A 60,543-nucleotide genomic window follows, 5' to 3' on the forward strand; every position below is an offset into this window, starting at 1 on the left:
GTGAGAACGTCATGCAACTCGTGTCAAGAGTAGATGTGCTTGCATAAGACGTACTCAGGGCGCAGTGACAACATGAGTTCTCCAGAGCATGCCTGGTGTACACAGTTCAGAAGAAGTTTGGCGTCAAGGTCAAGATCAAGGTTATACACGAGATACCCTTGCGTTTCTTTAACACACAATCCACACGTAATACTGGTATGTTTCGCTAACCGTGTAAATACACTGTACATGTATTACGACTTTTCGAACCCCGCAGCTTTAAGCGCTCTTAAGCAAATACAACTAAATTCATAACTTTATATCTTAACGCTGTAAAGTTATGACTGTGTGTTCATAGCTTCATATGTAAACCACATGGATTTCATATGAAGCTATGAGTAACTGCGTCAGTATCACGGCTACGTCACAAGATCAGGATAGAGTCGTGGTGACGAAGGTCAACATATACACATAGCAGCCTCATTCAATATAGATTGCGCTTGTGTTGAGGAACGCAACGTGCACGCACAAATTACCATTATCACAATACATACTTAAAATCTCATACTTACGGTGCAGAACGACTCGTAGTATACGCATTGCCACTGGTAGAGGTCGAAGGCCCAACAGCTTGGGTTTGCCTGTTTCAGTGGACCTGGTTACTACTCAGTGGCATATTACTACAGAAAATTCGTAATCTTATGTAATCTTAGACTATCTTCTCATGTGTCATGGCAGCTCGTTGATATGCGACTTTCAGCTAGGTCAGCGTACCTCACTGCTGTGGAGGTCGGTACAGCCAGGCCGTATTGACTATATTCGGGTAATAACATGCACAGTCAGTTATTTATTTATTTGGCTTGTTTAATGCCATACTCTAGATTTTTCACTTATACAACTTTATTTGTGGAGAAAACCGGAGTACCTGGGGTAAACCATCAGTCTCAGGCAAGTTACCGATGAGCTTTCCCACATGTAAGGTATAGATGTACACATCATGGTGGAACACAGTTAGACTTCGGCAAACGTTAGACGGCGCAAACGGGCGTCGTCGATCGTTTATTGTTGCCCACAGGTCACTATAGTCCCACAATCAGAATCGTACTATCAAAAGAACGAGGCACAGGGTGAGAACTGTGATGCAATAGTACCTAGAGTCATGACCCAGTGGTTAAAACGTTGCCACAGTGACTATAACTATGTCCTAGTGGTTACAGCAATGTCCCAGTGGTTACAGTGATGTCCCAGTGGTTACAGCAATGTCCTAGTCGTTATGGTGATGCCCTAGTGGTTATAGTAATTGCCCAGTGTTTACAGAAATGTCCCATAGGTCGCAGCAATGGCCCATTTGTTGCAGTGATGCCCTAGTGGTTACAGCAATGTCCCAGTGGTTGCAATGATGTCCCAGTGGTTAAAGCAATGTCCTAGTGGTTATAGTGATGCCCTAGTGGTTATAGTAATTGTCCAGTGTTTACAGAAATGTCCCAGAGGTCGCAGCAATGGCCCATTTGTTGCAATGATGCCCTAGTGGTTACAGCAATGTCCCAGTTGTTGCAGTGATGTCCCAGTGGTTAAAGCAATGTCCTAGTGGTTATAGTGATGCCCTAGTGGTTATAGTAATTGCCCAGTGTTTACCGAAATGTCCCAGTGGTTACAGCAATGTCCCAGTGGTTGCAGTGATGCCCTAGTGGTTACAGCAACGCCAGGAAACACAATATCATGTTTTGGAGTGCAGTCAAGGAACTTCAGGTAACGCTATGTCGTGTTGGGAGTGCAGTCAAGGAACATCAGGTAACGCTATGTCGTGTTGGGAGTGCAGTCTAGGAACTTCAGGTAACGCTATGTCGTGTTGGGAGTGCAGTCACGGAACGCCAGGTAATGCAGCATCGTGCTGGGAAAATAGTTACAGAGCGTCAGGTAACGCTATTGTCATATAATGATGATATATGTGTTTGAAACAAACTATAGTCCTTTATAGTAAAAGAGTTCAGTTACTTTTACGGATCGATCTTCACTTGGACAATGCCGAAGTTCGAATCGCCAGAGACAGAGGCCTTCGGAATGGCAGGGGTGGAGGGAAAGATTCACTCGATTTCGCTTGGCGACTAAACTCAAGGAAGATGCCGATGTTCAGGTTAGCTCTCTCATTTGCGCGATGGGTTCGCAGTCAGAGGAAATCTTTAAATCATGTGCCTTGAATGACAATGACAGTAAAGACTATGGCAAAGTTCTTCAGAAGTTAAATGAACACTTTATTCCTAAGCGAAATGTGATTTTCGACCATTGTCAGTTCGGCAAATGTGTGCAGAAGGAGGGGGAAAGTGTTGAGGCTTTTGTCAGAAACTTTGTTGAAAGCAGAAGTCAGCAAATTCGTGATAGATTTGTTCTTATAATTCTTGACAAGCAAGTATCTTAAAAATTACGAATGAAAACTGATCTAATTTTAGAGACAGCTATTCTGAATCAGTGAAAAATCAGAACTCTCAGGCCACACTCGCAGTGATGAGGTCACGCATGGCGGCTTGAAGACTATAATCTGACAAAAAAATAGAGGTGACGTACATGCGGAGGAAAGCTCAGGCAATATAAACCGATGCCGAAAAAGGAAGACGATGATCGGCGTACACGCTGTAATCGCACTCACACGCGAGGTAAATGTCCAGCTCAAAATGCAGAGTGCAGGAAGTGCTACAGACGTGAGCATTACGAGCGTTGCTGTAAGCCCAAAATCGTCGACGATGTGACTGATGAAATATCCTAGTTACATGTGGATAATAAAGGATATTTCTTTCTTGGATCCATTGACTGTTCTACTTCACCGGAACCGACATGGAATGTTAATCTCCGTGTCCAGAACAAAACCGTTCCATTCAAAACTGATTCAGGATCCGACATATCAATATTGTGTGAGGCAACTTTCCGAGACCTAACTATATCCAGCAACTACGTTACACAGCCCAGGAGGTACTGTAAACGTCCTTGGCGAGTTCACTACTGACGTACAGTTAAACAAGGAGTACATAAATCTTTGTGGTTACGGGAGTAACGCATACTCTTGTCACTCATGCAAGAGCGGTTGCAATGGGTCTGATGCAGAGAGTAGATGAGATCAACAATGGCGTATTTGGTGACATTGGTTTCGTGAAAAGTTGAAAATTGATCTGAGAGATGGCTTTACGCCATACGCGATACAAACAGCGCGAAGGGTACCCATCCCTTTATTAAAGAAAGTGGAGGCGGAGTTGAATCGCATGGAGCAGGCGGGTGTTATGATCAAGGTAACAGATTTATTTATTTATTTATTTATTTATTTATTTATTTATTTGATTGGTGTTTTACGCCGTACTCAATAATATTTCACTTATACGACAACGGCCAGCATTATGGTGGGAGGAAACCGGGCAAAGCCCGGGGGAAACCCACGACCATCCGCAGGTTGCTGTCAGACCTTCCCACTTACGGCCGGAGAGGAAGCCAGCATGAGCTGGACTTGAACTCACAGAACCGACATAGTGGTGTGTTCCGATGGTTCCACTTCGGACACTTAACTGAAACGTTCCTACATGTGTTGACTTAAGACAACACAACAAAACTGTAAAACGCGAGTGTATCGCGCTACCGACGCTTTTCGATGTCCTCCATAAATTGAGGGAAGCTAAATATTTCTCATGATGAGACGTAAGTTCGGGATTGGACAAAGTTCAAAACTGACTTCATTCCTGACGCCACTGGGGAGACACACGTGCCGTAGACTTTTAGAACTACTTGGAGATCTAGAAAGTAAAGCTGTGCTCATGGACGATGTATTCTTTGCAGGCGACACTCCAAAACTGCAGGACAAAAATCTTGATCGTGAACTGAATCGCGCGCGAGCATCAGGATTAGGAAAAAGGACAAATTCTAATGCGAAACAGAATTGGATATTCTAGAGCACAGGCTTACTGCTAATGGAATCACTGCACTCACCGAAGAAGTCAAGGCGATGCAAGACTTGAATCCGCCAACTGACCTGTCGGAATTAATACGGTTTTTGGGAATGGTTAATTATCTCGGACAATATCTCCAAAATTTGTCCGAACTGCTTCAGCCTCTAAATGAGTTGCTGAAATCTGACAACGTTTGGTTGTGGGTAAAACCATAGAACAAAGCTTCGCGCCGTTAAAACAGGCTTTAGTTTCTTTTCCGGTGTTGCGGTGTATGATGTGGATCGTTAAGAATAAACTTCCAGCTCCCCGGTCGTACAAAATCGAAATCAATCCAAGTCAATGTCGTCGTAATACGCAACATGTGGAACCAGCATCGGGAATCACCCCAGACATGATCCAGCCGTTGCCAGATCCCTTTGACGACATTGTGGAAGGTACTCCAGCAATACGCTAGAATCGGCAGCGAACGCGCTCAACTACTCGTTCTGGACGTGTGATTAGTCCACCCAGACGTTACGGTTTCGAATGACTTGTGTTCGAAGACAGTGTCAACATTAATTGTTAGTGTTGTCTTGAATTACAGCTAACTGTTCCAAAGTGATCAGAAAATACAAGTTTGTGATGGTAATCACTTTTGTTTATTGTGGAACAGATTTATGGGACTCTGGTTAACCTGACTCTGGTAAAATTTGATAAATATTTCAGTTATCGCCATAAGAGGGGAGATTTCATTTAATGGCGTTTGCATTTGAAACAAAAAAACTATAATCGTGAAAAAACACATGTACACAGTACCGTGAGATAGGTGGGGGGGGGGGGGGGGGGAAAGGCTCAGTTACTTTCACGCACAGATCTTTTGTTATGATTCATTATCAATAACAAGACAGCTATGTCGTGTTGGCAGTACAAACAGAACGCCAAGTTGTGGTAACAATATAAACACAAAACACCAGATAACGCTGTATTACTGGAAAAAAGTTAAGACGGACAGTATCGTCTGCATCAGCGCAAGATATGACAATGGCGAGTTGTTTTTGTCACGTGTGTGTACAGTATGCATGGTATATGTGCATAATCTTCACCTCGTTGGGTATTATCAATATATTGTCTCTGTCATAATAATAATGTGTGTACATGTGTATATCTTCATCCCGTTATGTGTTTTAACGTGGATACCGTTAGCTCCGTACAGTCACGTCCTTGGATAGACATTGACCTTGATGCCGTTCTGGGCACGCATGATCAGTTCAGGGATCATGACAATATCGTGATCTGTGTCCAACTCCAGGCGAAACCTGGTTAGAGAAAAGGAAGATGTAAACAATAAAGTTTTAAATGAAACTGCTTTTATTTTTTTATTTTTTTTTATTTTATTTTTTTTTTTATTTTTTGTTATTACTATATAGAGAGAGTTAATCGAGCTGTAAATACCCGTTCTGCCGCCCGGAGAAGTAAAGAAATACACACCTATTGACAATGCGTGCCAGCAGTACCTTCTCCTCGTTCATAGAAAAGTTCTGTCCTATACAATTCCTGAAATAGTAATCACTGAATAAACTGAAGCAACGAATGTAGCATAGGGCAAATATAAGCTAACAAATATTCTGTGGAATAATAACTTATAATCTGGCCTATCACAATCGTTTTATATTGTTAATTTCTACTCAAAACAGAATTTTTTTTAAAATTTCATAATACATGTACGTAACATGGGAATATCGTCAATTACCTCGGCCCTGCTGAAAATGGCACAAAAGAATAAGGATCTCTTCTTGAAAACTTTTCTTTAGCAAATCTTTCTGGTCGGAACTCCTGTAATCATAAAATACTGTAATTATAAAATACCGAACATTTTGATTTCTGTTTCTTGTTATTTCTCCTTCTATTTTCACTGGTTTTAACCATTCTCTAAGTGCTGTTCTAGTCGCTTTAGATTCCAAAGCATCGTATTAAGAGGCGCCAGCGAATGGCGCCAGTCTCAATTTTGTTTGGCATCGTGTCAAATGGCCCTACTGGTTTATCCCCCATTTGATGGGTATTCTCTACTCGCCCCACATGTTTATATTTTCCGCGGCAAATACTTTTTTATGGACAGTTTCTTATATAATGCATGAAATAATGCATGTCAACCAGCCATTTTTGGTGAACAGGTACATGTACTAAAATAGTGGAAACCGTCTAATATTTAGACAAATGTAGGAATTTTTCGATGAAAGTTTGAAAATCTTGGCGAGAGAGTATAAGATATCAAATAGAAATGTGTGTCAGAATGACGTACCTAGGTAATCAGCCTATGTCAAGATTTGCATGAAAGCCATTGAGCGCAAGTCTCTTAAAATAGGCCTACCGTATTGCTTAGCACTCAGTGAACATTTTCGTAGCGTGACCATGAGAAGATTTCAATTTTTCTAAATATACGGATAATACAACGTGTAAAACTACCTCTGGGTTCTACCAGACATCGGGATTGTGATGCATGACGAACAGGGAAATGATTATAGTCATCCCAAATGGAAGTTCGACTCCGTCATTCACCAGTGGTTTTGAAACTTCCCTACCAATACCGGGTACTGGAGAAAACATTCTCAAGACTTCTTTGATAAACATCGATGTATATGTCAATTTTTGAAGATCGGCCTTGTCAAAAAAGTGAACGGTGTTAGGTAAAATTCTATCCAGCACATTCTTTCATTATTAAGACTGATTACATATAGTAGATCCACGAGCGGAATGTGAATTACACGAAATTTCTGGTAAATATTCTATGACGTATACAATATATAACTATTGCAGATCAGGGTATTAAATAGTGTTATGTGCACAACTGCCGTCAGCTTCTAAATTTAGCTTGCCACTGTTTACATATGCTAAGTTCAGGGCCTGCTGTCTGCCTCTACCTTAGAATGTTCCAGAATACGCTCAGTTCGGTGCCTGTTTGTTTACATCAAGTGTTCAGGAATTTTCTTATTCTAGACAATTCCACCAGGCTATATAAGACGTATGAAAGCAGGTCAAAGGGAGAGAACGGAGAATTATTGAGAGTTTTGGATGCTTTCGCTGTGTATTACTTTAGTAGGCCTTTTGTGCTGAATTTTGGTGTCTTTATAGCCTCTGGCTTTGTTATATCCTATCTCCACCGAGCACCTGTTCAGTCTGAACTTGTATATTTAATTTGTGCTCTTGTGTACACAGTGCTTATTAGTACACGAACCCTGTCTCTGGAATTTTGTGTATATTTCGTCATACACCCAGCTGTACTGTGGATTTTCCATCTTATTTCTGCATTTATGCCTGTATGGTTTTCCGCATTGTGGAATATATGCGTCCGTTTGGACTTGACATCGTTGTACATGTAAGTACTTTAGTATTTGTATAAGTCTTATTATCTGTTCTTGTTAAAGCTAATAAATTGTTGTAAAATAAAATCTGCTGGGTTTGGTTACTTTTTTGTGCGGCTAAACTGTCGTGTATTTCGAACAAGCCATCTGTTTATAATACAGACAGTTTGGGTCGTAACAATAGCGTCTGCTGACGTTTCTGGTAAAGCGAAAATAAGATGAAAGGGAAAGATTTAACGTGCATGTTTTCTTGTATTTCAAATTAACTGTCACACAATGTAGTGGATATAATGTGGATGTTTTGAGGCAGAGGTACATTTCTACGTCTTTTCTGTCGCCCAGCACTTCACGGACCTCCCGATGCACCTGCTCCTGGATATCGGGGTACTTTGCAAGCGCGTAGATTGCCCAGGATGTGCCATTCGCTGTTGTGTCATGCCCTGGAAAACAAAACACTTGACAATTGTCATTGTGTCATTTACATGAAATGTCTGCCATTACTACAGTACTGTCTTCATACTCGTGATTTGAAGACTACCGGAGCACACCGGGTTATATCACTACACACATCACAGGTTGAAATGGGGTATAAATTTCTGTACGGTTATCTTTAACCCAGTTTAAATATTTTATAGCAGTCTATCATGGTTGTTGGTTCTTGTCCTGATATACCACCCAAGCCAAGGAAGCTCATCATGGGGACAAAAGTCACCCTCATTCAAGTAGAAATAGATAAAAAAAATCAATTTGGCCGAAGGGATAAGCACACGAGCGCAGCGCAGGTGACCCAGGAGCATCCTACAAGCTCATGCTTGCTTCCTCTCAAGCCGTAAGTGGGAACGTGTTGCGGATGGTCGTGGGTTTCTCCAAAGCTCTGCTCGGTTTCCTCCCATCATAATGTTGGTCGTCGTCGTTTAAGTGAAATATTCTTGAGTACTGCGCAAAACCCCAATCGAATTTGATAAGTAACTAAATAAATAAGTAAAAAAGCAAACTATTGTCATGGAGGATCAAATTTTTGATCATGTTAATCATTACAATACAAGCCACACGTATGGTATTCGTCATGATGTACATTATATGAGAAGGATTTGACAAATCTAGTTAATAAAAGGTAAAGGAAAACAATCCGTGTGTGCATACTAAAATTTACCCCAACAAAAGATGGTTCCTAACCCCAGTGTTGTAGAGTGCACTTTTTGACTAAATTAATCTTTACTTTGTTGACTTACTTTAGATTTCCTTAAATTTAGGTACAGAGGTGTTGATTAGGCTTAAGTGAAACTGTCAGTAAGCGTGCGATGGCTAGCTTCGATGTGCACCAGATTTGCATAAGAAAAATACTACTAACTTTACTAAAATGTTTTAGATGGGACAACTAGTATTGTTTACGATCTTTCCTCCATGGGTGAATGCTTAATTCATATCTGGGGAGAAGAATAAAGGTCCGCAAGTCAGAGAGAAGAAAAAAATGATGAATTATTGAACATTTTGCGAGCACTGTTGCATGTTTGATGTTGGGATGTGAGGTTGTATCCAGCTTTTGTAGTCTTTGAACATGCTTTGAGGTTGGTTAGGTCCAAGACTGAAGGATTTGACTGATATTTTTCCTGATCTGCGAAGAATGTCAGTTCTTTGGGATCTCTGTAATGTTTTCTGGACAAAAGTGTGAACTTTAACTTAACCTGATGCACCGGTTCCATATTGGACTCCTGTGTGTCCACGAGAAATAGGAAATTATACTTTATCCTTCAGCATAACACCTCACCTTCAAATGAAAACGTGTCTACTTCTGCCCTCATATCCACTTTGGAAAATCCAACTCCGTTATCATCACGAGCAGCCAATAAGATATCCAGAAAATCCAGATGGGTTTTCCTGATGACATCTTGGTCATTAAGCTGAAAATAAAAGAAACCCAGACCTTTAACTCAGATGTCACTGGGGACCCTAGATACACTCGTATAAGAAACTATATAAAAGACAAGGTATTTTCAATGTAACATTCTTTTGTTAGTAGTATAAGTATCCAAACACTAATAATATATTTCATGTCATCATTTTAATGTCTCAGAACATAAGTGACGATGGCTATATTCTCAGTATATGCGAAGGATAGGTGTGCATTACAGGTAGATGCACCCAAAAACCCTCCTACAATAGACTCGCTTGAGTACGGCGTAAAACACCAATCAAACAAATAAATAAATACAATAGGCCCAGGTTCAACTCCTCTCTAGCCACAAGGGTAACCTATGGTAAAGCAAACACCGTTTCATGCCAAGTTCGATAAGTCGTTTCTTAACGATGTCTGCTGTCCAAAACAGGTCTCACTTGTGGCTCTTCCCTCTCAGCTGTAGCTCTTTCCTCTCAGCTTTGATACTCTGCATACCAGGTATAAATATAGCAGCTGAAATAGCCACCTTCGGTTACTCCCACGACTGCTTTGTTTTATTGAGAGTTATTGATAGACAAATGTGTCTTACAGCCTTCAGCACAAAATGAAAGCATCTGCTGCAATTTGATTGACTGTACTTGTTCATGATTCGTCTGAAATTGGAGAACCTACTAGTTGCTGTTGTCGCTTTTCAATGATCTAGTCGGCAAATGTATGAACGTAGTCACAGAATCGAAAAAATTCCTGGCCATCCTTAGTTAAAGGGTAAATCCAGTTGATATAGTAAAGGGGATTGCTGAAAACATATGTAAGAACCCGTAACTTGGATGCTCGAAATTAAAGAAAAGAGAAAAAAGAAAAGAGTACTTCAACAGACATTCTCGCAGAAATTAAGACCAACTAAAGTTTAAATCACGAAACATGGCGTACGCATATACTTGACCAGAAATAAACAGCACAAATCTGGACAGTATATAATTTGCTCAAGGGGTAAGAGCCTGTCACAGCCTGCAGATGGTCGTGAGTTTCCCCCGAGCTCTGCCAGGCTTAATTCAACCATAATGCTGACCGTCGTGGCGTAAGTGAAATATCCTTGAGTACGGCTAAAAACACCAAGCGAATACATCAAATACTAGTATTTCTCAAAGCGTCATAGTTCTTCCCTTGTATTTTGTAACGTCGTTACGTGAAAGTAACACGTATTCATTTATTTTAACGTCATTGAAGTCACAAAACATGCTTCACTTTTAAGACATAATTGAAGGGCACCCAGCACCAATGACAGTCGTGAAGCTCTAATAACAAAAAATATTGGAGATTGACATTTTCCAGGCAACAGTATACAGATTTATATTAAAAATACTTAATGAATTATTTTCACAAACAAATCTTCCACATTCTTATACAATAACAGAAGCAGACTGCCGACATCAACTTGAGGAAAATTTAAAAGCGATGCAGTTCACATTCATGCAAAAGCAAGGATTTAAATGTTTATGACAATATAGATGTATACGCCAGTGTGGATGTATAAGCTTATATAGATGTATACGCCAGCTTGACATAAACCATTCAAAACTACATGTTAACGAAGTATGATGAACGTGACATCAGACCTATATATTATCGTAAGACCAAACCAGTGTGACACGGAATAGCATCCAGGGACCGATTAAACAAAGCCATTTCTAACTTCTTTACAAAGCTTAGTTTTTTACAACAGGAAGTTGAAATTTGGATATATCTATCTTAAGACAACTTTGATAAGGTGGGTTTAATTTCTAAATACGAAAAATTAGCTTTAAGATCGTGTTTCAAATTTTTATTTGACGTAGGGGAAATCTATGAATCTCTTATTGTTAGTGCTATACCTTATAAAACACGCTGGCGGAGATTATTTGGGGAAATGGTAGAAATTCTAATAATTACTCTGGGGAATACTGTCTGTACATCATTTATTATTGGACAGCGATTGGATAATCAGTCTACAGTAATACCTTAGAAAGAGTGCCCAAAAGCTAGTGCCTGAGAAGATTGTGGAACTTCACAGCCGCCTTGCAAAAGCTCCGTAGCTGTTTAATCAGCTTGTAAACTTGGACAAACGCCCAAATTAACAGGGCAAGCACCACCGTACCCGCCACAAAGCCTACCGAACGTCACGCTGTCCGAACACTTTGGTGCAATTATATTTTTTAAAATCCTGAAACAATATAAAACAATAATTACAAACGAATATTTGGATTTAAACAATACAAACTGCAAATAAAAAGCCGGGTTTTTTGAAGTCTTTTTCTAACTGATTTTTAAACACGTCTGTCTATTTTCGTTCTATTTTGGTTATTTTCATCATGCCGAAAACCATTCATGGCTTCCTGTTTCAAATAAATTCTCACCGCCAGTTGGCAGAAATATTACTGGCGTGGCGTAAAGCCATAATCATTCATTCATTTTGAAGTCTTTTCCAGCATTGTTCCAAATCATATGGGCGTAAATCGAGCCTGGATGTTATCATGTGGTGTAATGAGCTTATCTAGTTTTGTGCTGTCGTTGTTGATAGACGTGTAGCATTGTAATGCATTGTAATATCCTGTTAGTTTAATAGAATTTTTGTGTTGAATTAATATAATATATGTGTAATATTTAACAGAATAATCTGTTTCAACAGGCAAAATACATTTTAGCATCACCAAGACGATAAACTTTCTGTTAAAATTATAAAGAGTGTGTGATAAGAAGTTTTAGAAAAGCGACGAAAGGCAAAATACCTGCCGTAGGTCTGTATAAGCCTATATCCGGTTTATACAGTTTGATGTTCAGTAGACCGTGTCAGTAATCATACATTCCTAAATAGCTCAAACTCTTGTTACCCTTACACAAGTTCTGTCAACATTTTAAACCTTTTGTATGAACCTGTTTTTTTTTTATGGAAACACATTGCACAACACACTGAACGGTCACATGCTAAATACTGTTTTAGAAATGCCACGGACTCGTCATTCTCATATGGCCAATTGACCTGCAGCCTGGCCTATATGGGAAGGCAAACCTCAGTTACCATGTCATGTCACAGATATGGTTAAACCAAGTGACTTGTATAGAGAGCCTCATTCATGTAACGGGAGCAGCTTTCCAGTGATCCAAGTAGTGAAACCCTTCAACCTTTACATTCATACAGTTGAATGAACCCGTGGCAAAGATCTCACATATCGCATATGGTGAGATTTCCCACTTTCCCAAAACTGAAACTATAGGCCTAATACAACCACGGAACGCGAACGGTTGACCTGTTTTTTTTTCAAAAGAGATTCGATCTCAGTGCAAAGTGACCCACAAAAAGGTGACGTGTCACAACAGATTGTGTTCACATACGCAAAAGGGTAGTAGAAATTTAAGATTTCGGGAACGACCACACTTAACCCGTCATACTTACGTGCCTGCACCACTTACAGTATACACTGCCACTGCGCTGTTTTACACACTGGTTCAGGTTGTATTTTGCTTGAGGGCTGAAGTTTTTGTGTTTAGCTATAATGAAGTATATGTAGCACAGCTTATGTTAGAAATGTGTAGTCTGCAGTACGATCTAACCTTCTCGAGGTCGGTAAGGGGCCGTGTGTTATGTAATATCCTCTGGTGTATTCATGTCACCTCTGCCTCAGGAGTTCAAAACTGCATTGAAACATCACTCTCATGGCCGAGTAGTTATACAGCGTAAACGTCGTGACCAAGAAATCCGCTCGCGTTCTAAACTTTCTCTTAAGTTCTCAGGTTTTTAAAATTGGTTTCTTACTCCTAGTATGTACCGTCTTCAAAAACAAGTAATTAAATATTTAAATGAAAACAACACAGTAATATTTTTGTGCAAGCTTCATCAACTACAGATTTGAACATCTGCCGGGATCACGAAGAGATCTTGGACTTGACACAAAATTTCCAACCCTTAAGAAATTGTTATTTCTTATGTAACAAGGTCAAAACATTGCTTGTCCTATCTAGTAAATAGACTGATCGCCCTAAAGGAGTCTTTGTCAAGGTGAAATGCAAACTTTGCGATTTTCCACCGATAATTAACACTGTTAAACGTAAGTTCTGGGTGAGTTGTTGTACAACAAATTTCAGCTAATATAACAGAATGGAACATGACAAATTTAAAGGCCGGCATCCCCACTCCCTCCCATCTCTAAACACAAAAATCGTTCATTATGTAACACTAATGCAGCTTCGAGCCTCGTACTTTCTTATCCAGGAAAATACAGTTACTCGGTCTTTCTCCACACCGGAATGTTTCAAGATGGCGTCAGTGTTTAAATGTAATTTCCAAAGCGGTTCAAACCAAGATAGTGTACTGGTACTTTGTGTCCTTGATAAATAAGAGTTCAACTATGCGTCCTCTTTCTGCCGAAGTGAATGTGATTATGAATGACGTTTGCCATAATTGAGTGTTCGACATTCGCCATGACTTGCAGAAACGTTGCTAACCTATCTAGTAAATAGACTGAACGGCTTAAAGGAGTTAAAGTCAAGGTGAAATGCAAAGTTTGCGATTTTCCACCGATATTTAACGCATTACGCACTTGGTAAGGATTGTGTTACACTGTCTTGTTATTTTGTGATCTTATATTAAATTTATAGCGTAGCAGACTTACGTGTGCCCCGTACAATGCCACGTGGTCTAGAGGTGTAGAGGGCGTGGCTTTATACATTTTCACTTTGCATACATACACGTATACATTTCACAACATAACCCTGATTACATACACGGTAAACTGGTCTGATAATATAACTTACAACACAATGATATAACATAATGACTCCCACCTCCTCCTCAACAACACACACCACTCGCGTAAGATCAGGGTATTCAAAACAAGGATAGATGAAAAAAGTGTTCCACACACTTACGGACGAGTCGATATACATGCAGTATTATCTCCCTTTTGGTTTTGGCTTGACGATACAGTTTTCTTGGCTCATACTACCTTTGGACGTCAATATCACATAACTTGTTCCGTTCAACGAAGGGAACCATCACAACGCTACTCTGTTCTTAAAACAAATAGAGAGAGAACATTATTTCGCACAAATGAATCTACGAAAAATAATGAATATCCCCCTCCCCAGATGCCTCAGCTTTACATGCGTGTGGAGCCTGTACACCACAGTTTGGCAAAAGTTTGAAAGTATTACGTTTTACCTTTGACTCTAAATATACATAAGCTTTCTTGATCTAAAAGCGTTTATCTCAAAATTCACATGTCATACACGCATGAGTCCTGAAACAATTCCATAAACCAGTGTCATTTACATTACCTGACACTGCATTTTTAAAGCCTGTAAATAACGCCTCCATGGTTCAAACGTTGAGGAATTATTTTACTGATTGCCCTATCAGTTATCTGTATACTTTGTTCATTCTCTATGCCAACAAGGCAACTGTATTCAGTAACCATGGTGATAATTAATCCATTGTCTCTGGGATCTTCGACATTACTATTAAAAGGAATAAGACACGTTTGATGTTCAAGGTCTTTTGTTTCGTCTGCCTGACGAAGAAGGGTAATGACTGTGCTGAAGTTTGAGCACGTACGCGTTGGTGACTGGTCCATAAAAGTGTCATCTACATGACACAGACTAACATGTAAACCTCTTTATGAGATTTAAACATCAGATATTTTAGTTTAGCTCCCATTATTCAGGAGTAGTTGACTTTAGGAACGGCTTCTCTCATTCCATTCGATTCAATCTTGTTTAACTACTGCTTTGTGTTATTGCGATTCCCTAATGGCGCTAGCGTGGTCAGCCGGTCTTCTGGTCGAAGCTGTCGTCATCGCTGTACTCACCTGGGCAGTGGTCAGATTGGCCGTTTTTCTAAGACAGTTTTACCTCCTATACAAGGGAGCAGCCCAATTCCCAAGCCTCCCTAAACACTGGCTGTGGGGAACGATCCCTACGGTAAGTAAGCAATAACCCTTACCAACATGGTTCAAGAATGAAAACGTATGGGCATATCACGATGAATGGTTTTTAGTGGACTTTGGTATTATAACCCTCAAATATTCTTGATTTTTATAATTACGTAGAAATAAATAAATTAGGCGTGTTTGATGGAAGCAACATATTGTTAAAAACAATATTTATTTAGTTATATAGATACGAGTAAAAGAAACACGGCCACGATTTTACGTTTGCTTACTGTGTCCAAATCAATAGTTAAGTATAATATAATATGACAAGAAATGATTGTTGTTATAATATAATAATATCATATAATGTTATTATAGCTGAGAGAAATGGGACGGGCGAACTTTAGTCGGTATTTAGTGGAGCAGACGAAGAAACACGGAAAAGCGTTTGTGTTTTGGCGTGGTTCACTGTGCCCTGAGGTGTTTGTTACCCATTCGGAAACAGTGGGTCAGATCCTGAAGACATCGGAGCCCAAAAATCAGCGCTTTAAGGCGGGATATACTCTGTCCAAACCATGGTTAGGTAAGTTTCACATCTATCTAAACCCTGGTTAGGCAACTCTCACCTCTACCCAAACCTTGCAAAGGTGGGCCTTACCTCTATCCAATCTATGGTTAGGTAAGTCTCACCTCTACCCAAACCTTGAAAAGGTAAGCCTCACCTCTATCCCGGCTATGGTTAGGAAAGTCTCACCTCCACCCAAACCTTGGAAAGGTTAGCCTCACCTCTATCCCAGATATGGTTAGGTAAGTCTTACCCCTACCCAAACCTTGGAAAGGTAAGCCTTACTTCTATTCCAAACTATGGTTAGGAAAGTCTCACATCTATCTAAACCCTGTTTAGGCAACTTTCACCTCTACCCAAACCTTGAAAAGGTTAGCCTCACCTCTATCCAAGCTATGGTTAGGTAAGTCTCACCTCTACCCAAACCTTGAAAAGGTATGCCTCACCTCTATCCCAGCTATGGTTGGGTAAGTCTCACCTCTACCCAAACCTTGGAAAGGTAAGCCTTACTTCTATTCCAAACTATGGTTAGGAAAGTCTCACATTTATCTAAACCCTGTTTAGGCAACTTTCACCTCTACCCAAACCTTGAAAAGGTTAGCCTCACCTCTATCCCAGCTATGGTTAGGTAAGTCTCACCTCTACTCAAACCTTGGAAAGGTTAACCTCACCTCTATCCAAACTATGGTTAGGAAAGTCTCACCTCTACCCGAACCTTGGAAAGGTAAGCCTTACTTCTATTCCAAACTATGGTTAGGAAAGTCTCACATTTATCTAAACCCTGTTTAGGCAACTTTCACCTCTACCCAAACCTTGAAAAGCTTAGCCTCACCTCTATCCCGGCTATGGTTGGGTAAGTCTCACCTCTACCCAAACCTTGGAAAGGTTAGCCTCACCTCTATCCCAGCTATGGTTAGGTAAGTCTCACCCCTACCCAAACCTTGGAAAGGTAAGCCTTACTTCTATTCCAAACTATGGTTAGGAAAGTCTCACATTTATCTAAACCCTGTTTAGGCAACTTTCATCCCTGCTCAAACCTTGGAAAGAAAAGCCTTATCTCTATCCAAACTTTGGCTAGGAAAGTCTCACATCTATGTAAACCATGGTTAAGCAAGTTTTATCTCTGTCCAAACCTTGGTTAGGTATGTTACACGTCTATCTAAACCTCGGTTAGGTAAACCTCACCTCTATCCAAACCTCGGTTAGGTAAGCCTGACCTCTATCCAAACCTTGGTTAGGTAAGCCTCACCTCCATCCAAACCTCGGTTATGTAAGCCTCACCTCTATCCAAACCTTGGTTAGGTATGTCACACATCTATCCAAACCTCGGTTAGGTAAGCCTCACCTCTATCCAAACCTTGGTTAGGTATGTCACACGTCTATCCAAACCACGGTTAGGTATGTCACACGTCTATCCAAACCTTGGTTAGGTTTGTCACACGTCTATCCAAACCTTGATTAGGTAAGTCTCACCTCTATCCAAACCTCGGTTAGGTAAGCCTCACCTCTATCCAAACCTTGGTTAGGTAAGCCTCACCTCTATCCAAACCTCAGTTATGTAAGCCTCACCTCTATCCAAACCTTGGTTAGGTATGTCACACGTCTGTCCAAACCACGGTTAGGTATGTCACACGTCTATCCAAACCTTGGTTAGGTATGTCACACGTCTACCCAAACCTCGGTTAGGTAAGCCTCACCTCTATCCAAACCTTGGTTAGGTATGTCACACGTCTATCCAAACCTCTGTTAGGTAAGCCTCACCTCTATCCAAACCTTGGTTAGGTATGTCACACGTGTATCCAAACCACGGTTAGGTGTGTCACACGTCTTTTCAAACCCTGGTTAGGTATGTCACACGTCTATCCAAACCAGGGGCCTCCGTGGCTCAGTCAGTTGAAGTGCTAGCGCAGCGTAATGACCCAGGAGTCTCTCACCAATGCGGTCGATGTGAGTTCAAGTCCAGCTCATGCTGGCTTCCTCTCCGGCCGTACGTGAGAAGGTCTGTCAGCAGCCTGCGGATGGTCGTGGGTTTCCCCCGGGCTCTGCCCGGTTTCCACCCACCATAATGCTGGCCGTTGTCGTATAAGTGAAATATTCTTGAGTACGGCGTAAAACACCAATCAAAAAAAAAAAAAAAAAATCTATCCAAACCACGGTTAGGTATCTCACACGTCTATCCAAACATCGGTTAGGTATGTCACACGTCTATCCAAACCACGGTTAGGTATGTCACAAGTCTATCCAAACCACGGTTAGGTATGTCACACGTCTATCCAAACCATTGTTAGGTTTGTCACACGTCTATCCAAACCTTGGTTAGGTACGCCTCACCTCTATCCAAACCTTGGTTAGGTATGTCACACGTCTATCCAAACCTTGGTTAGGTATGTCACACGTCTATCCAAACCACGGTTAGGTATGTCACACGTCTATCCAAACCTTGGTTAGGTATCTCACACGTCTATCCAAACCACGGTTAGGTAATTCACACGTCTGTCCATGGTGTCCAAGTGCTGCTGCCACTGAAGAATCATACCGAAGACATGACACCCCGCCCAATCACATTTTATTGACACCGAGCAAGCTAGTCCTGTTTCTTGAACTAAATTCTCAATGCTAAGCGCTACGCGAAGCAGCAACAAGAAGCATTTTTAAAGTCTTTGGTAAGACCCGACCCGAGATTGATCCCAGGTCTCCAGATTTCGAGGTGGACACGCATACCGTTACGCCACCGAGATGGTTAAGTGTCTTTTATAGCTTTCATCCTGAAATGCGCCATCTTAAAATAGTTTTGATTGTTCTATGTAAATCATTCTTGAAAGACATATTTCTCAACCTTACTGAATCATTTTTTCTTGTTTCAGGGGATGGCTTGTTGATAAGCAATGGGAAGAAGTGGGAGCGAAACCGAAAGTTGCTGACACCGGCTTTTCACTTCAACGTCCTGCAGCCGTACATAAAGGTTTACAATGATGCCGTGGACAATCTTTTAGTAAGATACTTATTTGTTTTGCAACTGGCGTCAATCAACCTGGTCAAATCGATAGAACCAGGTTAAATTTAGCACCGCGTCACTCCTGAGAATTGGCCTCATGGGTATACATTTATTTATTTATTTATTTATTTATTTATTTATATGATTATTGTTTACGCCTTACTCAAGAATATTTCGCTTATACGACGGCGGCCAGCATTATGGTGGCAGGAGAATAATGAGATAGACGAATGAGTACTTACAGCAATGGTTTCTGAACAGGCATCGTGATAGGTTGTCAAAATGTTTTTAAACTGTGGTATGTTGGTGTTAAGACGAGCCTGCTTTACACAGATCACGATAAATCTAGGCGTAAAACAAACAGTCGTATACCAGCCGTGAACCTAGATCAACGTTCCAGGTCAATAGTCGCCAGGCCAATTCTCAAAACAACGTTCAACGCAATCCACCAAGGAACTAAGAAAGTATATAAAGTGTACAATTAAAACGGATTCATGCGAAGAGAAATAGTGAACAGTTGGAAAGACGCAAGGAATGGTCTAGGCGAATGAATCCGTAAATCAGTTTCTAAATCGTGAAAGTCCGAAATCGTGTTGAAGGCGATGTTTTAAACCCTTTCTTAAAAAACATCGAGATTGGCACCAAGAGTACTACATCATCCTACTGGCACTGATTTGTTCACTTCCATAAACGTAATTCGTGCTAAATTGTTTTCTCCATTGTTACTTTTTGCCCGCGACACAGTTACAAAATGTTACTCAACACAAAATTATCACAGTGGAATGAGCAACTGACTCAAGTACAATATAAAGTAAACATATGCTGTTTATTTAATACAACAGAAATGAAATCAATGTAGCATTTTATTAGAAAAATTTGAATTTGTTCGCAGTTCAAAATCAGCTTATTTATCACACCGAAATGTATGTCTTTCAGCCCAAGTTTCACAAAGCGTCCAAAACCGCTGAGAGTTTCGAAGTGTTTGACCCAATGGCTCTTTGTACGTTAGACGTCATGTTGCGGTGTGCCTTTTCTTATGAGGACAACATTCAAAGAAAAGCGTAAGATACACTTTTGTTCTCTTAAGAGAGTTTGTTGTATGAATACATGGCGCTTGTCTTGTATGCATAATGCACAGATTTCGTCTTACACTTATTTGGAACTAAGCTAAACCAAAAGATTTCAACGTTTCTTGTGGCAGTATTAAACACTATAATAACTATAACAAAACTTCTACCATTTCATAGAATAGCATGCATCTTAGCACTATTATTAATGCGACGAAATATAATTTTATACACATGCTGGTTGTGAGTATTGAGTAATCACAACATAATGTGGTGCGTAACAAGTCAATTTCGATTAAAATAATTAACGGTGATCATGTATATGAGTGTTAAAAAATAACATTAAATTCTTTTCTGTAAAATGTTCGATGTGAACTGTGACACTTTTCTTGGTAAATCTGCAGTGGTCTTCACCCGTACGTCAGAGCTGTGAAGAGACTGGCCAATCTGATTAGTAACAGAGGCCTGTGAGTATGCATACAGTTATATTACAAAACATGTACCCTTTCATTATATTATCAATTACTTAATATTTATGCTCAGCATATTTTCAAAAAATGAATGAGTTGCTTTTTATTTTTCACTGGGACCTTTGCAGGAACAACTAACAACATTCAGTGGAAAGTGTAGTCAAAACTTCTCAGTGAAAGGTAAAATGAAATTTACCAATAACGACCCTGTCTTTATAGCAGCAGCAAGAATTAATTTAGCCTGAGGTAGTATGAGCTTCTAGCTGTATAACTTGCATTTGAGTAACAAGTGTTGTGTAATACTTTCAGTTGAAAATTTCCTCTTATGTCATGAATGTTTTAACTTCACATACACCGCCATTTTTCTGCGCACGTGATACAGGAAGCCACACATGCGCATTGACTGGCTCTACGCTCTGACCACAGACGGTAAAGAGTTTAACCAACTGTGTGACTACGTCCACGGATTTGCCGATAAAATAATAGAGGCCAGGAGGTCAACACTGGTAAGTGGAAATACAGTTAGCATCAGAAAAGATACACTGCTATTCACTGGACAGCATCGGTCATGTAGAGGGACGTGTATAATCCCGTATTCTGCAGCCGATGCCACATTTGTCTGATGAGTAGGCTATCTACTCAGGTGTTTGATTGACATAACAACGGTCACATCACTCACAAGCTATTCGCCTATACATCGGTTTTTCACGCTGAATTGATGGTTCTTTTGGAGGATAAATTCTTTTGTTTGGGCATTTTTTTTAAGAAATGTACATGGAATACTTTCTATTCTTTTCTTGTCCATTTGATTTAGAACAGAAGTTAGGGTGCGACAAAGAACCCTGTGGATTTTGATTATCGAATAGAAGATAGCACTCGACCGGTCTAAACAGCCCAATGACAGCACCAATCTCTTCACCGTTTCTGCTACATCGACCGCAGCCCTACGTCAGGAGGTGTGTTGTCTACCTGGTTGAGAAGCGTGGTTTCCTCCTGGATCTGCCCCCATTAAATCCACGACGTCTTGAATATGGCTTAAAACAAAAGCGAAATTTATGAATAATACTGTCATGATGGGCTTCCATATACTTCTGTGAGTTTATAGGAGTCCGTACCGGATGTAGCAAGAAAACGCCACCTGGATTTCCTGGATATCTTACTCGCTGCGCGTGACGAGTTTGGTGAAGGGCTGTCGAAAGAAGACATAAGAGCGGAGGTTGACACATTTCTATTCGAAGGTTAGAAATCCACGGGATAAATTAATTGTTTACAAAACAGAACACAACTGATCCAACTGGAATTCTCAACAGATTAAGTTGTTCATTGTGCTATTCTCTGGAATCAACCGCTTCGGTGGCCTAATGGTTAGAGTGTCCGAATCGAAGTCGGGAGACCCATTAATAAAACCTGGGTTGGGTCATACCAAGGCTTTAAAAATGATACTGCTGCTGTTTCGCTTAGCCCCAAACACTGAAAAGTTAGAGCAAGGAAACATGACTGGTTCACCCGGTGTCAGTATAATGTGAATGGATGGGGTGTCATGTCTGTTATCTTCGGCATGACACTATGATGCGGCAGCACTATAGCAGCATTGATTGCTACAAGAAGATTGAACGTTTAGAATTTTGCGTCGTGTCACAAGAAGACACAATATATGTACATATACACACGCCTAACGACTTTTCGTCATCATGTGAGGTTAAACCCAAAGCATAAATCATAAGAATGCAGTGTTTTATTTGAGCCTTTTATGATTGGTTTACTTAGGTCATGATACAACTGCCAGTGCCGCCTCATGGGCACTGTATGCACTAGCCAAGTACCCCGATGTTCAGGAGAAAGTATATCGGGAAGTTCACGAAATCTTGGGAGATCGAGAGTCACTTGAGTGGTAGGATAATTTATTCATGATGCAATAAACTATAAAATTGATCATAGTCTGTATTACACTCCAGAAGAAAATATAAAATTGATCATAGTCTGTATTACATATCAGAAGAAAATATAAAATTGATCATAGTCTGTATTACTTATCAGAAGAAAATATAAAATTCACCATAGTCTTTATTACACATCAGAAGAAAATATATAATTGATCATATTCTTTATTACATACCAGAAGAAAGTATAAAATTGACCATAGTCCATATTACACATCAGAAGAAAGTATAAAATTGATCATAGTCTTTATTACACATCAGAAGAAAGTATAAAATTGAGCATTGTCTGTATTACATATCAGAAGAAAAAAAATCACCTCTTGATGTACAGGTACATCAAATTTCAGCCACGACATCGACATGTATCCAATTTGAAACCTTGACTTAGTAGTGAAGATTTGTTTCTCAAGATTTTTTTTTGTGGTCGATGATCTATGTATCATTTCAGCAGGCTAGGAGAGCGTGTCTCCTCAATTTGTACGGCGGATGATTTGTATTTTTTCTCCTTGTCTTATTTTCGCCGCGAAGACAACCGGACAAAAATAACAAAATGACGCTAGTTTCAAGTAACCTGACTTTTTCCCACACATTCACTGACAAAATGTACATTGAGCAAAATTGAGCTAAACCCAGACTTTCCTGATTACACAGGCCTGACATACCGAAGCTGAAGTACACATCGCTGTTTATTAAAGAAGTGATGCGTATGTATTCTCCTGTCCCCGGCATTGGCCGCGAACTCTCCAAGCCACTGGAGATAGACGGCAAAGAAGTCCCGGCCGGAACGGTCATCATTATATCTTTGCGCACATTGAATCACAATCCTGAAGTCTGGGAGAGTCCAGAGGTGAACTTTTTACATGGTTATCTATTCAAAGGCGTTAAATCTATGATTGTGAATAAACTTCATCAATTCATTGTGCTTATTGTATTTAATGCCAGAACATTTTGATTTTATTTACTTATTTCATTGGACCGGCCCGGATAGCACAATTGGTAGAGCGCCCGCTTTGAGTCACACCTAAGACTTTAAAAGAGGAAGTTGTAACTTCCTCGCTTGGCGTTCGGCGTGAATGGGATAGTGCAACGCCTGGTTGACCCGTATCAGTATAATGGCTCGGGTGGGTCGGCATAACTTGCCTTCAGTAAGTCGTCTCAGTGAAGCAGCACTAGATAAAAGAGCGGTGGAAATCCGTCCTGCGACAAGGAGGTAGATTACATACACCCATAAGATTCTTTCGTCGTCATGTGACTGAAAAATTGTTGAGCACAACCCCAGCACGGGGCCTCCGTGGCTCAGTTGGTTAGCGCGCTAGCGCAGCGTAATGACCCAGGAGTCTCTCACCAATGCGGTCGCTGTGAGTTCATGCCCAGCTCATGCTGGCTTCCTCTTCGGCCGTAAGTGGGAAAGTCCGACAGCAACCTGCGGATGGTCGTGGGTTTCTCCAGGGCTGTGCCTGGTTTCCACCCACTATAATGTTGGCCGCCGTTGTATAAGTGAAATATTCTTGAGTACGGCGTATAACACCAATCAAATAAATAAATAAATAAACCCCAGCACTAACTCACTCACTTATTTCATTGGTATCTGGTACCCACGAATTTTTAACTTTGTAGTTGGAAGCGGTGCATTTTCATCTATATAAATCCATAAGGTACTATAACGATTTATAAAGTTTTGAGCGAGTAAGTTTCACCAATGTTTGCAAAACAACGATAGTAAAAGAGACTATCTCTTCAAGATAAGAAATTACAAGGATCATTTCACGACTGTCCTCACATGTAATGGGTTATGTCGATGTGTTTGAAATATCAGTCTAAAAATTACTGAATTAAATATAAGCTTATTATAGCTTTTGTTAATTTATTAATTTTATTTTCTCAGGAATTTCGACCAGAAAGATTTTCAGAGGACAAGTTTTCATCGCGTGACCCTTACTCTTTCGTGCCGTTTTCGGCTGGGCCAAGGTAGGTGAACAAACTGATGATTTTGTTAAAGCCTGCTTGACATCTACACACACCGACACATCCACATTCCCTTTGTAAAGCGAGTCTTAAGTCATTGATCTCGGGCGTTTGTTACGTGTGCCATTTTCTCTCTTATGTCATGAGATCGCCGTTACTTTCGTCCAAAATTTTTAGACCCGTTCTCACGGTGCAATCTGTAGTACCAGCTTGACCGAGACGAGCCGTCAGACCACCCGAATGGTTTTAATTTTCATCGCATTCAACGAGTGTGAGGTAGTCGAGAGAAACAGAGAAAAGGCCCGTTCTCACGGTGCGATTTGTAGTACCAGCTTGTAACATACAACTGATTCGAACCGTTGGATCATTTCGACATTTGTAGCATTCAACTGTGAACTGGTCAAAAGAAATAGAGAAAGCTCTACTTTCATGTTACAAGTCTCATGCGATGGCTAATAAAATCGCTTCAATTTTTTCCACTGTAGTTGTGTCACTAATCAAAACAAAACTAGTCAACATGTCCGAAGAAGCAGACAATACAAATGCCTGTACCTGGAAAAGCAGATAGGTTTACCGTTCACTGAAACCGAGCAATTTATTGCTTACTATCTTTCAAGATCTACTATGAAATAACACATCATGTAAATTACAGTACAACTCATGGCAAACGTGCTAAGGAAAACGCCAGATCTTAGCAACAGAAATGAACGAGAGAAACGCGATATCCGAGACAAGTCGCATGCGACCATGTTACATGCGAATTTTGTTGAACACTAGTCGAATGCTACAAGCTGGTACTACAAACTGCATCGTGAGAACGGTCCTAAGGGTATATTTTCATGTTACAAATCGCGTGCACTTCATTTCAAAAAATGTATACATTAATTATTTTCTACTTTTTTCCATTTGAAGGAACTGTATTGGACAAACGTTTGCTCTGAATGAGGAGAAAGTTATCGTGTCCAGAATTGTAAACAAGTGAGTGTTTCCTTTTTTTTCTTTTTTTTTTTTATTTATTTATTTGATTGGTGTTTTACGCCGTACTCAAGAATATTTCACTTATACGACGGCGGCCAGCATTATGGTGGGTGGAAACCGGGCAGAGCCTGGGGGAAACCCACGACCATCCGCAGGTTGCTGCAGACCTTCCCACGTACGGCCGGAGAGGAAGCCAGCATGAGCTGGACTTGAACTCACAGCGACCGCATTGGTGAGAGACTCCCGGGCCATTACGCTGCACTAGCGCGATAACCAACTGAGCTACGGAGCCCCCCCCCCCCCCCCCCCCCTGGATGAAATTTAAGTCTATGGTAACAGTACATAATGTGGAAGTTTAATGCATTTTCCACGTTCATGTTTCATTACATTTTTTTTTTTTGTTTAAAGATTCCGCATCGTTCTGGACAAGGAACACCCGATCGTGATGATACCCGAATTGATAATGAGAGCTGAACACGGAATCAAAGTGAAGTTTTTCCCAAGAAACCAGGATAAGTGAAAAGTGAAAAGTGGATAAGTGAAAGCCTTCTCTTGCTATTGCCATCACTTTCCGTGGAAGTGAGTAATATATTACTTAATATTATTTAACTTTTTGAAAATAATTCATGTACTTAAAGTATTTTTAATATTAATTCAGTGTAACGTTGCAGGGAAATGTGCATCACTTATCTCGCTCTGTTTTAGAACGTCATTCATGTTCACAAAAATGATGGGATTTTTCTAAACATTATTAACTCCAAGATGAATGAACCAGTGCCACCTGTGACATTATGACATTCCAAAATCCAAGTTAATTAGGCCATGACGTTTTAGCAGTCCAGATTTGTGTATTTAATTTCTGATCAAAAATTAGCCACAAACGAGAGACTCGAGGACGAGCTACACAGAAGACGTAGAACACATCCTTTCTTCTCAGACATTTCAATGCGTATGTGTTTTATATATGTTTTACAAGCACACATACACCGATTATTGTGACGTAAGAAAGGGAAAGAACAAATGAGTTCACAGGTCTGGGCCGTTTTGATACAGACATGAAGGAGTTTTACGAGTTCCCCATAACATATAACATACGCGTGCACAATCCCGCCTGTATCAAGACGGTCCAAAGCTATGAACTCATGTGTTCTTTCCTTTATTACGCCAGAATTATCGGTGTATGTGTGCTCATAAAACATATATGAGGTACACACGCAATGCAACGTCACGGAAGAAAACGATCCGTTCTTCGGCCATTTGGACCTTTGGTGTAGCTCGCCCTCGACTCTCCCATTGTTTAAGGGCCAAGAAATTTCTTGTTTTCAAACCATTATAAAGAAAATCGGACTATAATGTAACTAATAAAAACCTGTTAATCAGGGCTACATGTTTTATTCAGCATAAAAAATACCTGTTCATGATTGGAACAAAAGAAAAGAAAGAAAAAAACTGATGTGGCCTTCTACAAGTGTGTATAGCCTATATGTTATCTTTGTGCTTTGCTGTTCATTTTATAAACTTTAATCCTCTTTGTCACTTAGGTCATTTGCCTGTTTCTTGATTTTCTTGTCGGACTCCTTGTCAGCATTCTGAAAGTATAAAATTATATAGTACATCGTGAATAAGAAAATATGATGAACTGGGAAAGCAACACTGGACGTCAATAAAATGACGTCGAAGTCCTGTTGCCAGGCTTTTTCCGTAGGGCGCTTTCTCAGTGCATTACATTGAGCCTTTCTCGAGCTTAGGTCCGTCAAAGTCAAAAATAAATATTACCTTATGCCAGAACAAACTAAAGTAACTAACGTTTACCGCTGACTATGTGTTTCTCTTCAGGCAATACATATTAAATATATTTAATATATTTTTCTGACATTTTGTTTATGCTGTACCCTACAACTGCTAGTTAATAATGGTAACTTTCTCAAGAGTATAGCATGAATGCACACTCATTACAGATTACAGTCTCATCCCTTGTTCCACCTATTCCACGTTTGATACCAGTTCTCTCTGATTGTAGGGATAGAACATGTAGAAATGCGATTATGTTGTGAATAAATCAAATCAAATACATCAAAACGAAGCTTACCTGATTTTTCGACTGTTTTTCAGTCAGCTTCATAAAGTTCTTCTTCTTCATATTTTGAGGATATCTGGTAATATTTAGTAGGTACTGTTTATGTGCCTGTAATGTAGAGGGTTAGTTCAGTTAATATTAGATATGAAGGTCACATATATAGTTGTCCATAGTGTCAAGTAAAGGGAAAAAGCTAGCTTGGAGCTCAACATTTAACTGGAAGTCAGGGGAAGGCTCCGTGTCAATAGGCATGTAGCGGTGCCGGGTGTCTTTAGCACGATGTTTCAGTGAGGTAACATACTAAATGTTACAGGCAAGAAAGCGGAGTATTAACATTTGCATATTGAGATTATGCGTCTGCCCTGAATGATTCGATTGTTGCTTAATGTCATAGAATTTTTCACTTCAATATAGGATGTGTGGTCTGTTTTGTGAACTGAAGAAGGCTTGCTCGGAGTAAACCACTGATCTTTGGCAAGTTACTGACGAACATTTCCACGTTTCTTGTGGAACAGATGTAATACTTTTCTTCCTAGACCTCCCCGCTGGCTCCGTTGACTAAAGCGTTTTTCTCACCAGAAGCCGATCAATTCCTGACCAATAAGGTGGCAGGTTAATCCAGGATGCCCGGTTTGTCCGGTACCTGGCGAAGAGCTGTGGTTTAATCCGGCACTCGGTGTGCTTCCACTCGAAATCTGACTGCTGTTATATAAGTGTCAAATACTTCAGTACAACAGCAAACAACAATCAAGTTAAATAAATGGACAAGATGTATCATACTGACGTATTTATTTTTAAAAATGCAGCCAACTTCTTTGGCCTACAATTACCTACATTAATTTGCATTGCCTTGTAATCAGCATTTGTTGCCTTGTAATACATAATTGCAGCACAAGCTAGTCACGCTGTCATCCGTACTTTTATTACCGTGTATCTCATTGCCACCTACGTTTCTTATCTTGTAATCTGCGTTTATCTCTTTGTCACCTTAGTTTGATACCTTTCAATCCGGGTGAATTTCGTTGTCAATTTATCTTTCGTGACTCCATTTATTGCGAGTTTCTTACCTAGCAATGCGCGTTTATCTCGTTGTTGTCCTGCAATGCGCGTTTATCTCGTTGTCACCCGTGATTGTTATCCTGCAATACACGTTTATCTCGTTATCATCCGTGATAGTTATCCTGTAATGCGCTTTTATCTCATTGTCACCCGTGATCGTTTATCTCGTCACTGATCTTGTAATCCAGTATATCTTGTTTTTACCTTTTTTTTCACCTTACAATCCGAGGTTATCTCGTGGTGACCTGTGTTTGGCACCTTGTAATCCGGGATTATCTCGTTGTCACCTGTGTTTGTTACCTTGCACTCTGGGTTTATTTTGTTGTTATCTGCGTTTGTCACCTTGTAATCCGGGATTATTTCGTTGTCACATGTGTTTGTTACCTTTCAATCCGGGTTTATCGTGTTGTCACCTGTGTTTCTCACCTTGCAATTCGGATTTATCTCGTTTTTACTTATCTTGTAATCCACGTTTATCTTGCTTACCTTGTAACCCGGGGTTATTTCGTTGGTACCTGCGTTTGTCACCTTTCAATTCGGGTTTGTCTCATAGTCATATGTGTTCGTCACCCAATAATTCACAATTTTCTCGTCGTTACGTATGTTTGTTATCTTGCTGTCTAACGCGTCACCAGTCTTTGATACCTTGGCGTCTACCACGTCACTTGTATTTGATATCTTGTCGTCTACACCTCACTTGTGATTGATACCCTGCTGCCTATCGCGTCTCCTGTGTTTGATACCTTGCCATCTATCACCTCACTTGAGTCTGATACTCCCGCGTCTATCACGCCACCTGTGTCTGATACCTTGCCGTCTATGGCGTCAGCTGTGTTTGATATCTTGCCGTCTATGGCGTCATCTGAGTTTGATACCTTGCCGTCTATCACGTCACTTGTGTTTGATTTCTTGTCGTCTACACCTCACTTGTGATTGATACCCTGCTGCCTATCGCGTCTCCTGTGTTTGATACCTTGCCATCTATCACCTCACTTGAGTCTGATACTCCGGCGTCTATCACGTCACGTGTGTTCGATACCTTACCGTCTATGGCGTCATCTGAGTTTGATACCTTGCCGTCTGTCACGTCACTTGTGTTTGATACCATGCTGTCTATCACGTTACCTGTGGTTGATACCTTGCCGTCTATCGTGTCATCTGTGTTTGATACCTTGCCATCTATAGCGTCATCGGTGTTTGATACCTTGCCATCTATCACGTCACTTGTGTTTGATACCGTGCTGTCTATCACGTCACCTGTGTTTGATACCTTGCCATCTATTACGTCACCTATGTTTAATACCTTGCCATCTATCACGTCACCTGTGTTTGATACCTTGTGACCCTGGTATATCTTGTTATAAACTTTGTTTGTTACCTTTTCAATCCTCCTGGTATTTCACGTTACACTGGTGAGACTCGTGATGCTTTTATCACCATATAAACGACTGTTGTGAGATCCAATTATTGTCCCACTTACACATTGTTGTTTACGAAGGCAGAGTTCATCATCTGGCCAGAGATTAATGGAGCGAGCGTTGTATATATGCACTAAACTGCGTAGAAATGTAAGGGTTTTTTATTGTGCTATATACAATTGCTCATATTGTATATCCACAATGGAGCAATACTTCGCTATTCGTGAATGATAATGTAGCATTCTTGAGCACGGTGTAAAACATCATTCACACATCGCTAATATTAGACTACGGCAAAAAATAAATAAAAGAAAGAAAGAAAAACACATTTGGTAAAACTATCTCAAACGGCACCGCTGTAAGAACTGTGACTGAAAACGCCTTTTTCTTTCTTCTAAATTGAACTAGATTATTAGACTACGACGGGACTTCTTGTACACCTATACCTTGGACTGTTTGTACTTCACTGTCTTCTCTTCGGCTGAAACTGATAACCTTGTGAGCCGAAATGATTTTCAGATTCAACAGGACGAGAGTCTCTGTGCTATATTACCCTTTCTGCCTCACATTGTAGAGGAGCTACTTGATACAGCTATAAGCGTAACGACGAAATGAAACATGTTAAATGGCGTCGCAGCTGAGAGCATACACTCGGAAATGCACGCATACTTTACAAACTTATTAACTGTTTTATTTCACATCAAGTAGCTTTGCCATTTGAGATGTAAAGTTTTTTAAATGTGATATTTTCTTTCAAAGTGATGAAAGGCATTCCCAGCTGCACATTTGTGGTTAAGAATGTCCTTTCACTCACTGATATTCAGTTGCGCGCTCATGTTTTCTACACTATGTAACCCTGTCTTAGTTACCTTGTAATCCGCTTCGTATCTCAAGTGACAGTAATGCGGTTCTTTTGTGGTGATGCGTTTCAAAATGGCGATATTTTCGTGCGTAATTCTCAACAATTCTCGCTGGCGCTGTGTCCTGTTTAAGCTGAAATATGACAACATAACAAAGTTATCAGAAAGTGCGTCATAAATAAGTTCAAAACCCAAGAAATTTCAGAAGCGGAATGGCGTTTGGTGTCTTTTTCCCAACTGCCTTCTACAATATTGCATTTCAATGCTTTGAACTGAAGCTTCTACTTTGCTTTCTTGGAAGGAAGGGTAATGTGGTAATGTATTAAATCTGCAGTCTTAACCTATGTTCACTTATGTATATTTATAAGGCCTGAAAGTACCACTTAAGTCTGTAGCGAGATACAGACTTTTCTACACATAATATATAAGAGAGCCCTTTGTTTAAGAGCTGTACTTTTAAGAGAGCATTTCCGCTCCAACAAACTCCTCTCCCACACGCTTCCTAGATTTCCTCCAATGGAGGATCGTAACATAAATGCTGCATTTTAATCACAATTCTGTACATTGTTACAAACGCTAAATATTGTGAGTCTCTGCATGCTTAATTGATGGTCTTCACTTGTTCCCATTTTTCTAGATTCGAGCCATTGTAGTTACACGTATAGAGAGCATGCACAGTGATGTGAGCCTGAATGGAAAACAACTGGCCTATAATAAAGGCTTATAGCTGCAGTTACTGTATTGTATCAGGTAGCATCAATGTCACAAAGTTTTTATTTGGACCTGGGATTTAAACAATACATATAGAGTTTATATGCAAAATAACTGAGTAAAAGGTCAAAGGTTAGCCTATATATATGTGTGTGTTCTCTGAGGTTGTACCGTATGATCCGTAGTGTACTACATGATCACTGTTACAAAAGTTTTATTTATATAGACGAAGATAAAATGAAGAATTTAAGTGAAAATCATCAGAAAAATGGTCTGAGATAGACGGATAGTATATATATTACCTTTTGTTACACTAGTCTATAATATGTGGGCGCTGAGCTTAAATATGTGAAAACATCCGAATAAATGTCTGACAATCATTGTATCAAATGCTGTGAGCAAATGTATGATCAATGTCACAAAATTTTTATTTAGACTACAAGTACAGAGTTTTTGTGAGAAACATCTGAATAACGAACATCTGAGATAACCCAAATGATCTGTAGGTACTATATGAGCACTGTCACAAGTCTTGTATTTAGATCACTGTATAATATAACAAAACTGAGAGGGTTGGATAAGCGCGCAATACACAAACCCACCTTTTCTGTTTGTAATTATTTTTGTTGTCCACGCCTCCGTATGTCTGCATAATGTTCGCCATCTTTTCCAGCAGAATCCGGTTATCTCGCTCTATTATGGCTAACCTGTTATCCTCTTTCTTAAACAACAAATAATAACATATATTTACATTAAGAAAACGCCAAGGATGTGCAGCGATGTGCTGCGGAGACTAGTGCTAAAGTCTTTTTCTCGTGGGGGACTAACACATGCAGACAGACTCTGTTCGTTTATGTTTGGGAACATGTATGTCATTCAAAGTAGTACCTTAGTTTAAATTTCCTTTATTTATTTTTCTTTTTGTTTATCTATTTATTTATTGTTTCCACGCCGCAGTCAGTACAGAATATTTTACTCATACAAAGGTTTGTGAGTGGGGGAGGTGGTGGGCTTGTACTAGCAGCGCAAAAGAGTCGTCATCAGATACGAAGCGGAAGTTACCTCAATGATCAGAGGGGAAATCGGTTGTGACAATGAACAAGACTTTACGACGGCCTATACTTAGATGGAACGCAGCCTGTTGTCACTTAATACATTTGTGACGGGACATTTAAATAATCCGATGTATAAGAAAGCATGACGGTGATATGAAATGCATCACTCAGAAACTTTATAAAGTTCATTTGAATTTGCCCTTGGATTTGGTTCTTGAGTGAAGGAACGTTTTATATATGAAACGAATAAAATGGTACATTAAGTTTTACTAATAAACAAAATATTTAGCATTTAAGGGTTTGATAAACTTTGCAGTTTTCAAATCGCTTTTGTACTCTTTATAAGCATAAGAAAGGAAATATAAGCCCGTCTTGGCACCAGAGTAAAAACCACGTGGTTAACCAAGGGCACACCAGATTCCTTAAGAGAGATCAGGTTTGTTTCGATAAAGGAAATAGTTGTTGTCAGCAACCACCTTCTGGTCTCTAAACTAAACTCGCACGAACGTTTTTCTTGCGTATATATTTCAGCCAGCTGCTGATAGATTTATATAGATGCTGAATCCCACTCTTTCGACATCTGACCCACTTTTATCACAACAGCTGACGCTCGACCATTCCAGTCAGCACATGCCACAGGTTTTTTGATTGTTGTCAATGTTCTTTAGACTCATACTATACAGAAATAAACTGTATGGAAGCCCGCAGAGACCATGTATACAGCAAAACAAGTGCATCAACAGATATATGTTCTGATAATGTCGTTAAAATCGGCAAATGTTGGTTTATAGATATTAAAACTATATACATCAATACAGGCCTATGTGAACTAACATCAGTTTCGCGTAATGAATGATTATTTCATCTAGATTTCAGTGTCGTAATGATTTCAGTAACACTTCATTGTAATAAGAACATGGCACCACTGGGCTGCAGTGTAGATATGTGCTTACGGCCAATGTAGTCGACGACTGTTTCCTTGCAATAAATTTGTTTTGACTACAAAATTATAGGCTTGTGCAAAACATATAATCAAATTCCAGATATTGCAAAATGTCCATTTCAACACTGGAGTTCCATCATAATGAGAACATGTGTTTGGACGTCAGGACCTACCTGTAGTTTGGTGAGCTTCACGTGCAGGTGCATGTATGTTCTGGGGGGATGTGTGTCCAAAACTGCAACAGCTGTGGAAAAGAATGTATTAACATAGAAAATACAGAGTGAATTGGTTGAATAGCAGTAACATAAAGCAAAACACCAGTCAAATACCCTGTTGTACAGATGTTTACGCATATGATTTGTGTAATTGGTGTTTTACGCCGAACTAAAGAATATTTCACTTATACGACGAGGCGGCTAGAATTATGATAGGAGGAAGCCAGACAGAACCCACAGCCATCTACAGACTGTTGCCAGACTTCCCCACGTACGGCCGGAGAGGAACTCACAGCGACCACATCGATGAGAGGCTGCTGGGTCATTGCGGTGGGGCTAGCACGCTAACAACTGGTCCATGGAGGACCAATACAGATGCTTACTAACCCTACATATCAGTGGACATATGGACTCAAGTTCCTGCCGTATGTACTTGGGTATATTGAAGGAATGTCATACCGTCTTTACATGTAATAATGCATGAATAATGACACCCACCGAGTAATATCAGTTAAATGTAGTAAAATATTCTTGAGTACGGCATAAACCATATATATATATATATTGTCATTCTCCGAAATGGACATTTTAAAAGACGTTCGTGAGGAAAGACTTCAGCTTTCTTGGTGGTGTTTTGCACTTTGTATTGACACAATTTCGCCAATGCAAATGTGAAAACATAACATTGATACCATGTGATGGATACATGTATAAGTGCTAAAAAAGAACATCTAGGACTGCGTTTTGTTAAAATCCAATCATTGGTAATTAATCAAAACTAATTTGGGGCCGTAAAATTACTATAGACTTCGAACAGAACTGACTTGGATGATGTTAGAGTTAAAAAAAACTAGCCTATATTTAAATAGTTTACTAGTTACAAGTTAGAATCCAATCATTGATTAAACTGAGACTCCATATTTCACTTTATAGTGCGTAGTCATTGGGCCATTATGCTGCTAACAGACATGTTAGTTACTGAGGAATTGTTTACCATTCTACTCAGTGCCCATATCTATTCCTGTACAGACATCATGCATTTCTTAAAAATATCGGTTTAGCGGGAAGAACCAAATGATGACGTTGAAGTAGCGGTAGTTCAAACACTTTAGGCATTTGTGCTACTTACATTTTCGGACTTTATCCCGATGGGCTTGGTATCGCTGCTGGTCCCAGCGTTTTCGCAGGAAAATGTTGTTTGTTGGCGTTATTGGCTGATACGAACGATGCATCTTGCCCTCTACCTGCCGAACTTGCTTTCAGATTGTTCCACTTTCGCCATTTTCTCTTCCAGTTTCTCAAAACTAATAACTATTAATGTGTTACTTCCGACTGTGTGTGTAGAGATTTGTTGACTGGTTGATGCCATAGAGACATGACGTCATTATCAGTTTGTGATTATTACGTAGCTGTAACGTAGGGCTGTGGATCTCTTTGTGACGTTAAAGCTGGCATGACGTTCACATAGCCGCGTTATAGTGTCGTGAGGTAAAAGAGGTAAGCCAGTGTACGTCCATATTGCAACGTTGTCGCACTATAGATCATTACACATTTAAGCTATTGGCGACTATAAACATAGTTGTTAAACTGACATGGTCGCTCAAAATTTGGGTTTTTCAACAAATTCTGACTATGAAGTCTTAACGAAGTTCGTTCATAAACTAAATCACTGAGGTTGAAACAAAAAATATTCATTGAGTATGTAGCAAACGGAAAGGCCCGAAGCGTATGCGCAGCGTTCGGATAATTCCAGTCAAAAGAAACGAGGTACGTGTGGGTGACAGAAACAGTGACACCGTGATCTTGCTGTCTTTCCTACTCAATCGATATTGCTCCATTTAAGCATTATACCGAAGATAAACATATTGTACCATAACTGGCATGCAATAAAAAGAGGAAGTTTTGCTAAAAATACTACTTATAATAGTGTTTTAAGGCCGAACGCAGTTGTCCACGAAGTAAGTTGCAGCTAAGTGGCAAGTTAAAAAAGCACTAACTAAGCGACATCTTCGTGCTTCGTGAGATCCTTTCCTTTCTTCATTGTACTCCACCGTTCAAACTGACCAGCAATTACAACTCCAGACGTGCTTGTCAATCTCGCGAGCTCTTTGTTACACCTCTTTTTGGCCAATCCTGTCACGAGCGAGCCGTAAGTCCTTCTTTTACGCGTGTAATCAGCCATGTTTATTTACATATGAAGTTTACTGTGCGCTGTACGCATACTCCATTTCCACTGAATAGACAGCGCCTCATTTAAATAACCTGTCAGAATTTTCAGTTTTTAGTTTTTTTGTTATTTTTAAACATTCACTTAACATACAATGCTGGGGTTGGGATTAACGAAAATGTTGTACCTTTTACTTCTTGAGAAAAATACCCGATACTCATGTCATTCTGTAATATCGCAAAAATACTTAATATCTGGACGACGGTGTCCGCTGTAAAGAGATGGCACTGGTGACGTTGACAGCATGCATGGAGAAGTTGAGAATGTGGTGGAGTTTTAAATCTAGGGTAAAACGAATTAATTTGTCGAGTTGACGAATATAGCCGATAATGATGGCAGGATACCGGGCAGAGCCCAAGGGAAGCCCACTTTTAGCAATTTGAGATCCTTTTGTACCTTAAAGAAAAGGACAACAAATAATATAAGCTGAATTATTTAGGACGAGGGGTGAAAACACCAACTTTTATAGAAATAACTCGCGCCTGGTTGGTTAAAACTGATAACATTGCGGCCAATTCGATTGTCTTGATGTGCGCAATTTGGCTTACATTGAACTGCAATATCTCGGTTGTGCAACATCACAGAAATAGAAAGCTATGATTTTTTTGATTTTCCTGTGGGATATTTTATCAATGTATATATATATGTGTATGTATATATATATATATATATATATATATATATATATATATATATATATATATATATATATATATATTTGGTTTAATCTTGTCTTTTCTTTTAATGTACTTTAAGTTACTGGTCACAAAATAATAGTCATGTTTTATACCTGTCAATCAATAGCGTAAAAAACATAATAATCGTCTGGGAGAAATATCAGTTAAAAAAGTATTTGATGCATGTTTTATACACATCTAGGTGACGCCTTTCGAAAATCAAAACTATATAATTTACCGCCTTGAACTGGAGTTAGATCCTGCTGGTCAGTGCTAGACATTTATATACGTACATAAGGAAGAAGGGTGGTTATTGTAGAGCGTACAAAAGCGACTAGAAAGTTAGGTCACGTGTTATCAAAACATATGTTTATCAATAAATTTCTGCACGTTCCGTGGGTGTTAAGAATGTTCCCATGATGAATACGACGCGTTGGGATATCATAGCGAATCTTTTTATATATGTGGACAGGGGGAATGGTTTTGTCTATGACAGACAAGTTCACTAGCGAAAAAAGTTGAAAGATCACAAAGCCTTGTAGAAGATGTGAAAAACAAAAAGAAAGAAAAAATATACCCACTGAGTTTACTTTGTAAGTAATTCCTTCTGACAAAGAGGATAATTAGTTCGGCCATATTTGAACAACACACGTGGTTTTGCTGCATCCTTCCCAATGGCCGACATCTGTTTATGATATTGGTAGGCTCAAAGCAGCTGTGAAAATAAGCCCATCTAAGAGTCAAGCTCTGCTGATGAGGTATGGTTTAACGATACTGTACAGAGGGGAGGATATGTAGTTACGATATCAGCCTCTTCAACGCTGTGTGGTTCGATGCGGATCTCACTTACCACCGTGCTTAGAAGTAAAAGGAAAAACTTGAAACAACTTCCGACGTTTTAGCAGGAGAAAGCATAGCTGTGCCAGCCCCATAAGAAAGAGATATGGACTGGAAATAACCCACTTTCATGCTTTCGTTTATCTTTAGGATTAAGCCGCGCCTTGTAAATGCTTTTTAATATATTTCTGTTTTATTCATCATTTACGAAACAAAGACGGCAAACTTTTCATATATCATTAAAAATTGTTGTACTTTATCTATTTAATATTTTAGGAGTGTATATAGAAATATTGCACCGCCTAATCTTGATATGGTTTAATCCTCGTGAAAACTGTGATGTCTAAGTCGTTATATAAAAATGTCATTATCTGTAGAACGCCATTTTAGATTCATCACATAAACCTACCCAGGCAAAAACCAAAACAGACAAAGGATCTTCAGTTACATATTTAAATTTAATTATAAAATGATAAATGATGAGTTTAGCCTGTGGAAGGTATATAAAGTGATATGTGTTTTTTTTCTTCGGTCTGTTATTACCTTCCTCTTCCCAGTTGTCCTCCCCTCTGACATAAACATATGCCATTTACGTCAGAAATTTCGTTGAACTCGCCAGTTCTTCCTGTCATTTGTCTACTTTACTGCACATTTACTTTACAATTTACACATTATCTTGATTGTTGTACGCACAAGTCACAACTCTTGATAGCAAATTTTTCCGTGTACTTGAGTTGTGTTCGCATAACAACCGACAGGTCACTGGTTGTAGTGTAAACAGGAAAACGTGCACACTGCAGATAAAGGCGTTGAGAGATGGGGCAACAAGTAGTCGATCCCTATCCGGTAAGGGGCATTGACGGGCCTACAAACCAGGGTGTTCCGTCTGGACCACCGTAGATGGGTGAGTTTGTAACGGGTCGTCAGCACGTGGGGTTTCTGCATCCTCTAGGACTAGCGCCCACAGTTTGATATACTCGCAACACAGGGTGCACCGAGAGTAACCAATTCCTAACTAGTGAACCAGTTTTAGTACATTATGAACAAGGTGATATATGTTACGATTCTCATGGTCTACGCTGGTCTGTGCTACGCCAAAGATTATTTCATAGCTGCGGAGGAAAGAGAATGGGACTACGCTCCGCAAAGCTTTTCTGAGTCCACAAAGGAAGGCCAACGGTGAGTTAATGTACAGTTTTTAACTCCCTAGTTAAGCATAAGAGTCCACAGCACTATATATACGTTTGGGGGGATAAAGCGGTAACATATGTTAGCTAATTCTTGTATTTGACGGTAAAGTCTTTCAAGATGTTGTCATGGGATAGGTACTATTTTATTTCTGCCGCTTCTCCCTTACGAAATAAGGTACTTCGCTAGTGGGTAGAGAACTTGCTGTTGATTGTAGCATTGTGAAAACCCTCGCTGGGTTGCACTCCTCTTACATTTAATCCATCAGGCTCCAGCAGGGAACACTGTACCCACTTCACGTGTCAAATGTCTGAATTACTTAAGGTTAAACGACTGATGCGGCCTGAACAAGTCTAAGCCCACCCAGGCTTAACCCTAAAACAGGTCTAGGTTAAGTGTGCCCAAGTTGCCTCATTTGTGCTCCTTACTTCACTCTGATCTTTTTTGTCACGCTGTTATAACTAATGTGCTTCTGTCTACTTCTGGAACTAACTATGGCATTCCATTGTGTACACACGTCAATATTTGTAAGTATTAGAAAAATATATATATATATTTTTTTTTTGGACACGTTGCCTTCTTACATTTCATTTAATAGGCATTGTGTGTATTCGTTGAACAGAAATCCAGTCAAACCACAGTGCCAAGAGTTTTGATTATTTGTGACCAGGTACCAGTAATTACTCTGTGGTAGCTAAAATGGTCACGGTTATTTGCGGCCAGATACCAGGAAAAACGCTGAGGTCGCTGATTTGGTCACGGTTATTTGTGACCACATACCAGGAATTACTCTGTGGGTGCTGATTTGGTCACGGTTATGTGTGGCCAGATATCAAGTATTACACTGTCGTGGCTACTCCCCCATTTATGTGTAACTAGACATTATTACTAATCAATTATTAGGTATGCCATCTCAGATTTGGTCCCTGTTATGTATGTGTATGGTACCATTTCTTACACATTTGTCGTTACTTCACCATTTGTATTTGACCAAATAAGCTCTGAAGCAAGTCATTTAAAAAAAACAGTACAAAAAAGAAAAGCCAAAAAAGAGAAGAGCAATACTGACATATTAAGTGTAACACACTGACTGCAATGTTTACCTAGCGGTTTGATAATTCTTATAACAGATAACTCTATAGGCTGAGATGAAAGTAACGGTTGTTTAGCGATTCCACAGATGTGTGTCGTCTGGTAATTTTCTACAACTCTTAGTTATCTATTTGGGTTCAGAAAAAAATGGTGCCTCGAAGAAAAGCTGAAGTTAGATGAGCTGGAACATGAACCAGGGATTCCTGAAATCGCATGGTATACAGATGACTTAGTAGTTCACGCATTTATGATATATAAACTGCTTTTGAACAAATTTGCATGTTTTCATTTGCAGGTGTGATTAGCTTTCCCTGTATAAACATCTACTTGGCAAGATGATGGATTTTGGTTGATATAAGTTATAAGATATGTTTTTATGATTTCGACAATATATAGTTCCTTTTTCTTATAACACACAACACATTCCTTATTATTTTGGGAACTGTACGATCCTTAATCAATGACGAGATCCTACAAGTGTATATTATTTACCGCCGGGGCATTTTCTGAGCAATTTCGGCCTGGCACAATCTCTTTCAGATTCAACAGTGAGGGAAACAATTTGCCGCCCTTGATGGATATAACTGTTTTGTCGTTTTTAGAATATATATTCTTTCTTCTTCAAACAAACGAGTTAGTTGAAAGAACAACATCACTGTGCTAATCCATATAGTCACCCATCATTTGCCCACAAAATGTGTTAAATTTTAGATGATATTGGTCAATTTAAGATTATATAAAGGTAGTTTTAGTGTTATTATTAATTTTTTTTATTTCTTATTAATTTTTTTCGTGTTTCAGGTCGGCAAAGTTTTACCTCAATGACGATCGGCATAGGATCGGTTCGACTTACAAAAAAGCTATCTTTGTGGAGTATACAGACGACACGTTCACAAGAGAGAGAAGCAAGCCCAAATGGCTGGGTTACCTCGGTCCCATCCTCCAGGCGAACGAAGGAGAAACACTGGTCGTCCACTTCAGGAACAAGGCCAGTCGTAACTACTCCATGCACCCCCACGGGGTATTATACGACAAAGAGAGCGAGGGTAAGTTTTCTGTAAAGAGTTTTCATCACAAAGAGATGAAGTTTTACAGGTCCTAGATCACTGGCGATGTATCAGCTGGTTCCCGTCCAAGCCACTTAGACAACTGCAGTCTGATGTACAGCCTAAATTGCTTCTATTTTTGATGAAATCGTATTTGATAAACAAGAATATATATTGGGATTTCAGATGCTGCGTGATGGTGAATAAAAATAGGGCATGTCTGCTTCTTATATAAGAAAGTACTTATATGCCCATGTTTTTTTCTAACAACAGAATGATAAATTAAAGCAGAGAGGCGAAATGTTTGAGAGCAAAATTAACATAGTGTCAAGCAGAAATGCATGTGATATGCTAACTTGAGCTTTGCCTTTGTTGTTGTATGTGTTCTATTACTTGACGTGTTTACCACCCACCCCTCAACCCCATTTTCCCTAATAACTCACAAGTGTTCCCCCTTTCTGAGGCAAACCAAACTCCTCTCACCAGTATAGACTCTTCCAGGCTATTTACAACGTCCCGGGGCTGGTGGGTTGCTAGAAATAGATCCCTAGTAGAAAAACAGTCGTAACACCGCCAGCTTGTGTTTATATTAAACCTTGTCTGGGTGCAGTGTGTATGGCTTTATCAGGGAGACTAATCGCCGTTGACAGAGAGCAAGGGCGCGTGCCAGATTTCCTCGAGCAATTGAACAAAATATTGGCTCAATTTACGGTAAAGATTTATCTACCGTGTGGCGCCCTCGGGTCTGTGACGCCAACAGTAGCGTGGGGATGTAGGTATTGGGTGTTAACTGACTGGAAATAACGGTAAATTCCAAGCCTTCTTCAGCGAAGAATTTAGGTATCGGTGTAAAGTAATGATCCTTGTGAACTTTGTATTTATTATGTCCATACCATTGTTTAAACAGTAAGAAGCAGCCAACAAAACAGAACTGTCCCAGTCAAATGTGACTTATAGCATCAATGGCAGACCGGCTTAAACCTTTTTGCCTGCAGCGGGGAAGCCCAATTCAAATTTTATCGAAGACTTAGTCCAAGTATAAAACATCAGACGTAAGAAATAAAGTAAACAAGACATCCAACAGGAAAGGAGCATATCGTAAAAGTAAATATTTGATAAAACTAATTAATCTACTTTTTGCGGAGGTACTTACATTGAAATATATTTCCACGATGCATTCATATGAAAACAGAGGTGTTATTCTGACCTGTCAGCTGATACGATTCAGTCCATCTTGTAATCGTAATGCTGGAACTCACTTGTTTTGTTGCAGGCATGCCGTACGAAGATGACAATCCGATGACATCAGACTTTGTACCACCTGGCGGCAATCACACGTACAAGTGGAAGGTGACGTCTCGTGACAGCCCGGCGGCGGGGGATCCCGAGTGTCTTGTGTGGCTGTACAGCTCTCACGTCGATGCGATCAAGGACATTAATTCAGGACTGGTCGGCCCATTGGTCACCTGTAAAAAGGGTGAGAACAGTTAGGGTTCCGAGTAAACGTCTTCCAGTAATATTCTTTACTTCTTTACTAATTAATTCCCCATACTTCTCAGACAATCGCTAGAGACGTTTTTATAGGGTGTTATAGAGACGTTCACTTGCAAAAGTCTTTCAAAGCCAGTCACGTCGTAGCATAGAATTAGCTAGTTGCTTTACTTCGCTGTCATTTAAGTAAGACATTTTTTAACTGTTATTTAATGGGAATTGCCAGCCGTTAGATCATTGCAAAAAACAAATGTCCTCTCCCTTTAAGAAAATTATTGCTATATTTATATTTTCATGATGAAATGTGAAAGTTATTGTCTTCCTTTTTTACCTTCTTTTCAATTGTTTTCATTAGATAAGGAACCTGTGGCAGTCGTTGTAAATGTCCAGTAATTTTTATTTCTTGAATAAGCTGAAGTAAATTATATAAATAAAATAAATGAATGCACTTTCAGGAGGCATGGACGGACAGTATATCCGCCACGAGTTCATTTTGTATTTTAACGTTGTGGATGAAAACAAGAGCTGGTATCTACAAGACAATGTGGACAATCACTGTTGGGACTCACAGGGTGTTGACATCTCCGACCCGGCCTTCATGGAAAGCAACAGGATGCATAATATAAACGGTTACTCGTTCGGAAATTTACCCGATCTGGATGTTTGTGTAAACAGCAAAGTTAGATGGCATTTGATTGGTGGAGGAGTTGACATCCACACAGTCAATTTCCATGGACAGTCCCTCGTGCATAACCACCACAGGTAAATTTGTACAATCATTATTTATTTATTTAATCATTTATTCATTACACTATTTGTATGTTATGGTGCACTTTATAACACAATCGGTCGGGAACAGTTTATGTAGTCAACACTTTGGAAAAATAGCATTGCATCAGAGAATCGTTTTGGTAATTACTCTGCCAGCTAACGTAAGTAACCGTGGTATGCTTAAGTGTCAGTTTTATGTTTTTATTTGGTTAATCCTTTATGTGTTTTCCATTCGGAAGGAAGTAAGCAGTTTTTGTTTTCATTTATTGTCTTCTGGGTTAGAGCAAGCAGAACAAGTTGAGATATTATTTGCATCTTTGTCAACAGAAATGTTAGCGAACAGTTTTGCCAAGTGTTTTCATGTGCACACTTTTCTCACTTCGCTCACAGGGTTTCCTCGGTAAGCCTCTACCCGTCTCAATTCTCTACCGTCACTATGAAGGCTCAAAACAAAGGCAGATGGCTCGTGAAGTGTCAAGTCCACAACCATTTCAGTGGTAATAAATACTCTTCTTCAACTCTTCTTCATTTTGTAACACGTTTATCTAATAAGTTAGTTCACTAAAACAAAAACTGCACTGCAAATGTAAACGGAGTATTAATAACCTGCAGAAATAAAATTTAGTTTACACTATACTTTTTTTTCGAACTGAAACTGGTGACGGGTAAAGTTGACATTTTGTGCCGTAGATCTTTACAGTCATCTAAACGTAAGCCATTTAGCTTGCCGACATTCACCCTAGATTTTGATATCCTAGTGAATTTTGACGAGGTTGAAATCATGATTGAGCACATCCCTAAGATAAGATTTCGATTCTATCGCCACATATTTTTGTTCTAAATACACCCGCATTGACAAACAACTGGACAACTGTCAAAATATTGTTGCATTTGCAATGATATTAAACTGTTGATTTATTTAATTGATTTATGTTTATTCTCGTACATCGTATTGTTTGACGGCCCTTAAGTTTATGATTGGAAGAAACCCGGGTACCGAGAGTAAACCACAGGCCTTTGGTGAATATCAGATAAACCTGCTGACTTTAGACGGACGCTAGACCAGCTAGACCTGGATTCGAACCCCCAACCTTAAATTCAGATTCTCTGAATGATTGTTGTGTTGTTTTTATAGCTGGCATGAAGGCATTCCTGAATGTAAATCACTGTCGGCGCAGAGAGATGCCGTATAGTCTGACAGGAAAGATCCGACGGTATTACATTGCCGCTATAGAGACGATATGGGACTACGCACCTTCGGGCATAGACGTGTTCAACAATCAGAATCTGACACAGAATAACAGGTATGACTAACTATCTTATCGTCAAATAAGTATTCCTTGGTGGCAAGACCAGATTTCTTTTTCCTTAGAAAGTGAGGCCCATTATTTGCAATGATTTTCCGTGACTCTTGAGGATGCTCTTGTATATAAAAATGTGACATCTTAAAAAAAAATGTTCTAAGCGCGTATGTGTTTATGTTGTGTAGTCAAAAAAGCAAGACGTTCTTTCAAGTCAACCCTAACAAGGGGTTAGTTTATCTCATACAAAATTTCAAGTATAACGTAATCTGTTCCCATTCATTAATTTGCATCAATAGATACCAGCAGCTGTTAGCTAAATTGTATTTATTTCAGTCACTCACAGTTTTTCTTTCAACGTGGACCTGACCGAATCGGTGGAAAATACAAAAAAGTTGTGTTTCGAGGCTACACTGACTCCACCTTCCGGCGACAGCAACATCGTTCCAGATCACAGCGCCACCTGGGTCTACTCGGTCCCGTAATACGCGGCGAGGAAGGGGATTTAATAAAGGTGGTGTTCAGGAATCGTGCCAGTCGCCCGTACAGCATTCACCCACAAGGGGTCAACTACAACAAGTTTAATGAAGGTGCTCGTTACCATGACGACACGAGAGGTGAGGATATGGAACGGCTTTAACAATAATCATAATTTGAATACCTAAGTGAAAATTTTAATTTTGGCTTCAATCCTCAAAATACGCTTAGTGCCCGGAATTGGTCCCTGCAGAAGTGAAGAGATAGCGTGAATTAAGTTTTATGTATTTATTTATTTGATTAGTGTTTTACGCGGTACTAGAATATTTTACTTACACGACGGCGGCCAGCATTACGGTAAGAGGAAACTGGGCAGAACCCGGGGAAAACCCACGACCATCCGTACATTGCTACGTTTTATACAGGCTACTCATCAGAGGAATACAGTCGTGAAGACGGTGTTCATGCAGACGTCGCTTAACCGTCTATTGAACCCTCTGTATAGAAATGGAACAACTAGTGCGGATGTGAATTCAGAAGCCATGTCAATAAATTATGACCGAGGCGGCCATTCCCTCGTACTTCTGGAATTCCTTCGAAATGGTTACCAAAAAAAATAGCCCAGCAAAAATTATTAGACGTCCGCGCATATAAGATAAAAAGGCTATCGCACAAGTGGGTGTAAAACACATTTGACTGTGTTAATTATGCGAGAGAAACACCGCTTTCACTCCCTTTATGAATGGCAGGTGGCATGTGGAATCTTAAAGGCAGACATATGCCCTCATTATAAGAAGATACTCTTTAAACTTGTCTTTTTATATAAAGGAGCGGTCACTTAATTTCATTTACTACCGGAAGATTTCAGTCCATCAGCGATGTTAATCAAGATTACTGCAAGGGATTTAGCTTTTTGATAGGATAGTGAAAACGTGCGCATCATTTGGACTCAGGAAAATGAAGTATAATCTGCTAAGCACTGACTTTGAGCTGAGTGATGCCGATACAGCTCAAGATGTGCTCGGTTACACTGTCTCTCACCGAGGTACCTGATTCCGATTTCAACGCGCACGCCTGCTTCTAGAGCAGAGCAGTATCATATGAATTAAATAGCATGAGACGCGTTAATAGCTTTCCCAGCTTCAGAGAATTTACGGTTTGAACTTCCGTGTATTAACCGGAAAATGTGTGGTAACAAAAACGTGAATACAATTAACCTGTTGTAAAAATGTTTGGGTGTATGTACATGTATATGTTGAAAAGTTAAAATTTTAGGAGAGGAGATTAATTCCTCATTGCTGAGCAAAATTAAAATTCCGGGAAACTCTCACAAAGTTTTTATGTTATTTTCACCGTTTACATGATGTAGAATGTATGGTAATTTAACTTGTATATGTTTATCTATGGTGACGTTTATATAGGAATGGCATTACGTTGTGTACCGTACTAAATATTGGATTTTATTCATATTCATTTATTTTTAAATCATGTTAAGGCACACGGCGAAGTGCTTCTGGGCAAAACGAAGATGTTGGATTAAGTTATCTTTAAATCACCATTTTTTATATTTGTATTATTATAAATATATATTTAATGTTGTAATGTAGGCCTGTTACAGATATACTACAAATGTGTATCATATGCATATATTCTTACTGCTGGTTCTTTTATACCCATATATACCCATCAGATGTTGCTAAGGCAGACGACGAAGTACTTCCGGGCAAAACGAAGACGTACTATTGGACAATGTCCCGAAGCATGGCACCAAAACATGATGACGCAGACTGCCTGACGCACATGTACACTTCCGGTGTGGATACCGTTAGGGACACATACAGCGGTTTGATAGGACCCATGCTAGTCTGCAAGCGAGGAACTTTAGACGAAGGAAAAAAGTCCTATCAAGTAATATTGCCATTTCATGAAATATTAGTTCAAGTCAAACAAAGCAAAACTGACGTAAACCTTAATGGAAAGACTATTCACAGTAACGAAAACGCTAATTGGTCTTCTACCTGTGCTAGGAGGGGCTATAGGTTTAGATCTCATGTGTTGTTTCGTCACGAATCTGTTTTCCAGATATTTTTGGCAAAATGGTTCATTGTATAGAAGTGAAACTTTGTCCATCACCTTACTGTGATGGTGTCGGGATGTTTCGTCCATTTTCATCAAAATTATGGCAGTTTTGGGCTTTGATAGTTTTTCGGACTGCTTTGGAATGGCTGATTATTCTGAATTGAAACTTGGTAGAAGGCTTCATAAACATAAGTTATACATCACGTTTGAGTAGTTTCGTCTATTTTCAACAACGTCAAAGCCAATTTTGATCTGTTGTGAACTTTTCTATTCTTCTGAAGGCTCAGACCGATAGAGGGCATGTGTTGCATTATAAACTGAATAAGTTCGTAAAAACAAATCAGTTGTAGTCTATTTTGTTTTAAAGTTTCCTAAAAATGTTGCAGGTGTGCAGCGACCTGCGGATGGTCTTGGACCCTCCGGGCTCCGGCCGGTTTCCTCCCACCACACTGTTGGCCGCCCTCGAATAAGTGAAATATTCTTGAGTACGGCGTAAAACATCAATTAAATAAATAAATAAGTAAATAAATAATTGTTCCATTTCTATGAATGTTTGAATATTCTTATCAACACCAACCACGTATCCCTCATGTCACCTGCAGAAAAGAATGGATCATGAGTACTTCCTGTTGTTCACGGTGATTGACGAGAACCTTTCCTGGTATTTGAGTGACACCATGGATCAGTTTATCCACGAACCAAACAAAGTGGACACCCAGAACAAAATGTTCAAGAAGTCCAACATGATGTACAGTAAGTTACAGGATACTTTGAATCACCTAATTCCAGTTTCTGTTTTTGGAAAGGTCATACATAGGATTGGTGATGACACGACTTTACCATATAATTCTTTATATGGCAGATATGATGGGCAGATAGTCTAATGAGGCGCAAACTGTGATGAAGGTACATTAACGTTATCTGTATAGCATTATTTCACATTTCAAGGGTTATAACTAAGACAAATATTATTGCAAAAGCAGACTAAATATATGTTGTGAGAATAGCAAAGATAGTCAATGTCGTCTTGCATTTAGACCTCTCGTTAATTAAGGAACAGTCCATGCTAAAAGATTATAGCATGTCAAACATTTTCCTCTCTGACAGATCGACAAACCGGATAAAACAAGACAGAGAGGGCGACTTCGACAGTTCGTCGTCGCAGCTAATAATACTAGGGTCATGATATCTAGCTGCTTTGCTCTCTTTAAAAGGTCGTTTGGATACATAGTATTTATTTATTTATTTGATTGGTGTTTTACGCCGTATTCAAGAATATTTCACTTATACAACGGCGGCCAGCATTATGGTGGGTGGAAACCGGGCACAGCCCTGGAAAAACCCACGACCATCCGCAGGTTGCTGACAGACCTTCCCACTTACGGCCGGAGAGGAAGCCAGCATGAGCTAGACTTGAACTCAGAGCGACCGCATTGGTGAGAGACTGATATTTTGATATCCTTATGCATCCATATATTGAATCTTCAATTTTGAGTCGATTTTGACCAGGTATTTGAGATATTCGGAAAAAAAAAATTCTCTGCGTTGAATTTTAGGTATCAACGGCTTTGTGTACGGAAATCTGAACGACCTTGACATGTGTCCGGGAGATCTAGTGAGCTGGCACGTGCTGGCTCTGGGGTCAGAGGTCGACATTCACTCCATCTACTTCCACGGTCACACAGTTCTAGAGGGAGAGAACCGGCGCAGTACCGTAACGGTTCAGCCCGGCTCACACCACACTCTGGTCATGGAAGCTGATGCGGAGGGTGAGTAATACAAGTGTTATATGTATGTATATCTCAGTTCTGAGTGCCATGCGAGGCGGCAGCAAGGGCATTTTTAAAATTTTTGGCATGACCCGACGCGGATGTGATCCAAGTTCTCCCGGCTTCGAGGTGCACCCTGTAACCATTAGGCCACGGTGTTATATGATAGGCATATGATAAGCCTACGGTCCATCTAGTAAGGTGGGAAAAGGGAGTCATCAGTAAGAGAATTGATATATCGTCCTGAACATGGAGCAATAGTTTTATACCCGAGTATTATTAATTAATTAATGTATAATTAATATTATCTCATTTTAAACTGTATTTCATAAAGTTCCTCTGTTGAAACTACAAGGTAGAACACACGAGAACGCAGTATTGCCTTGTACAATCAACTAGGTCACTCTTCTAAACAAGGCCAACAAATAGCGTTGTTTTATATTCGTAGATTATTCCAAGTTAAAATATCATCTTTCCATGCACTGTTTATCATTGATATGTGAAATCAGGCTTAGAAACAGGAATGCAATCACAATAGCTTACAATAATGCACGACGATGCCAGGGTGTCCAGTTTACAAACGTATTAAGCACAAGACCCGTGGTCAGACATGAGTCGCTTCATTTTAATCTTTCATGGATGTCTCCTCACTTGGCGCCTCATTCTGTAGGATTTAAGTTAAACTCAGTGGCAGTTCATACAGTGACTATATAAGGTGTCATGCATGGTGTAAATGACATGGCGCGTTAGTGATCTAACTAATAAACAAGTAAATTATGTTCCATATCATCATAAATGTATGTGTGCATAATTGTAGACTATGAAAATGTTTTGATCAGGTGACTGGGCTATCGTCTGTCGGACACACGAGCACTACAATGCCGGCATGGTCGCCATATTTCATTCTCACCAGTGCGAGGAAGGCTACAGACATAAGAAGGATTTGAATTCCGAGGGCAGCGCAGCGAACCCTCCGAATGTCATCCCTGTCAGGTCAGAACGGACGTTCTACATAGCGGCTGAGGAGGTCACGTGGAATTACGTCCTATCTGGCAAGGATGGTGTAAAAGGGGGATCGATCGAAGATCCGAAACAGTGAGTAAAGCTCCATGAAGGACCGTACCACATTACGAAAGCATATACATTTTTGCTGGAATAGCAGAAAAGGCGACACATACATTACTGATGCGACATTATAACATTTTCAGGAGGAGTGAACCGGGCCGAATGGTTATAAAGTTCTCGCCTTTCAATCATTATGTCACATGAGGTGTGGTTTCAAATCCGGCCTTGAACAGGAAATTTGTCGATTTCCCGCTCCCGCTGTTCCTTTGGATTTGGCGACATAAGCGGCTGGTGACCCTCATGTGACCGTTTGTAATAGTCTAACACTGATGACCATTTGTCTTCCAGCAATATGGTGTGCATATCTGCACGTCACATGTGGAAAAGCTGATCAGTAGCTACCCAAAGAAGGGTGGTTTACTCTGGGTTCCTCCACCCACATACTGACACCAACCTGTAAGTGAAACATTCTTGAATATGGCGTTAATCTACAATCAGTTAAAGAGCATGTCTGCTGACTAGTTTTATGTTTTGTTCTCGTCTCTACCGACTGGCTATTAACTCCTGTGAGATCAAGCGATCGAATCCAACCCCTGCTAGTTTATAAGGTATCTGGCGAATCACGATCGCTTAGTCTGGGAACACCGGTTTTCTCCACCCATAAACCAGATCACTGTCATATAATAAAGTTCTAGGACACGATTTTAAGCACAAATCAATCGATCAGTTAATCAATTAAACACCAGTATTAATTAAACATATAGTTAAAAGTCCCTGTGATAAAGGAAAATATTAAATATATTTAGTCACTTGCCACTGATGCTGTGCATTTTGTAGTAAACATTCTCTTTAACACAGCTTGTATTTCGTGTATTGTTTTCAGTCGTGGCTATAACTTTTTGAGGCACACAGAGGGTTATCTAGGAACTACTTACAAAAAGGTTGTGTACAGAGAATACCACAGTGAAAACTTCCAGTTCCGGAAGGACCGTTTTCGGATTGCCGGAGGTATGGAGCCAATATACGGGCCCGTTATAAAGGCGGAAGTCGGAGACGTCATACATGTCCACTTCAAGAACAATGCTTTTAGACCATTTTCAATTCATGGCCAAGGTGTGGCCTACAACAAATCGTCAGAGGGTTGTGCTTACATGAATGCCTCTTGGCAGGACAGTGGTGTGGTGGATGCCGGAGGTAATTATACCTACGTATGGACCGTCACCCCTGCCTCAGGACCCGGTCCCAAAGATCCCAACTGTATCACCCACATGTACTATTCGGCGGTGGACCCGGTGCGGGACACGAATTCAGGCCTGGTCGGGCCCCTGATCATCTGCCGAAAAGGTACCCTAACCGGAAGTGGTGAAAGGGCTGATATCTCTCCAAGCCCGCGGGAGTTTGCGCTGCTATTTGCCATATTTGATGAGAATTTAAGTTGGTATTTGGACGAGAATATTGCCACGTACGGAACAAATGTTGATAAAACAAGTGAGGAATTCATCAAAAGTAATAAAATACCAGGTAGGTCTCGTGAAAAACGGTGGATTAGACATATCTTATGATTAAACCGCTGTCTTTAAAGAATAACAGCGGATTTTTTTTTATAGTTGTATCGAAACATACGTATCAGAGGTATTGTGTGTAAGTTCTCATGCACATGAGTAAACTAGGCGAACTGTTAAAATTAAGGTTCAGATTGAATAATTTATCGAAGTGCTCAGAGTTAATTTACTCTTCGATTTTCTCCAGATTCCGTCTCGTTTCCTCCATACTCCGTCTCTTCAGACCATGTCTAATTTCCTCCAGATTATGCCTGGTTTCCGACAGATTATGTCTGGTTTCCACCAGACTCCGCCTCGTTTCCTACAGACTATGTGTAGTTTACTCTGTCTAGTTTTCACTAGACTATGTCTGATTTCCTCCAGACTGTGTATATTTTTATCCAGATTCGGGTTGTTTCAGACTGTGTTTGTTTTCCTCTCGACAGTCTGGTTTCATCCACAAATTCTTCAGTGACAGAATGGCTTTTCCATTTAAATATAATACTTAAGACATGAATCAAACTGCAGATGAATAAGATAACATGTGTTTCACTTTCAGGCGTCAACGGCTTGTCCCTAGGTAATCTGGTGGTGGATATGGGAACTAACGGCAATGTGGAGTGGTACCTCATGGCAATAGGGGCAGAGTCCGACATACATTCCATACATTTTCATGGACATACATTCGTCCAGTCCAAATATAAGAAACATCGACGCGATACGATAGGTTTATTTCCGGGAACTACAGCCACGGTCTCTATGAAGACGGACAATCCGGGTCTTTGGTTGTTACACTGTCACGTGAACAACGAACCAATGATCGGCATGGAAATGAAATATGAAGTGGTCGATAGGCATTTGAACTTTGGGTCGTCATAGATCGATGAGTTGGTGGGAAATGCCGGATATCGTTTAGGAGGTGATGTTTAAACAGTTTTAAAGTTTTAAGTGAAGGCAAATATGCAAAGGACGTAAGGTGATAGGCTTGTCAAGGTATAGACGAGAAAATTCTTTGTCGTAATATGTGAATATGTCATCTCACGGACACCTGAATAACAAAAGTTATTCTGTTTATGGTCTCGTGAAGTCCATAGCAACGTAAATCAGGTGTTACTTCTGTGACAATGCTGCATCCAATGGCTGTTTCCATGACTACCCAGATACATGACCTGAACCAATCTTGCTTGATCGTATTATTTATATGACCGCTCTACACCTCTACGACGTGCTTAGTTGGATGTTTATAATAAAAAAAAGATTATAATAAGATATAGTAAGATTATTATGAGATAAGATGATAATTTGAGCGGTAAATCAGTCAAAAAGGGATAGTATGCACTGTGTGATAAGCTGATGACACAAGGAAAGAAATGGAGTGAAATGTGAAATAAATTGTGTGCATGACATCCAAAGTTTCCAGCCCATAGTTATTCTGTCTCTGCCTGGAGAAACTGCATACATAACCATGCTTTGAATGATTTCAAACTGTGCTGTATATGTATTTGTATGTCAGTACATGTATGTGTGTTTTTCGTTTTAATTTATCTGTAGTAGTTGTAACTACAGTAGTTGTTGGTTAGTTGCATTTTCCTTTCAGATATTGAACCTACATTTGTGTATTTAAACCGGGCATTTTCTGTATTTGTAACATGCAACACTTTGAAGTTGTATTAAATCTTTAAACCTTTTATACGCCGTACCACACTTATAAACATGTACATATACTAAATATCTGGCAATTCCATGTATGTATAGTCTCAAGCCCCTTTGTCTTATTTTACTGTGACTGTCCGTTAAATGCAAAATGTGCAACACCGCATTTTGACTAATTCTAGACTGGTGACGTATAATACTTTGCAGTTAACATCATTGCGTATTCTTTACCTAATTCTACTTAAGCCATGGTGCTAGGGGCTTGTAATTTGCTTTTTCCAGCTATTACACGGTCGTCGCTGCTCTGGTTTTACGTTCTATGCTGTACGCCTCTAGTTATTTTGTATATAATTTGTTCACAATAAAGATGAATACCGTTTTTTTAATACAAAGGTGAAGGAACCGTGCTTTTCAAATAAACATTGAAAGTAATTGCTTGTTGTATACTTTATTGATACCAAGTCTGTCATCATTACTATGTTCCAGTCATCATTAATATGTCCCCAATCATCATTACCGGACTCCCAGTCATCATTAATACATCCCAGTTCATCATAACAGTATCTCCAGTCAACACTAATATTTTCCAATCATCATTACTGTATTCCCGGCCAACACTAATATGTCCAAGTTATTATTACTGTATTCCCAGTCATCACTAATATGTCCAAGTCATTATTACTGTATTCCCGGCCAACACTAATATGTCCAAGTCATTATTACTGTATTCCCGGCCAACACTAATATGTCCAAGTCATTATTACTGTATTCCCGGCCAACACTAATATGTCCAAGTCATTATTACTGTATTCCCAGCCAACACTAATATGTCCAAGTCATTATTACTGTATTCCCGGCCAACACTAATATGTCCAAGTCATTATTACTGTATTCCCAGTCATCACTAATATGCCCCCAGTCTATCAGTCTTCTCAATCATTCATAGGACCCCATCAATGTATAAACTATGGTGTTTACTGTGCTTAGTGGAAGTAAACAAGATTGGGGGCACTTTTCATCGTAATTTGCTTTGGTTTGATAATTATATCTGGTGTTGCTGCGCTGTGAATCAGCCTTCGGAATGTGGGTGAGCTACTTCATGTAGATCTGGATTTGTGAGACTAAACCAGTTCTTGAACCTTTTGTTAATGCTGTATAAAGAAAGTACTGGTATCGCAAGTACTTTCCACTTGACCGCCTCAGCGTTTAACACGAGGTTTACAGCAAACGCAATGGGCTGTCGATTTAACCAGTAAAGCTTATTCACCTCCCTCTGGCTCGGCTGCGGCTCGACGTCGAACTGGTTGGGATCCACATGGACAGGTGTGGCAGGTTTTTCTCGGTTTTCTGCCCTGCTTACCCCATCCACAAACGCTGGACTATTCTTCAGTTAAGGGTAAATAGAGCATCTCCAATTCGTAACCCTGAAGTATCAATTTCATTAAACGAGAGTTAAAAATTTTCTTTTGTTTTGAGTTTAATGGATTTGCTACAACAGGATCACGAATTGGACATTCTCTTCATCCCCTAAATGGAACATCGGGAAAAAAGTACAAAATCATGCCTCAAATTAGTGAGGCTGTTTTGTCTTGTGTCTCTGCTTACAGAAGTGCGAAGCAGTTTAAGGATGTGATGTCTGTCTTTCATAAACATTTCTTTGCCTGCATTTACTGACCAAAATCTGGGTGATTTTTTACATTATTATCTACACAATTAAAACTGAGTATCCGATAACTATTGTTTACGAACATGATTGTCAGAGGAAGACCTCGAGCATATCTACGTGTGTGAGAACACCGGCTGAAATGCACCTAAACTGCTTTTATAATGCAGAAACATTAAAACAGTAAAACAAAGTAGCTCGGCGCCTGTGTAGATTTTTATCATTGAGCTGCCGTTAGCCAAATAAGTAGCTCTGATCATTGTTGACGAATGATGGAATGCGAAATTTATCCCATACCCCTTTATCCCATGTTCTGGGTCACATTTATGGGATGACGCGGAAAATCCAACAAATAAATAAATAAATAAATGAGATGAAATTAGCTGTATCAATTTTATCATGACAGTGGAAAGCCAAGGGAATCTTCCAAAGGTAATTAGAGAAGCTCTCAGTAAACACTGCGGCCACTTTCACAAAACTGAAGAAGAGTTCTCCTAATTCTTTCATAACCGACCTTGCCTAGGTCAGAGAGCCCTAAAGCCACTTGATCTGTGAAGCAAACCAAGAAAAACTGACGTATGCGGTTTGGTAAAAGTACCGCTATGATTTATACTTCCTTGTTTTCGTCAACCGCACGCATGGTGTTTGTAAATGTACCAGTAGTGCCTGCCATTGTTACACAACACGGTTGCCATGCACACGACACTAAATCAGTTCAGAGAGCCTTTCACACTCCATAATGTCAAACTGAGCGGTTGGATGAATGAAATAGCTTTATTGGCAAAGCCAAAGAATAACCATCAATGGAATGGAAATATGCAGCGTAGTGAATACGCCCGGGCGTGTTTGGCAGTCCATTGTTATTATGTCGTCAGCTCGTTGCGTACATTTTAGCCTGTTGTGAGCGAGCCTTTACCAGGCCGCACCTCCATGACCGACTCTACAGATAAGCCTCCAGGGATAACAACGGTTCGATCATACAAGCCTAACTTACATAGAGAAAAGAAAAAAAAACAGGACAGATCGAAGAGAAAAAGAAGTTCTAAGAGTAAGAATATATGTCTGTGGTGTGTCAGAAGAGAACTGTTTGCAGCTGCGGACTTCCGATCCTGTGTACTGTTTTCTACTGATTACATCGCCTGACAATATTCCGTCCAGCGGTGAGGTAAGTTTGCCTACTTACTGTTTGAGAGACACGTGACTAACTCCACTCGTCTACCTTATAACTAATAAGACTTAATGATAACTAATTATTATAAGACACTTTTGAACAACCGGGTCCAGGGGTGAATTTTTTTAAGACTATGTAAATATGATAATTTGAACAATGCTATACAAATCAGGACCGGTACATATGGTATAACAATACAGTAACACAACAGAAAACACATTATTTACCACGCCCCGACATCTCCTACTTGTCTCACAGACATATCTCCTTTTGTAACACAGGCAACAAATATTTTTATAACAGAGACATCTACTGCTTTTTACAACAAAGGCATCTAATGGTTTTATAACAGAGATATATACAGCTTGTGTAACAGAGACACCTACTGCTTTTGTAACAGGGCCATCTACTGCTGTTGTGACATATCTCCTTTGTAACACAGGCAACAAATATTTTTATAACAGAGACATCTACTGTTTTTATAACAGAGACATCTACTGCCTTTTGAAACATCTACTGCTTTTATAACAGAGACATCTACTGCATTTTGAAACATCTATTGCTTTTATAACAGAGACATCTACTGCATTTCGAAACATCTACTGCTTTTATAACAGACATCTACTGCATTTTGAGACATCTACTGCTTTTATAACAGACACATCTACTGCATTTTGAGACATCTATTGCATTTTGAAACATCTAATGATTTTATACAGAGACATTCACTGCATTTTGAGACATCTACTGCTTTTATAATGCAGAAACATTAATTGCTTTAATAATGCAGAGTCATCCACTGCTTTAGTAGCGGAGACGTCTACTGCTTTAAGCACAAAGGAATTTACTACATTTGTGACTGCTTACAGGGGAGCTCGATGATTGGGTGTTGTCTAGGGGTTGACCAGGGTAGGACAAGAAAAACAGCACTGACCCCACACTTACAGAAATCTGACGTACAACTATATTGCTAAAAAGTGTTCAAAATATGCTGTCTCAAGATACATAATTCACCCCATATCGACGCTTGCACGACAATATTTTCTCTCCAGTTTTCGAACCCATATGTTAGCGTGTTCTCCCACAAACACAAGGCACCCTCTACAACGAGTAACTACATATGGACTGTACCAGACATGTTTAGTGTATCGTTCGATATTTTACGGATTCAAAATACCGAAGCCACATTTCTTTCTTTTCATCGTACGTCATTCTGAAACCGACAACGCTGTAATACGTATGTGCAGTATCTGTCTTATATTTAGATAAATTAAGCTCATTATTTTTCATAAGAACGGATACAGACTTCAAATGGTTACTATGCTCGTTGTAAGCTAAATTTCAAGCTGAAATGTAAATCAGTGCTAATACTAGTCAGGCTTCTGATTATAACATTCTCTGGGGGTAGCGGGCAGGTGAGGTCAACTTTCGGATCAGATAAATAGCGCATGCTCATGAATAAACTAGCTGTTGACCAACAATTCTTGTTGATGGTATAACCAGTTAAACTGGCAATTGGCCAATTCGTTTGCAAATTCACTTGATTAGGTGAATACGCTTAATACTATGTTTTGCACATATCCCCAGATCTCCATGTGATAAAACTATTTCCGTAATATATATGATCATAAACGATGTATGATCACAAACGATGTGATCTCGCAAACCATGTCTATTTTTATAATCATAAAATTTAGTTTGATTGTGATTCTGCGCCGGCATCAATACATCCTCTGCATTTTCTGTATCACTTAAACGTCTGAAAATCTCCCATGGAAAAGTTGCATAGTATGTTTAGATATCTGAGACCACACAGAATAGACGACATTAAGCATATCTTTTGCGAAACATACCTTTTTGTAGTGGTGTATGTCAGCAGGTGGTAGACTGCATGGCCTAAATCTCGTCACACGACGTCGAGAAGTCTACAAAGGAGAAAGAAAGGAAAATCGAGCTATAGGGATGATTAGTACAACACACCCAATTGTATAACCTTTTCGTAATGAAGAATTTACTGATATTAATTGAGGTTGCGTGAAACAAACATTTCCGGATATAAGCATCACTGGACTATCACACAGGTAACCATGTTGAACGAGAAGTCATCTAAAAGTACCAATGGAATGATGCAAAAGCTTCCCCCGGAAGAGGCTGAGGATGAGGAGAGTGAGGATATAGTCGTACAGGAACTTGCCCCGGCCCTGCTGTACGGCGTCTCCGACATACCGCCTCTCGCGGTGTCTTTACCATTCGCCCTGCAGGTAAGAAAGTACCGATAACCACGAAAGTGTCGCACAGCGCTGCTAGAAAGGTTACATTGAGATAGTTTCAAAGTACTGTACTCTAGTGGTACCATTCGAATTGTTTTAAATTTTATACTGATGCACAATGGTTTATAGCTTTCTCAGTGGCAAACAGTTTTGGATTTTTCCCCTAAGTTTACACAACGCGCAGAAAAAGTTTACTCCGCGAGGAGAATGTTTATATATCGCAGAGAAACGGTTCACACGGTGAGGAAAAGGTTCACACTGCGGATAAAATATTCACACCGTAAGGAAATGGTTCACACCGCCAGGAAATGGTTCAAACTGCAGAGAAATGGTTCACATCGTGAGGGTAGATTAACACCGTGAGGAAATGGGTTACACCATGAGAAAAGGTTTACACTGCACAGAAATGATTCACTGCGCGGAGAAAAGGTTTACACATCGCGGAGAAAATGTGTTCTTTCGTTTTTGAATACTTTAATTTGTTTTGTTATTAATGGTAATTTTAATAGTAAAATCTAAGGATGTTTTAAATCGCTGTATGGTCAATATATTATATCAAAATTATTCGATAACATTATAAGGCGCTCGGTCCTAATGTCAGAATTTTTATAGCGCTATCTGAGATGCCATGCTGAGGATACTGTGCAGGCACAATTCCCTTCCCGGTACCGACACTGAACCAGCTTTTGGTTTGTTCCCTCACCGGGACGCCATGCTGAAGGCGACAGACACCACGACCCACCCCGCCACTGTACACTGAGCGTTTCTGTACTTGCCCTATACACCTTCTGCTGACCGCCGCGGAATCTCCAGTAATACAAAATTTAAAGAGATTATACTGGAGCATTTGGCTAAAAATCAGTCAGTGCCGCCAGAATCATGAACATTTCGGCATTGACACCAATCAAATTCTGGTTATCATCTTAGAATTGGCCCAATTAATTACGTTTCACACATTACCAGCATTGTCTGTGCGCGTGTTACCGTTTAAAACGTTTAAAAAAGTTAAATTTATTTATTTATTATTTTGATTATTATTTTTATTTATTTATTACGACGGGGGCCAGCATTATGGTGGGAAGAAACCGGGCAGAGCCCGGGGGAAACCCACGACCATCCACTGGTGAGAGTCTCCCGCGTCATTACGCTGCGCCAGCGCGCTAACCAACTGAGCCGCGGCGGCCCCCTAGAAAAATTTATAATGCAGTTCGAACTTTTACAAATTTTCGAATCACTCATGTATTGTAGTAGTCTGATATTTTCTGAAAGGCATTGATTTGAGATATTCTTGGTAAATAGAGAAAATTTTATTCATTGTTTTGCCAACAATCTCCTGTATAGCCTTTCCAAGTTATTCTTTCTGTTCCAAGCTTGGTCATGGGCTCGAGTCTCCCTCTGTGTCCTCTCCTCCCTGCTGTGCCAGTCTCTTTGATATTTGATGGCTTTCTTAATATTAATGTACATGTATTACAGTTGGGGTGTGTTTAAACATTAGTTTTAATCATGTTTTGATTGTTTAAGCATTAGTTGTAATCATGTTTTGGTTGTTCACAGATTTGCATTCAAACTGTTTCTGCCGTTATCACACACTCGATGCTAACCGCCAAGGCCATTTGTGCTCCTGCCATAATAGCCGCCAGAATCATGAACACTTCGGTATTTTTATCCGGCTTAACAACATTGCTACAAACAACTCTGGGCGTAAGGTAATTTTGTTTAGCCGCAGTAAATCTGCTTTTGTATTTGTTTATGTTATTAATGTAATTTAAGATCATTTGTTACGCAAGCAAAAGGCCCTAGGTAAATATGATGAATGCAGTTATGTTGTGCAGAAAAATATTTAGAAATCCGTTTTGAACAAAACAAACGACAAAAAAATTAATCAACCAATAGCGACACTTTAGCTAACTGTCTATAGTGTCAACTAGTGCTCACCCGTTATTTGACAATTTGAATAGTTTTTCCCTTCATGATTAGACTCTAACGCCGAATTCACGAGGATTCCTAATTGTGTAATACGATAACAGTTATCATTCATTCTGGTTCTACCTGCTCATCAAGGTTTAACTGAAATATTAGCTAATGTAAAACCTATAACCATTCATCCATGTCATTTCAGGTTACCTATTTTCCAAGGACCTTCAATCCTATATATTATGCCATTACTGGTAAGGGCAGCTTTGCCTGTCTGGTCGTGTCCAGCCAGCACAAATGGTAAGACCTGTTAACGCCGTCTCGACTGTGAAAATAGTAAAAACTGTTGACACAGCCTCGACTTTGAAAATGGTAAGAACTGTTGACACAGCCTCGACTGTGAAAATGGTAAGAACTGTTGACACAACCTCGACTTTGAAAATGGTAAGAACTAATAACACAGTCTCGACTGTGAAAGAAGTAAGAACTGTTGACACAACCTCGACTGTGAAAATAGTAAGAACTGTTGACACAGGCTCGACTGTGTAAATAGTAAGAACTGTTGCCACAGCCTCGACTGTGTAAATAGTAAGAACTGTTGACACAACCTCGTCACATAGGAATAATAAGAGTAACTTTTAGCTAAACGTCGTCAGTACGTACGCTGAGAACTGTTAGCACGATCAACAGAAGAAATGATAAGAACTGGTGGTTAAGCCTCGTCAGTATGTATGCTGAAAATTGTTGAGACAGTCTCGATACTGGCAAGAATGGCAAGAAATAAGTCTTGACAGTGAAAATGGTATGAACTACAGCACGAACTAGAAGAGCTGTTGACACAGCATAGTCATTAGGAATTGTAGTGACTGTTGACAGTCTCCTCAGTACAAATTGTAATACATGCTGACACAATCTAATCAGTGCGAATTGTAGTACATGTTGACAAAGTC

General features: G+C 39.7%; 4 protein-coding genes across 4 annotated transcripts; 2 read left to right on the forward strand and 2 right to left on the reverse strand.

Moving 5' to 3' along the window:
• Window positions 1-5,097: 5,097 nt before the first annotated feature.
• On the reverse strand, window positions 5,098-13,843 carry LOC135467328 (cytochrome P450 4B1-like). The gene is made up of 8 exons (XM_064745097.1): window positions 13,787-13,843; window positions 9,012-9,144; window positions 7,568-7,683; window positions 7,154-7,162; window positions 6,366-6,542; window positions 5,635-5,717; window positions 5,373-5,438; window positions 5,098-5,200 (listed from the first exon to the last, which is right to left on the reverse strand). Exons 1-8 carry the CDS (start codon window positions 13,841-13,843, stop codon window positions 5,098-5,100), a joined length of 744 nt encoding a protein of 247 aa, XP_064601167.1.
• Window positions 13,844-14,921: 1,078 nt separating this feature from the next.
• On the forward strand, window positions 14,922-25,559 carry LOC135467329 (cytochrome P450 4A25-like). Its single transcript, XM_064745099.1, has 12 exons — window positions 14,922-15,092; window positions 15,422-15,626; window positions 18,473-18,600; window positions 19,540-19,664; window positions 20,075-20,137; window positions 20,523-20,646; window positions 21,246-21,378; window positions 21,908-22,031; window positions 22,732-22,927; window positions 23,966-24,048; window positions 24,958-25,023; window positions 25,432-25,559. The coding sequence occupies exons 1-12, from the start codon at window positions 14,922-14,924 to the stop codon at window positions 25,541-25,543; spliced, it is 1,530 nt and encodes a 509-aa protein (XP_064601169.1). The 3' UTR covers window positions 25,544-25,559.
• A 798-nt stretch (window positions 25,560-26,357) lies between these two features.
• On the reverse strand, window positions 26,358-34,683 carry LOC135469182 (sperm axonemal maintenance protein CFAP97D1-like). The gene is made up of 6 exons (XM_064747725.1): window positions 34,491-34,683; window positions 33,320-33,390; window positions 31,751-31,869; window positions 30,447-30,570; window positions 27,113-27,208; window positions 26,358-26,612 (listed from the first exon to the last, which is right to left on the reverse strand). The coding sequence occupies exons 1-6, from the start codon at window positions 34,591-34,593 to the stop codon at window positions 26,544-26,546; spliced, it is 582 nt and encodes a 193-aa protein (XP_064603795.1). The 5' UTR covers window positions 34,594-34,683; the 3' UTR covers window positions 26,358-26,543.
• Window positions 34,684-38,002: 3,319 nt separating this feature from the next.
• Window positions 38,003-52,843, forward strand: LOC135466784 (hephaestin-like protein). The gene is made up of 13 exons (XM_064744470.1): window positions 38,003-38,281; window positions 40,184-40,428; window positions 41,702-41,905; window positions 42,375-42,681; window positions 43,081-43,187; window positions 43,826-43,994; window positions 44,328-44,608; window positions 46,159-46,376; window positions 47,150-47,300; window positions 48,104-48,316; window positions 49,156-49,411; window positions 50,265-50,902; window positions 51,482-52,843. Exons 1-13 carry the CDS (start codon window positions 38,142-38,144, stop codon window positions 51,799-51,801), a joined length of 3,249 nt encoding a protein of 1,082 aa, XP_064600540.1. The 5' UTR covers window positions 38,003-38,141; the 3' UTR covers window positions 51,802-52,843.
• Window positions 52,844-60,543: the final 7,700 nt, after the last annotated feature.

This window comes from Liolophura sinensis, chromosome 6 (genome assembly GCF_032854445.1).
Source record: "Liolophura sinensis isolate JHLJ2023 chromosome 6, CUHK_Ljap_v2, whole genome shotgun sequence".
Classification (NCBI taxonomy): Eukaryota; Metazoa; Mollusca; class Polyplacophora; order Chitonida; family Chitonidae; genus Liolophura; species Liolophura sinensis.

Coding starts and splice junctions, on each gene's coding strand:
- LOC135467328 (XM_064745097.1), bottom strand. CDS start 13,843: ATGTATAAAGCCACGCCCTCTACACCTCTAGACCACGTGGCATTGTAC. Junction 7,684..9,011: donor AGACACGTTTTCATTTGAAG/GTGAGGTGTTAT, acceptor TTTGTTTTCCAG/GGCATGACACAACAGCGAAT. Junction 5,439..5,634: donor CCATTTTCAGCAGGGCCGAG/GTAATTGACGAT, acceptor TTACTATTTCAG/GAATTGTATAGGACAGAACT.
- LOC135467329 (XM_064745099.1), top strand. CDS start 14,922: ATGGCGCTAGCGTGGTCAGCCGGTCTTCTGGTCGAAGCTGTCGTCATC. Junction 15,627..18,472: donor TCTGTCCAAACCATGGTTAG/GTAAGTTTCACA, acceptor TTCTTGTTTCAG/GGGATGGCTTGTTGATAAGC. Junction 22,928..23,965: donor AAGTCTGGGAGAGTCCAGAG/GTGAACTTTTTA, acceptor TTATTTTCTCAG/GAATTTCGACCAGAAAGATT.
- LOC135469182 (XM_064747725.1), bottom strand. CDS start 34,593: ATGCATCGTTCGTATCAGCCAATAACGCCAACAAACAACATTTTCCTG. Junction 31,870..33,319: donor TGAAGCTCACCAAACTACAG/GTAGGTCCTGAC, acceptor TTGTTGTTTAAG/AAAGAGGATAACAGGTTAGC. Junction 26,613..27,112: donor AAAAACAGTCGAAAAATCAG/GTAAGCTTCGTT, acceptor TTATACTTTCAG/AATGCTGACAAGGAGTCCGA.
- LOC135466784 (XM_064744470.1), top strand. CDS start 38,142: ATGAACAAGGTGATATATGTTACGATTCTCATGGTCTACGCTGGTCTG. Junction 43,188..43,825: donor AGTCCACAACCATTTCAGTG/GTAATAAATACT, acceptor TTGTTTTTATAG/CTGGCATGAAGGCATTCCTG. Junction 44,609..46,158: donor TTACCATGACGACACGAGAG/GTGAGGATATGG, acceptor TATACCCATCAG/ATGTTGCTAAGGCAGACGAC.